Source organism: Lathamus discolor, chromosome 1, assembly GCF_037157495.1.
Source record: "Lathamus discolor isolate bLatDis1 chromosome 1, bLatDis1.hap1, whole genome shotgun sequence".
Lineage (NCBI taxonomy): Eukaryota > Metazoa > Chordata > Aves > Psittaciformes > Psittacidae > Lathamus > Lathamus discolor.
In genome coordinates this window covers 49,351,846-49,423,934 of record NC_088884.1, presented here as the reverse complement: position 1 = coordinate 49,423,934, position 72,089 = coordinate 49,351,846, and the positions used below count along the sequence as shown (strand labels likewise).

General features: G+C 43.7%; 1 protein-coding gene across 1 annotated transcript; it reads left to right on the top strand.

The window, feature by feature from the left end:
* The first annotated feature begins 33,673 nt into the window (after window positions 1–33,673).
* On the top strand, window positions 33,674–59,552 carry EPYC (epiphycan). The gene is made up of 6 exons (XM_065665051.1): window positions 33,674–33,841; window positions 51,632–51,785; window positions 54,418–54,576; window positions 56,167–56,369; window positions 57,877–57,972; window positions 59,382–59,552. The coding sequence occupies exons 1-6, from the start codon at window positions 33,674–33,676 to the stop codon at window positions 59,550–59,552; spliced, it is 951 nt and encodes a 316-aa protein (XP_065521123.1).
* Window positions 59,553–72,089: the final 12,537 nt, after the last annotated feature.

Here is a 72,089-nt window from a genome sequence, read left to right as displayed (position 1 = left end):
CCCCTGCCTCAGTCACGGGTATACGGTAGCTGCATTCCCCTTCCTCAGTCACGGGTATACGGTAGCTGCACTCCCCTGCCTCAGTCATGGCTATACAGTAGCTGCGCTCCCCTGCCTCAGTCACGGGTATACGGTAGCTGCGCTCCCCTGCCTCAATCACGCCTATACAGTAGCTGCGCTCCCCTGCTAGAACCTCCAAACAAGGAACTGCAGCAGCTCCTCAAGGACTTCCTGTAGGACGTCCTGGGCTTCCCTGGCCCAGTCGGGCACAGGAGGCCAGAGGACACAGGAGCCTGCTCCCTTTTATACTGTCCCGGGACATTGTGACTGCTGCGTTGCCAGGTGATGGCATGGAATGGAACGGAATGGAATGGAACGGAACAGAATGGAATCCCAGAATCCCAGAATCCCAAGGCTTGGAAGGGACCTCAGAAGATCATCTAGTCCAACCCCCTTGCAAGAGCAGGGTAACCTAGAGTACATCACACGGGAACTTGTCCAGGCGGGCCTTGAATATCTCCAACGTAGGAGACTCCACAACCCCCTGGGCAACCTGTTCCAGTGCTCTGTCACTCTCACAGTAAAAAAGTTTTTCCTGATGTTCACATGGAACCTCCTATGCTCCAGTTTACACCCATTGCCCCTTGTCCTGTCACTGGACATCACTGAAAGAAACCTAGCTCCGTCATCCTGACGCTCACCCTTTACGTATTTGTAAACACTGATGAGGTCACTCACCCCTCAGTCTCCTATGTCTGAGCATGGGTTAAAAAAGCTGGGGGAGCTCTTCACAGCATTCCAGTCCTTAAAGGGTAGCTCCAAGGAGGGCAGAGGCTCTCTCTTCAGCAGGTTCCAGTCCCCCTGGCAGGGGCAGGCACACCTCCTCAGATCCCCATGGATTTGCTTTTACTGCCTTGTCCTCCTTTTGAGAAATGCCTGAGTTGTTTCCCTTGGGAAAACATTCTGAGGCACAAGAGCCTAAGAAGATCGGGAGTGCATCGGAGAGAAAGTGCATATGCCCACTCCTTGGTGTCAAAGAGGCCAAGCGGCAATGTCTAATGGAGAGCCTATGAGCAGAGCAGGGCTACTTCTGCCAGGGTACTGGGGGTACCGAAAGGCCTCAGTAGCTGGGACCCATCTCTGCTGGGACCCCCACCCCGCTGCCTCCTGCCGAGGGCCCAGGGGCCATGTCTCAGCTCAGCCTGGGGCCTTCAGTCCCTGCCTGAGCTGTGTTGGAGCTCAGCCTGTCCCTGTCTCCTGGATGGCTCTGGGACCTGCACTGCAGAGGCTGCAGCGCAACTGCTGCTCTCCTGGCTGGACCCCTTAGACCTCGGGCTCCACTTGTCAGGCAGACTTGTAGGCATCACACAGCATAACCCATTCCATTCCAAGCCTAGTCTGCTCCATTCTAGGACTCTCCATTCCATTCCATGCCATCCCATTCCTTCCCATCCCATCCCATCCCGTTCCCTACACCCACCTCCACCTGAATATCAGTGGCACTGCTATTCCCCTGCAATGCCAGGGCTTTTCAGCTCCAAAACTACTTTCAAGGACATGAAACACAAGGAGCTCCTCAAGGAGCTGTTTTGTGAGATCTCTGAAAGCTGCATTCGCTGCCAGAGTGGGAAGCACTGGTGAAGCAGGGCACCAGTGTGTCTGCTGCTGATGCAGGAGACCCTTTCACAGGGATTTTGACACTCAATATGCAGGAAGGAGATGTAGACGACATTGTTATCACTTCGATAGAACTCTTGGCTATTCCAGTGTGCTGTGGAGCAAGGTGCTCATTTCCTGCCAGCCTGTGTTTCTTGCCTGGTCTCAGGTCAGGATCTGACTGCTCCTGTGTCAGCCTGTGTGCAGCTAAACCCTGCTCAACGCAAGGCTGAGCAACCTGCAGAACTGTTTTGCTACTTCTGAACAGCAAATTCTTACGGTCGGCGTGGTTTTCCTCCCGTTTCCCCAGCGCAAGCCCAGCAGGGATGCTTGCAGACCCAAGAGCTTGCTTGGGATTGTAGCTTAGAGAGAGCTACGCTTGGGGGGCTGTGTGGGCTCCTGCTCTAGTGCAGGGCAGGACAAGCTCTTTCCAGACTCTTCTGGCACTGATACTATTATTAGCAGCTACGTCCATCCCAATGGCTTTCCTTGGTCACTGCCTTGCAACCCTTCCCCTGTGCGTGCTTGCCTGCTGTGGGAGCCGGTCTCCCCTGAGCGCACACAGATGTGGCTGTCTACGGGGGGATGCTCCACCCCCGTAGATGCTTTTTTCCCCTGTAAAATCACTCTCAGGCTCTGGCAGCTTGTCCTGACACAGGCCAGGGAAGCATGAAGCAGAGCTGGTGAAGTTTGAGAGAGGATTTGCTTACTTCTTGCCTTTCTCTAATTACTGCAGACTCAAAGTCTGCTCTGCCTCTCAGGGAGTGGCTAAATCCAGCTCTGAACTCCAGTCAGCGGGCAACTCATGCTGCTTTACAATGGGGATAGGAGAAAAGTGCTAATTCTGTACCTCTGGGAAAAGGGACCCGAGGCTCTGGTGGGGGCTTAGCACTTCCTGGTGGAACTACCGACCTGGAGAGGACTTTCACATGCTGGCTGAAAGCATCCCAGCTACAGGCAGCGTGCCAGCTCCTGACACTGACTGCGTTAAATCCGTGGGGTGTTGGAACACAACTGTGAGGGATGGTGTTTGCTGCTGATCAGAGCTTTTGTCTGCCATGGTAACTGGGAAGCTGAGCAGAAATTACAGCTCCGTCCCCAGTTGTGTCTATCTGAAGCTGTCCCTGTGCTCTGCGAGTTTAGGAGGAATTCAAGATCTTGCTTAATGCTGTTACTGTTCATTAGGACATCTAAACGCTGGGGAAATGGTCCTGCAATACCAATACAATCCAATAGCTGTATTTTCCCAAGAAACACTCAAACCCTTTCAAGCAAATGGTGAAGAAAAGCACTCACTGGAAGAAGAAGAGAAAAAACCAAACTGACTCTCTGACAAACGGGACTTCAAACACTTCCCATCCGGGAAGAAACCTGGTTGTGCCCAGTGAGCATGAGAGCAAAAATGTGCTTCCAGTGACACAACTCCCTGAACAACAAATACAGCTTGAAGCAACTTACTTAGGAGTGCTCTTCCCTCAGCAAACCTGGAGAGCAACACTCAGTTATTTGTAGGAATAATCTGGCAAATTTGCCATCCAACAGATTCAAGGCTCTTTTACTGTCTGGGGAGGACTGGAGTCACTAGCACACGCTTTGTACTGCAGCACAGAATGGCTGTGGGAATGTCAGAACACAACTAATTTACCAGCATGAGAGTTTTCCACACACATTCAGGAAAGCCACCTTGCTCCACTGCAGGCCCAGCAGCAGGGGTTATTCCTTTGTGTCTCCACTACAGCTACATTCAACAGGACGAGGCTTCTGTAAAACCCCAGCTGCGGAGACACAGGAAATACGTTGCCAGGCAGAAAGGACACGAGGATTCCCTAACACAGCCTCAGCCAAAGGCCAGCCCCATCTCTCGAGCAATCCACAACATCCATCAGCTTCCACTTTGCACCCAGACACGCCTACTTGTCTGCTGCACATCCTGAAGCAGGATTAGCCTTTAAGCTTCGGTTAGCTTCCAGAATAGCACCACATTCCTCCCTGTGAGAACAGCAATGCCAACACGCCTTCCTCCCTCAGCCAGCGGACACCCCAAAGGGAAAAGAGCAGAGGCCTTTGGGGGTGGGATGCTGGGAATAACGAGATTTGATGGGAAGCTGCTGCAGAACGTATGGAGGAAAGGAGGGAACTGGAAATACCTGAGCAGAGAACCACAGAGAAGGGAATGGGGCATGGAGCACAACTACAGAGGGAGCCTACAAAGAGTCAGAGTGGAGCTTGTGGCCATGGGAATGTAGGCAAGATGAGCCAGGGAATGTAGGGAGACACACTGGTCCAATTGCCTCTGGAAAAAGAAACGTAGATGGTAAATCTGGAGGGAGAAACCTGGTCAGCAATGAGAAGTCTGAAGACTGGCAATAGTTAAGAAAGGGGCGAGACTGAGCATGGGACAAGAGATGCTCCATGCTCCATAGTGCCACCTGGCAGCTTCAACCAAAGCCTACAGTTAGGGGTTTACTTGCCAGGATCCCCTATCACGGCAATGCCAAGACATGGGTTTGGAGGGACATGGGATTTTCCTCGGTTTAGCTCACAGCTCGGTGCCTCATATTCTTACGTCCTGATGGTGCGTTTTGAACCATCTGCAAAGACATAGAAGCTGCCGCTCTATGCATCCTCTTCATCCTGATAACATGCTAACAGCTGGGCTGTCTGCAACCTCACATGCTTTTTAACCCAACACATGGCTGAAGTGGCAAATTCACCCCCACACAGCAGGAATTCAGCTCCTGTTAACAACTAGAAAGACTCCATAATGCACTGGGAACAACAGAAAACGAGTCCCTGAAGCACAACCTGGTGGCAGAGCAGACCCTGCTGTAAACCCTCTGCTGCAGCTCAGAGGGCTGAGGGCAGGTTGGATTGTTCTTGGTGATTCTGAGGGTTGCTGTTTGCAGGAGAGGGGTTTGGTGCCTCCTGAATGCGCACCAATGAGCTCACACTGGGGCCAGAAGAAAAGGCACCCTAAGGCACTTTGGCCCTACTGAATAGCAAGGAGAAAGCATGGGGTCAAGCCAGCAAAGCGGCTCCTCCTCTGTCTTGGACAGAGTCTATCTCTAGCATTTTGAAGAAGCCTGTGGTTGACCTTGTTAGAAATCACTCTGTTGCACTGCACAGATGACCAGCCAGTGACTTATCTTGGGTCAATCCTCCTCAATCCCACCCCTCCCTGCACTTGGGCTGAACAAACACCCTAAGCCAGCACCCAGCAACCTCCCTGTGAACCAAGGAGAGGTGGAAACCTCTTCACTCCTTGTCCTGAATTAGGATCATCACATTGGAACCACATTCAAGTTACTAACAAAGAGCATTCAGTGTCTCTGTTGTGGTTTCCACGGGGTGGTATCTGATGCTATGGGACCCCAGCTGAGGCTACATGAAAGGCTGAGCCCGTGGACCAGGACAGTCAGATGGAGTCATGGAGCCTCCCTGAATAACTTAAAAACCCAAATCAGGCACCAAAACGACAACAAAAAACCTACCTTTTAACTGCAAATCCTGGAACACCAGGCAGGTGAATGATCCCGGCAGAGTGGGAATTCTCCTGCATCAGGGATTTTAGGCAGCGTGAAAATCCGCTCCATACTGAATTTGGGAGGGAGAAGAAGAGGTGACTGCTTCCGAGTGTCTAAAGAAGGAAAACGGGACAGGCGCAAACAGGAGACAAAGCCTTTGGAAGGTGCTTCCCCTTTGGTACTAAAGAAGCGGAGAAACCCCACAAGTTAATGCCAGTTATGCCAAACCAGAGCACGGGCTTACTATCCCCTTTCTTGTAACATCCCCTTATCGTCTCCCTCTGTCACTGGGACAGTTTGTCCCTGCGCAGAGAGGCAGGACAAGATCCTGGCCCCGTGTATGTCTGGTAGACCACTGACGGGGTGGAATCTCCTCCTGTTCATGGTAGGGAGAGATGGGCAGTAACTTTGCTTCACTGTTTATCACTGCTTCAATGACAAACCTGAACCAAGGAGCCCTAAAATTCCTTCCCAGTTCACTTCTTCCCCAGCTCTGAAGGGAAAGAAGGGGCATTTTGTTGCCTGCAGTTTCTGTTTCCCTTGCCGATGAGGCTGACCTGCAAAGGGGCAGCAGAGCTGGACCCTGATGTCGCTTGGCCACAGCACCATGACACCAGGTTCATCCGTTTGTAAGGGTAACACTGCTGCTCATCCTCATGGTCAAACTCTGGTGGAAAAGGCAACAAAGAAAGTCCAATCTCGGCTGTAAGAGCTGCTAGAGCTCTGCATGGGAATCTGCCGCTTTTTGCCAGTGGCAGCAATCTCTTCCTCCTTATCAGAAAGGACAGGTGCAGAGGGTGCTCCTCTCAGAGGTACCTGTGACACACAGTTTTCCAACCTATCTTGCTGATTACTGTTTTTTAACTTTAAACATCTTTCCCCAATATCACAGGCTGAACAGCACCTCTCCATCTTAACTTTCAGTTTTTCCCTGTCCTTTTCCAAAGCCAAAATTAAGGGACCTGGCGGAGCTATATTCATTCTGCATTCAGTCTGTCACTCCACGTGGTTTCTTAAAGTGAAAACCATATCGGCATACATTACTTCATCCCATTTTCCTTGCCACCTCAAAACAACATCAATTGTAACAATGCATTATAGTTCAGAGTTCCATTTTTAGGCCATTTTCCGGCCATTTTCCCTGATTTTCCAAAATATACAAAGGCCACCATCGGTTACAATATTTTACCAATGTTTTCGTATTTACCGAGCCCCCAGGAGACCCTCCAAGTCCCTTCCAGTGTGCCAAAATGCACCCTAAAAGACTCTTTTTCAAGATCTCTTCACTCTCTGCTGATTTTCCATTCTCAATCTCACATTCACACACACACACGAGATCCCACAGACACACAACACACAGTTACAACACTTGAGACAGAGACTAAAATTCTATCAAACAACAGTTAGTAACACCGTTATAGCATCCTGTCACCAATGCCAAATCACACGACCAAAATCCTTCATGTAACAAGCCACAAAATAAATCAAATACCACCAAGATCCAAAACCATTTCCACAAGACACCCCCTGCGTCTTGTAGGAGCCGAACCACAAGAAGCCCCCTGCTTCTTGTGGGTGTATACCAAACGGACGCTAGCAGCCGGGTATACGCCTTTACCGACGAGATTTCCTATCTCGATTTACGGAAGGCTTCCAAACCTTGCGTACGCTTACCAAACCAACCCCATTACCAATGCAGTCTTTATGCAAGATGCCCCCTGCACCTTACAGACCATACAAAAAGAAAAGAATACCTTTGATGAAGATGGTCCTTGTCTGCTCCTGCAGTGATGCGAATGAGTCGAGGGGTCCCTCCGGGAAAAATTCCCGAGGGCCCTAGGGAGCCCTGTCCTCAGCGGGTCCTGCAGCCGAGCAGAGAGGGTCCCACCTGGGTCGCCAGATTGATTCAGAGAAAACTCCAGGAACAAACTTGCCAGCAAAGTCTTCAAGCTGACAAGCAGGTATTCCTTATTGCGGCGCCGGGAGACACGGGGATAGCTCCTCCTAACGTGTGTCTCCCTGTTGCTACACAAGCCGTCTTTATATAGTCCCTGGGCATACATACATTACGGCATTCTCCAGAAAGTTCCCCGCATACGGACAGAATTGTGGTGGTGGTCTCTGAGGGTCGTTTACTTCTTCCAACAGTCTTCATCACTTCTTGCAGCCTTTGGAGCACGCGCAGTAGATGCTCATAACAGTTGGATTGGTTCGTTAGCACCGGAGACATAATAATCCTCCTCTCCTCCTACTTATCAGTTAGTTCTATGTATCATGCACCTCAGTAATTTTCCATTGCTACTGCTACAAAGCCATCAAACTTAACATTGCTTAAAACTGATTCTAAAGGTTTATCTATTCCATTCTGTGATTTTGTGTCTCCCTTGTCTCAAACTGAAAGCTCACAGAAGCATCAGACAAGTGATGAAGGAAGCTGCATCTTTGTGGCCCAGGGAAGTTTCTTCTCGCGGTGGGAGGAAGCTGTTGAGGTGGGAAAGGGAAGCTCAATTTGGTGATGAAGCTTGAGCCCCGGGTTGGTGCCGTGGCTTCCTGGTGCCCTGCAACACGGGCTGGCCACAGGCAGAGTGACTGTGAGGAGGAACTGCTGCCTTGAGGCCTGCCACAGTGACCAGGGAGCAGTGAGCCGGTGTCAGCCGTGGGGCTGCCTGGGGGGGTCACACATGCAAGGCTGGCTGTGAAAACCTCCCCGTGCCAGGGGGATTCTGACTTGTGTTGATGCCGGTGCCTGAGCACATTCTGACCTGACAGGGGCTGACGTCTGCTGCTGGAAATGAGCCACGTCTCCACGTTGTCAGCTTGGGGCATGTGTGAGTGCCCCAGGCTGAGGCTGGGGCAGGAAGCGGGGAGGACACAGTGTAAATACCTGAAGGAACTCACTTGGTGCGAGAACAGCTTAGAAAAATGGAAGGAGAAAACTTCACCATTGCTCTAATGACACTTGAATCTCTTCCAGAGTCTGGGTTTGTGCTTAATGTCTGTGATCTGTAGCAATGGCCCCGTCCTGAAGGGGGACAGCCCTCCAGGTGCTGGGCAGACGGGATTTCTATTTTAAACGCCCATGAATTCAAGCAGAATGAGGCCCTGCTCACCTCTTTGCCACTTCTTTTAAGCCTCTCATCTGTCTAGAAATACGTAACGGGGTCGCTATTGCTGTAGACATGAGTTCCTTGGTTCTTCACAGCAGCAGTGTTACAGCCTGATGTACTTCAGCTGGGAGTCAACCTTAAATTAGTTAAACACTGCACTCTTCCAGAGAGATTTTGTTCTTCATCTAGCTTTAAACAGACCTTCAGGAGCCATTAAATAGAAGAAACTGTCTCGACTCAGGAGCCTGCAGGGAAATGCTGGTGTGCTCTTTATGGGGGCTGTCCTCCGAAGGTAAGACAACCCCGTAGGAAGATCGAACGTTTGAGATCTGTTGCTCTGTCTTTGTTCTGTACAGGGGGAAGGTAAATAAGTAGGTTCTCTATGACCCAGGTTCCAGCTTTACCATCAGACCGGGTTCTGGAAAAGAACCTTCTCCACGAAGGGAAAGCTTGAACAGGGCAGTGCTGTAAACATGCACACCTGCAAAGCTGTGCTGACTGTAGAAACCTGGGTTTGAGTGACAAACAGGAAAAGGTCACTAACAAACAGCCGCATGAAGGAGGAAGATGCCAGAAACCTGCTGAGCACAGGGAGTGCTTGTTTGAGGCTTCACATCTATTGATGCCAACATCTGCCGGCCTTCAGCAAACTGCTGCAGCCGCACACGTGCCAGAAGGACAGACACGGCAGCACCAATTGCAGGCAGTGCAGGGACATTAAGTGACATTTATCCCGCTCTGCTGTTAACACTGTTGTAGGTTTTTCCTGTGACTGAGTCCAGGAGAAATAGTTGCCCTGCAAATATGACTGAACACCTGAAAAATAACCAGGTTCTGTCGGGTATTACTGCAAAGGAAGACACTGATTTCAAACTAAGACTCAGATGGGAGGATTTCAATAAATACTTTTCAATTGAAGGCTACAGTGGCACATTAAAAATCAGCAAGCACTTACTGTGTATTAGCCTGATACCAAATCAAACTCATTTCACTCAATCATAAAAGTTTATGCTACAACTGCACCAAAAAGAGCTGCAAAACCCCAGCTTTTTGCAATGTATCGCACAGAGAAACACAGCAGATGCCTCAGGATGATGGGAAGAGCACGTGCTTTGCTCCAGTGTACAAAGCAGTCGTGTAGGTATGTGTTAAGAGGTCTTAGAGGCCTTATTCTTTAAACGTATTTAATATGTTCTAACTGAAGAGCTGCTGCTTTAGACTATCTACAAACTGCAGGTACCCACAGGAAGAAAAAAACCACAGCAACCTTATTTCACCAGTAGCAAAGTTAAGAAGCACCCAAGGAGGTCATCTGGGAAGACTATTACGAGAACAGTATAGAGTTTCTTGGTCCTTTGGAAGAGTATTCCCCATTCCCACCCAGTACGTATGTGCCATGATGCTCATTTCGTATAGAAAGAAGTTTGAACCTGTGCCTTTTCACTTTGTTGGATAATAAGCTTGATTTAAATAACACACTTCTTTAAATAGGTGGAACACTAAAATACTGAGTGGTTTGCTCACTGCTGACATGGTAAAAAGGGGCATCTCGCCCAGAAGCTGCTGAATCCCAGACAGGCGGTTCCAAAAGACGTTCACAGAAGGGCACTGCACTCCTGTGACATCAGTTTCCCAATTAAGTACTACCCTTTCTTTAAGGGCTCCCCAACCACAACCCTACATCTGCAGGTAGTCAGTAGCTGTGACCCAGCTCTACAACCAGGTCATGCTTTAAGATTCTAGATGAACATAATTTTTTAATCAAGGGCCCTGCAGCTGCGAGAACAGCAGGCAAGAAGAAAACCCAAAGATGAGCCCTGACATGGGGATGTGATCAATGCCAAAGATGAGAAGCATCAACCTCCATTCCATGCCAATCCATTTCCTCCCATCCCATGCCGTTCCATTCCCTACACCCACCCCGACCTGAGTAACAGTGGCACTGCTATTCCCCTGCAATGCCAGGGCTTTTCAGCTCCAAAACCACTTTCAAGGACACGAAACACAAAGCTTACGAGAGCAAAAAAGATTTTATTTTAGGATTCCGTTTGATTTTAGTTTGGTTTCTTATCTTTTGCCTTAGGTTATCTTCTTTTTACCGAATTTTCCACGATGCCATGGGGTTTTGTTTTGGGTTGGTTTCAGAGGCGATGCTCACGAGCATCAAGGCCTTGAAGCACAGGCTGCTGTGCACAAGCCAGAACCCCCGGGGACATGGAGCCAAGGGCAGAGCAGAAGCGGCTCCCTCTGCGAGCTTGAGCAGCAGGCAAGAAGCGAGCCCAAAGGGGAGCCCTGTCAAGGGGCTGTGCTCAATGCTACAGAGGACAAGCAGCAACGTCCAGGGGCTACCCCGGGAGTCGTGAAAGCTTCCTCCCCCCGCATGGGGGCATGAGGGGCCACCTGCGTGGAGCAGGAGCAGCAGCCTTTGGGCCACAAGAGCCCAAAGGAGCCCTGTCAAGGGGCTGGCTCACCGCTGCAGAGGAAGGCAAAAAACCCGCGGGGACACTGGCAGGCCCTCCGTGGGGGAAAAAAGGCCTTCCTCCCCCAGCTGCAGGACACCAGGGGCCACCTTCATGGTGCATGAGCAGCAGGCGGTACCGCAGCCAGAATGGAGCAGAGGAGCCCTGGCAAGTGCTCCTGCTCCATGCTCAGAGGAAGGCAAAAAACCCCCGGGACCAGTGCCAATGTGGCCCGGGGGAAAATTCCTTCCTGACCCCAGAACTGGCGATCGGCTATCCCTGAGCATGGCAGCAGGACCTGCTCCTGCTCCACAGGCTGCTCACGCCTCCCCGCAGATGCCCAAGCCCTATTCTCCCTCAATCTGGAGCCACCTCAGCGGCTGCTGAGAGTGGCCAAAGGCCGCCGGCCACATCGAGCCTGGGGGCAAAAATCCATCCTTCCTACACGTGGCAGGGCATCACTGGCTGCTCCAAAGCGCTGGCATCTCTGGAAGCACCTCTGCGTCCCATTGCTTATGGCTGCTGGCCCTGGCTCCGCGGGGGATGAGAATGGGGAGCTCTGCCTATCCAGCTGAAAAGGATTGCTATCCCTGCCGCCAGCTAAGAAGCTGGCCCTGCCAGGAGCTGGCCTTGCAGCGCACAACTCTGAAGCTCTTCTCTGCCCGGCCTCTCGCTCTGCCTGCATTTCAGGGCCGTCTGCCTGCATTTCAGGTCCGTCTGCCTGCGATATCTGTCACCCTGTTGATCGCTGGGCTTGATTCAGCTCATCTGGAGGGCTACGCACGTGTGCCCTTCCTCCCTTGCCACTCCACATGCGTCCCTCCCCAGACTGCATGCTCGGCAAGAGGACAACCTTCCCCGACACAGGCGCTCCCCTGCCTCAGTCACGGGTATACGGTAGCTGCGCTCCCCTGCCTCAGTCACGGGTATACGGTAGCTGCATTCCCCTGCCTCAGTCACGGGTATACGGTAGCTGCACTCCCCTGCCTCAGTCATGGCTGTACAGTAGCTGCGCTCCCCTGCCTCAGTCACGGGTATACGGTAGCTGCACTCCCCTGCCTCAGTCATGGCTATACAGTAGCTGCGCTCCCCTGCCTCAGTCACGGGTATACGGTAGCTGCGCTCCCCTGCCTCAATCACGCCTATACAGTAGCTGCACTCCCCTGCCTCAGTCACGGGTATACGGTAGCTGCGCTCCCCTGCCTCAGTCACGCCTATACAGTAGCTGCGCTCCCCTGCTAGAACCTCTAAACAAGGAACTGCAGCAGCTCCTCAAGGACTTCCTGTAGGACGTCCTGGGCTTCCCTGGCCCAGTCGGGCACAGGAGGCCAGAGGACACAGGAGCCTGCTCCCTTTTATACTGTCCCGGGACATTGTGACTGCTGCGTTGCCAGGTGATGGCATGGAATGGAACGGAATGGAATGGAACGGAACAGAATGGAATCCCAGAATCCCAGAATCCCAAAGCTTGGAAGGGACCTCAGAAGATCATCTAGTCCAACCCCCCTGCAAGAGCAGGGTAACCTACAGTACATCACACGGGAACTTGTCCAGGCGGGCCTTGAATATCTCCAACGTAGGAGACTCCACAACCCCCCTGGGCAACCTGTTCCAGTGCTCTGTCACTCTCACATTAAAAGGTTTTTCCTGATGTTCACATGGAACCTCCTATGCTCCAGTTTATACCCATTGCCCCTTGTCCTGTCACTGGACATCACTGAAAGAAACCTAGCTCCGTCATCCTGACGCTCACCCTTTACGTATTTGTAAACACTGATGAGGTCACTCACCCCTCAGTCTCCTATGTCTGAGCATGGGTTAAAAAAGCTGGGGGAGCTCTTCACAGCATTCCAGTCCTTAAAGGGTAGCTCCAAGGAGGGCAGAGGCTCTCTCTTCAGCAGGTTCCAGTCCCCCTGGCAGGGGCAGGCACACCTCCTCAGATCCCCATGGATTTGCTTTTACTGCCTTGTCCTCCTTTTGAGAAATGCCTGAGTTGTTTCCCTTGGGAAAACATTCTGAGGCACAAGAGCCTAAGAAGATCGGGAGTGCATCGGAGAGAAAGTGCATATGCCCACTCCTTGGTGTCAAAGAGGCCAAGCGGCAATGTCTAATGGAGAGCCTATGAGCAGAGCAGGGCTACTTCTGCCAGGGTACTGGGGGTACCGAAAGGCCTCAGTAGCTGGGACCCATCTCTGCTGGGACCCCCACCCCGCTGCCTCCTGCCGAGGGCCCAGGGGCCATGTCTCAGCTCAGCCTGGGGCCTTCAGTCCCTGCCTGAGCTGTGTTGGAGCTCAGCCTGTCCCTGTCTCCTGGATGGCTCTGGGACCTGCACTGCAGAGGCTGCAGCGCAACTGCTGCTCTCCTGGCTGGACCCCTTAGACCTCGGGCTCCACTTGTCAGGCAGACTTGTAGGCATCACACAGCATAACCCATTCCATTCCAAGCCTAGTCTGCTCCATTCTAGGACTCTCCATTCCATTCCATGCCATCCCATTCCTTCCCATCCCATCCCGTTCCCTACACCCACCTCCACCTGAATATCAGTGGCACTGCTATTCCCCTGCAATGCCAGGGCTTTTCAGCTCCAAAACTACTTTCAAGGACATGAAACACAAGGAGCTCCTCAAGGAGCTGTTTTGTGAGATCTCTGAAAGCTGCATTCACTGCCAGAGTGGGAAGCACTGGTGAAGCAGTGTGTCTGCTGCTGATGCAGGAGACCCTTTCACAGGGATTTTGACACTCAATATGCAGGAAGGAGATGTAGACAACATTGTTATCACTTCGATAGAACTCTTGGCTATTCCAGTGTGCTGTGGAGCAAGGTGCTCATTTCCTGCCAGCCTGTGTTTCTTGCCTGGTCTCAGGTCAGGATCTGACTGCTCCTGTGTCAGCCTGTGTGCAGCTAAACCCTGCTCAACGCAAGGCTGAGCAACCTGCAGAACTGTTTTGCTACTTCTGAACAGCAAATTCTTACGGTCGGCGTGGTTTTCCTCCCGTTTCCCCAGCGCAAGCCCAGCAGGGATGCTTGCAGACCCAAGAGCTTGCTTGGGATTGTAGCTTAGAGAGAGCTACGCTTGGGGGGCTGTGTGGGCTCCTGCTCTAGTGCAGGGCAGGACAAGCTCTTTCCAGACTCTTCTGGCACTGATACTATTATTAGCAGCTACGTCCATCCCAATGGCTTTCCTTGGTCACTGCCTTGCAACCCTTCCCCTGTGCGTGCTTGCCTGCTGTGGGAGCCGGTCTCCCCTGAGCGCACACAGATGTGGCTGTCTACGGGGGGATGCTCCACCCCCATAGATGCTTTTTTCCCCTGTAAAATCACTCTCAGGCTCTGGCAGCTTGTCCTGACACAGGCCAGGGAAGCATGAAGCAGAGCTGGTGAAGTTTGAGAGAGGATTTGCTTACTTCTTGCCTTTCTCTAATTACTGCAGACTCAAAGTCTGCTCTGCCTCTCAGGGAGTGGCTAAATCCAGCTCTGAACTCCAGTCAGCAGGCAACTCATGCTGCTTTACAATGGGGATAGGAGAAAAGTGCTAATTCTGTACCTCTGGGAAAAGGGACCCGAGGCTCTGGTGGGGGCTTAGCACTTCCTGGTGGAACTACCGACCTGGAGAGGACTTTCACATGCTGGCTGAAAGCATCCCAGCTACAGGCAGCATGCCAGCTCCTGACACTGACTGCGTTAAATCCGTGTGGTGTTGGAACACAACTGTGAGGGATGGTGTTTGCTGCTGATCAGAGCTTTTGTCTGCCATGGTAACTGGGAAGCTGAGCAGAAATTACAGCTCCGTCCCCAGTTGTGTCTATCTGAAGCTGTCCCTGTGCTCTGCGAGTTTAGGAGGAATTCAAGATCTTGCTTAATGCTGTTACTGTTCATTAGGACATCTAAACGCTGGGGAAATGGTCCTGCAATACCAATACAATCCAATAGCTGTATTTTCCCAAGAAACACTCAAACCCTTTCAAGCAAATGGTGAAGAAAAGCACTCACTGGAAGAAGAAGAGAAAAAACCAAACTGACTCTCTGACAAACGGGACTTCAAACACTTCCCATCCGGGAAGAAACCTGGTTGTGCCCAGTGAGCATGAGAGCAAAAATGTGCTTCCAGTGACACAACTCCCTGAACAACAAATACAGCTTGAAGCAACTTACTTAGGAGTGCTCTTCCCTCAGCAAACCTGGAGAGCAACACTCAGTTATTTGTAGGAATAATCTGGCAAATTTGCCATCCAACAGATTCAAGGCTCTTTTACTGTCTGGGGAGGACTGGAGTCACTAGCACACGCTTTGTACTGCAGCACAGAATGGCTGTGGGAATGTCAGAACACAACTAATTTACCAGCATGAGAGTTTTCCACACACATTCAGGAAAGCCACCTTGCTCCACTGCAGGCCCAGCAGCAGGGGTTATTCCTTTGTGTCTCCACTACAGCTACATTCAACAGGACGAGGCTTCTGTAAAACCCCAGCTGCGGAGACACAGGAAATACGTTGCCAGGCAGAAAGGACACGAGGATTCCCTAACACAGCCTCAGCCAAAGGCCAGCCCCATCTCTCGAGCAATCCACAACATCCATCAGCTTCCACTTTGCACCCAGACACGCCTACTTGTCTGCTGCACATCCTGAAGCAGGATTAGCCTTTAAGCTTCGGTTAGCTTCCAGAATAGCACCACATTCCTCCCTGTGAGAACAGCAATGCCAACACGCCTTCCTCCCTCAGCCAGCGGACACCCCAAAGGGAAAAGAGCAGAGGCCTTTGGGGGTGGGATGCTGGGAATAACGAGATTTGATGGGAAGCTGCTGCAGAACGTATGGAGGAAAGGAGGGAACTGGAAATACCTGAGCAGAGAACCACAGAGAAGGGAATGGGGCATGGAGCACAACTACAGAGGGAGCCTACAAAGAGTCAGAGTGGAGCTTGTGGCCATGGGAATGTAGGCAAGATGAGCCAGGGAATGTAGGGAGACACACTGGTCCAATTGCCTCTGGAAAAAGAAACGTAGATGGTAAATCTGGAGGGAGAAACCTGGTCAGCAATGAGAAGTCTGAAGACTGGCAATAGTTAAGAAAGGGGCGAGACTGAGCATGGGACAAGAGATGCTCCATGCTTCATAGTGCCACCTGGCAGCTTCAACCAAAGCCTACAGTTAGGGGTTTACTTGCCAGGATCCCCTATCACGGCAATGCCAAGACATGGGTTTGGAGGGACATGGGATTTTCCTCGGTTTAGCTCACAGCTCGGTGCCTCATATTCTTACGTCCTGATGGTGCGTTTTGAACCATCTGCAAAGACATAGAAGCTGCCGCTCTATGCATCCTCTTCATCCTGATAACATGCTAACAGCTGGGCTGTCTGCAACCTCACATGCTTTTTAACCCAACACATGGCTGAAGTGGCAAATTCACCCCCACACAGCAGGAATTCAGCTCCTGTTAACAACTAGAAAGACTCCATAATGCACTGGGAACAACAGAAAACGAGTCCCTGAAGCACAACCTGGTGGCAGAGCAGACCCTGCTGTAAACCCTCTGCTGCAGCTCAGAGGGCTGAGGGCAGGTTGGATTGTTCTTGGTGATTCTGAGGGTTGCTGTTTGCAGGAGAGGGGTTTGGTGCCTCCTGAATGCGCACCAATGAGCTCACACTGGGGCCAGAAGAAAAGGCACCCTAAGGCACTTTGGCCCTACTGAATAGCAAGGAGAAAGCATGGGGTCAAGCCAGCAAAGCGGCTCCTCCTCTGTCTTGGACAGAGTCTATCTCTAGCATTTTGAAGAAGCCTGTGGTTGACCTTGTTAGAAATCACTCTGTTGCACTGCACAGATGACCAGCCAGTGACTTATCTTGGGTCAATCCTCCTCAATCCCACCCCTCCCTGCATTGGGCTGAACAAACACCCTAAGCCAGCACCCAGCAACCTCCCTGTGAACCAAGGAGAGGTGGAAACCTCTTCACTCCTTGTCCTGAATTAGGATCATCACATTGGAACCACATTCAAGTTACTAACAAAGAGCATTCAGTGTCTCTGTTGTGGTTTCCACGGGGTGGTATCTGATGCTATGGGACCCCAGCTGAGGCTACATGAAAGGCTGAGCCCGTGGACCAGGACAGTCAGATGGAGTCATGGAGCCTCCCTGAATAACTTAAAAACCCAAATCAGGCACCAAAACGACAACAAAAAACCTACCTTTTAACTGCAAATCCTGGAACACCAGGCAGGTGAATGATCCCGGCAGAGTGGGAATTCTCCTGCATCAGGGATTTTAGGCAGCGTGAAAATCCGCTCCATACTGAATTTGGGAGGGAGAAGAAGAGGTGACTGCTTCCGAGTGTCTAAAGAAGGAAAACGGGACAGGCGCAAACAGGAGACAAAGCCTTTGGAAGGTGCTTCCCCTTTGGTACTAAAGAAGCGGAGAAACCCCACAAGTTAATGCCAGTTATGCCAAACCAGAGCACGGGCTTACTATCCCCTTTCTTGTAACATCCCCTTATCGTCTCCCTCTGTCACTGGGACAGTTTGTCCCTGCGCAGAGAGGCAGGACAAGATCCTGGCCCCGTGTATGTCTGGTAGACCACTGACGGGGTGGAATCTCCTCCTGTTCATGGTAGGGAGAGATGGGCAGTAACTTTGCTTCACTGTTTATCACTGCTTCAATGACAAACCTGAACCAAGGAGCCCTAAAATTCCTTCCCAGTTCACTTCTTCCCCAGCTCTGAAGGGAAAGAAGGGGCATTTTGTTGCCTGCAGTTTCTGTTTCCCTTGCCGATGAGGCTGACCTGCAAAGGGGCAGCAGAGCTGGACCCTGATGTCGCTTGGCCACAGCACCATGACACCAGGTTCATCCGTTTGTAAGGGTAACACTGCTGCTCATCCTCATGGTCAAACTCTGGTGGAAAAGGCAACAAAGAAAGTCCAATCTCGGCTGTAAGAGCTGCTAGAGCTCTGCATGGGAATCTGCCGCTTTTTGCCAGTGGCAGCAATCTCTTCCTCCTTATCAGAAAGGACAGGTGCAGAGGGTGCTCCTCTCAGAGGTACCTGTGACACACAGTTTTCCAACCTATCTTGCTGATTACTGTTTTTTAACTTTAAACATCTTTCCCCAATATCACAGGCTGAACAGCACCTCTCCATCTTAACTTTCAGTTTTTCCCTGTCCTTTTCCAAAGCCAAAATTAAGGGACCTGGCGGAGCTATATTCATTCTGCATTCAGTCTGTCACTCCACGTGGTTTCTTAAAGTGAAAACCATATCGGCATACATTACTTCATCCCATTTTCCTTGCCACCTCAAAACAACATCAATTGTAACAATGCATTATAGTTCAGAGTTCCATTTTTAGGCCATTTTCCGGCCATTTTCCCTGATTTTCCAAAATATACAAAGGCCACCATCGGTTACAATATTTTACCAATGTTTTCGTATTTACCGAGCCCCCAGGAGACCCTCCAAGTCCCTTCCAGTGTGCCAAAATGCACCCTAAAAGACTCTTTTTCAAGATCTCTTCACTCTCTGCTGATTTTCCATTCTCAATCTCACATTCACACACACACACGAGATCCCACAGACACACAACACACAGTTACAACACTTGAGACAGAGACTAAAATTCTATCAAACAACAGTTAGTAACACCGTTATAGCATCCTGTCACCAATGCCAAATCACACGACCAAAATCCTTCATGTAACAAGCCACAAAATAAATCAAATACCACCAAGATCCAAAACCATTTCCACAAGACACCCCCTGCGTCTTGTAGGAGCCGAACCACAAGAAGCCCCCTGCTTCTTGTGGGTGTATACCAAACGGACGCTAGCAGCCGGGTATACGCCTTTACCGACGAGATTTCCTATCTCGATTTACGGAAGGCTTCCAAACCTTGCGTACGCTTACCAAACCAACCCCATTACCAATGCAGTCTTTATGCAAGATGCCCCCTGCACCTTACAGACCATACAAAAAGAAAAGAATACCTTTGATGAAGATGGTCCTTGTCTGCTCCTGCAGTGATGCGAATGAGTCGAGGGGTCACAGAATCACAGAATCACAGAATCACAGAATCCCAAGGGTTGGAAGGGACCTAAAAAGATCATCTAGTCCAACCCCCCTGCAAGAGCAGGGTAACCTACAGTACATCACACAGGAACTTGTCCAGTCGGGCCTTGAATATCTCCAGTGTAGGAGACTCCACAACCCCCCTGGGCAGCCTGTTCCAGTGCTCTGTCACTCTTACAGTAAAGAAGTTCTTCCTGATGTTAACGTGGAACTTCCTATGCTCCAGTTTACACCCATTGCCCCTTGTCCTATCACTGGATATCACTGAAAAAAGCCTAGCTCCATCATCCTGACACCTACCCTTCACATATTTGTAAACATTGATGAGGTCACCCCTCAGTCTCCTCTTTTGCAAGCTAAAGAGACCCAGCTCCCTCAGCCTCTCCTCATAAGGGAGATGTTCCACTCCCTTAATCATCTTTGTGGCTCTGCGCTGGACTCCTTCAAGCAATTCCCTGTCCTTCTTGAACAGAGGGGCCCAGAACTGGACGCAATATTCCAGATGCGGCCTCACCAAGGCTGAGTAGAGGGGGAGGAGAACCTCTCTTGACCTACTAACCACTCCCTTTCTAATGCACCCTAAGATGCCATTTGCCTTCTTGGCCACAAGAGCACATTGCTGGCTCATGGTCATCCTCCTATCCACCAGGACCCCCAGGTCCCTTTCCCCTTCACTACTTTCCAGCAGATCAACCCCCAACCTGTACTGGTACATGGGGTTGTTCTTCCCCAGATGCAAGACTCTACACTTGCCCTTGTTAAATTTCATCAAGTTTCTCCCCGCCCAACTCTCCAGCCTGTCTAGGTCTCGCTGAATGGCAGCACAGTCCTCTGGTGTGTCAGCCACTCCTCCCAGTTTTGTGTCATCAGCAAACTTGCTGAGGGTGCACTCAGTTCCCTCATCCAGGTCATTGATGAAAATATTAAACAGCACCGGTCCCAGCACCGACCCCTGAGGAACTCCACTAGTCACAGACCTCCAGCTAGATTCTGCGCCATTGACCACAACTCTCTGCCTTCTTCCTTTCAACCAGTTCTCGATCCACCTCACTACTTGATCGTCAAGCCCACACTTCCTCAGCTTATCTATGAGGATGCTGTGGGAGACAGTATCAAATGCCTTACTGAAATCAAGAAAAACCACATCTACCGCTCTACCATCATCCCTCCACCTAGTCACTTCCTCATAGAAGGCTATAAGGGCCCTAGGGAGCCCTGTCCTCAGCGGGTCCTGCAGCCGAGCAGAGAGGGTCCCACCTGGGTCGCCAGATTGATTCAGAGAAAACTCCAGGAACAAACTTGCCAGCAAAGTCTTCAAGCTGACAAGCAGGTATTCCTTATTGCGGCGCCGGGAGACACGGGGATAGCTCCTCCTAACGTGTGTCTCCCTGTTGCTACACAAGCCGTCTTTATATAGTCCCTGGGCATACATACATTACGGCATTCTCCAGAAAGTTCCCCGCATACGGACAGAATTGTGGTGGTGGTCTCTGAGGGTCGTTTACTTCTTCCAACAGTCTTCATCACTTCTTGCAGCCTTTGGAGCACGCGCAGTAGATGCTCATAACAGTTGGATTGGTTCGTTAGCACCGGAGACATAATAATCCTCCTCTCCTCCTACTTATCAGTTAGTTCTATGTATCATGCACCTCAGTAATTTTCCATTGCTACTGCTACAAAGCCATCAAACTTAACATTGCTTAAAACTGATTCTAAAGGTTTATCTATTCCATTCTGTGATTTTGTGTCTCCCTTGTCTCAAACTGAAAGCTCACAGAAGCATCAGACAAGTGATGAAGGAAGCTGCATCTTTGTGGCCCAGGGAAGTTTCTTCTCGCGGTGGGAGGAAGCTGTTGAGGTGGGAAAGGGAAGCTCAATTTGGTGATGAAGCTTGAGCCCCGGGTTGGTGCCGTGGCTTCCTGGTGCCCTGCAACATGGGCTGGCCACAGGCAGAGTGACTGTGAGGAGGAACTGCTGCCTTGAGGCCTGCCACAGTGACCAGGGAGCAGTGAGCTGGTGTCAGCCGTGGGGCTGCCTGGGGGGGTCACACGTGCAAGGCTGGCTGTGAAAACCTCCCCGTGCCAGGGGGATTCTGACTTGTGTTGATGCCGGTGCCTGAGCACATTCTGACCTGACAGGGGCTGACGTCTGCTGCTGGAAATGAGCCACGTCTCCACGTTGTCAGCTTGGGGCATGTGTGAGTGCCCCAGGCTGAGGCTGGGGCAGGAAGCGGGGAGGACACAGTGTAAATACCTGAAGGAACTCACTTGGTGCGAGAACAGCTTAGAAAAATGGAAGGAGAAAACTTCACCATTGCTCTAATGACACTTGAATCTCTTCCAGAGTCTGGGTTTGTGCTTAATGTCTGTGATCTGTAGCAATGGCCCCGTCCTGAAGGGGGACAGCCCTCCAGGTGCTGGGCAGACGGGATTTCTATTTTAAACGCCCATGAATTCAAGCAGAATGAGGCCCTGCTCACCTCTTTGCCACTTCTTTTAAGCCTCTCATCTGTCTAGAAATACGTAACGGGGTCGCTATTGCTGTAGACATGAGTTCCTTGGTTCTTCACAGCAGCAGTGTTACAGCCTGATGTACTTCAGCTGGGAGTCAACCTTAAATTAGTTAAACACTGCACTCTTCCAGAGAGATTTTGTTCTTCATCTAGCATTAAACAGACCTTCAGGAGCCATTAAATAGAAGAAACTGTCTCGACTCAGGAGCCTGCAGGGAAATGCTGGTGTGCTCTTTATGGGGGCTGTCCTCCGAAGGTAAGACAACCCCGTAGGAAGATCGAACGTTTGAGATCTGTTGCTCTGTCTTTGTTCTGTACAGGGGGAAGGTAAATAAGTAGGTTCTCTATGACCCAGGTTCCAGCTTTACCATCAGACCGGGTTCTGGAAAAGAACCTTCTCCACGAAGGGAAAGCTTGAACAGGGCAGTGCTGTAAACATGCACACCTGCAAAGCTGTGCTGACTGTAGAAACCTGGGTTTGAGTGACAAACAGGAAAAGGTCACTAACAAACAGCCGCATGAAGGAGGAAGATGCCAGAAACCTGCTGAGCACAGGGAGTGCTTGTTTGAGGCTTCACATCTATTGATGCCAACATCTGCCGGCCTTCAGCAAACTGCTGCAGCCGCACACGTGCCAGAAGGACAGACACGGCAGCACCAATTGCAGGCAGTGCAGGGACATTAAGTGACATTTATCCCGCTCTGCTGTTAACACTGTTGTAGGTTTTTCCTGTGACTGAGTCCAGGAGAAATAGTTGCCCTGCAAATATGACTGAACACCTGAAAAATAACCAGGTTCTGTCGGGTATTACTGCAAAGGAAGACACTGATTTCAAACTAAGACTCAGATGGGAGGATTTCAATAAATACTTTTCAATTGAAGGCTACAGTGGCACATTAAAAATCAGCAAGCACTTACTGTGTATTAGCCTGATACCAAATCAAACTCATTTCCCTCAATCATAAAAGTTTATGCTACAACTGCACCAAAAAGAGCTGCAAAACCCCAGCTTTTTGCAATGTATCGCACAGAGAAACACAGCAGATGCCTCAGGATGATGGGAAGAGCACGTGCTTTGCTCCAGTGTACAAAGCAGTCGTGTAGGTATGTGTTAAGAGGTCTTAGAGGCCTTATTCTTTAAACGTATTTAATATGTTCTAACTGAAGAGCTGCTGCTTTAGACTATCTACAAACTGCAGGTACCCACAGGAAGAAAAAAACCACAGCAACCTTATTTCACCAGTAGCAAAGTTAAGAAGCACCCAAGGAGGTCATCTGGGAAGACTATTACGAGAACAGTATAGAGTTTCTTGGTCCTTTGGAAGAGTATTCCCCATTCCCACCCAGTACGTATGTGCCATGATGCTCATTTCGTATAGAAAGAAGTTTGAACCTGTGCCTTTTCACTTTGTTGGATAATAAGCTTGATTTAAATAACACACTTCTTTAAATAGGTGGAACACTAAAATACTGAGTGGTTTGCTCACTGCTGACATGGTAAAAAGGGGCATCTCGCCCAGAAGCTGCTGAATCCCAGACAGGCGGTTCCAAAAGACGTTCACAGAAGGGCACTGCACTCCTGTGACATCAGTTTCCCAATTAAGTACTACCCTTTCTTTAAGGGCTCCCCAACCACAACCCTACATCTGCAGGTAGTCAGTAGCTGTGACCCAGCTCTACAACCAGGTCATGCTTTAAGATTCTAGATGAACATAATTTTTTAATCAAGGGCCCTGCAGCTGCGAGAACAGCAGGCAGGAAGAAAACCCAAAGATGAGCCCTGACATGGGGATGTGATCAATGCCAAAGATGAGAAGCATCAACCTCCATTCCATGCCAATCCATTTCCTCCCATCCCATGCCGTTCCATTCCCTACACCCACCCCGACCTGAGTAACAGTGGCACTGCTATTCCCCTGCAATGCCAGGGCTTTTCAGCTCCAAAACCACTTTCAAGGACACGAAACACAAAGCTTACGAGAGCAAAAAAGATTTTATTTTAGGATTCCGTTTGATTTTAGTTTGGTTTCTTATCTTTTGCCTTAGGTTATCTTCTTTTTACCGAATTTTCCACGATGCCATGGGGTTTTGTTTTGGGTTGGTTTCAGAGGCGATGCTCACGAGCATCAAGGCCTTGAAGCACAGGCTGCTGTGCACAAGCCAGAACCCCCGGGGATATGGAGCCAAGGGCAGAGCAGAAGCGGCTCCCTCTGCGAGCTTGAGCAGCGGGCAAGAAGCGAGCCCAAAGGGGAGCCCTGTCAAGGGGCTGTGCTCAATGCTACAGAGGACAAGCAGCAACGTCCAGGGGCTACCCCGGGAGTCGTGAAAGCTTCCTCCCCCCGCATGGGGGCATGAGGGGCCACCTGCGTGGAGCAGGAGCAGCAGCCTTTGGGCCACAAGAGCCCAAAGGAGCCCTGTCAAGGGGCTGGCTCACCGCTGCAGAGGAAGGCAAAAAACCCGCGGGGACACTGGCAGGCCCTCCGTGGGGGAAAAAAGGCCTTCCTCCCCCAGCTGCAGGACACCAGGGGCCACCTTCATGGTGCATGAGCAGCAGGCGGTACCGCAGCCAGAATGGAGCAGAGGAGCCCTGGCAAGTGCTCCTGCTCCATGCTCAGAGGAAGGCAAAAAACCCCCGGGACCAGTGCCAATGTGGCCCGGGGGAAAATTCCTTCCTGACCCCAGCACTGGCGATCGGCTATCCCTGAGCATGGCAGCAGGACCTGCTCCTGCTCCACAGGCTGCTCACGCCTCCCCGCAGTTGCCCAAGCCCTATTCTCCCTCAATCTGGAGCCACCTCAGCGGCTGCTGAGAGTGGCCAAAGGCCGCCGGCCACATCGAGCCTGGGGGCAAAAATCCATCCTTCCTACACGTGGCAGGGCATCACTGGCTGCTCCAAAGCGCTGGCATCTCTGGAAGCACCTCTGCGTCCCATTGCTTATGGCTGCTGGCCCTGGCTCCGCGGGGGATGAGAATGGGGAGCTCTGCGGTGCTCCTCAAAAAGGCATTCCTAGCATCTAGCCCTGCCTATCCAGCTGAAAAGGATTGCTATCCCTGCCGCCAGCTAAGAAGCTGGCCCTGCCAGGAGCTGGCCATGCAGCACACAACTCTGAAGCTCTTCTCTGCCCGGCCTCTCGCTCTGCCTGCATTTCAGGGCCGTCTGCCTGCATTTCAGGGCCGTCTGCCTGCGATATCTGTCACCCTGTTGATCGCTGGGCTTGATTCAGCTCATCTGGAGGGCTACGCACGTGTGCCCTTCCTCCCTTGCCACTCCACATGCGTCCCTCCCCAGACTGCATGCTCGGCAAGAGGACAACCTTCCCCGACACAGGCGCTCCCCTGCCTCAGTCACGGGTATACGGTAGCTGCATTCCCCTGCCTCAGTCACGGGTATACGGTAGCTGAGCTCCCCTGCCTCAGTCATGGCTATACAGTAGCTGCGCTCCCCTGCCTCAGTCACGGGTATACGGTAGCTGCGCTCCCCTGCCTCAATCACGCCTATACAGTAGCTGCACTCCCCTGCCTCAGTCACGGGTATATGGTAGCTGCGCTCCCCTGCCTCAGTCACGCCCATACAGTAGCTGCGCTCCCCTGCTAGAACCTCCAAACAAGGAACTGCAGCAGCTCCTCAAGGACTTCCTGTAGGACGTCCTGGGCTTCCCTGGCCCAGTCGGGCACAGGAGGCCAGAGAACACAGGAGCCTGCTCCCTTTTATACTGTCCCGGGACATTGTGACTGCTGCGTTGCCAGGTGATGGCATGGAATGGAACGGAATGGAATGGAACGGAACAGAATGGAATCCCAGAATCCCAGAATCCCAAGGCTTGGAAGGGACCTCAGAAGATCATCTAGTCCAACCCCCTTGCAAGAGCAGGGTAACCTAGAGTACATCACACGGGAACTTGTCCAGGCGGGCCTTGAATATCTCCAACGTAGGAGACTCCACAACCCCCCTGGGCAACCTGTTCCAGTGCTCTGTCACTCTCACAGTAAAAAGGTTTTTCCTGATGTTCACATGGAACCTCCTATGCTCCAGTTTACACCCATTGCCCCTTGTCCTGTCACTGGACATCACTGAAAGAAACCTAGCTCCGTCATCCTGACGCTCACCCTTTACGTATTTGTAAACACTGATGAGGTCACTCACCCCTCAGTCTCCTATGTCTGAGCATGGGTTAAAAAAGCTGGGGGAGCTCTTCACAGCATTCCAGTCCTTAAAGGGTAGCTCCAAGGAGGGCAGAGGCTCTCTCTTCAGCAGGTTCCAGTCCCCCTGGCAGGGGCAGGCACACCTCCTCAGATCCCCATGGATTTGCTTTTACTGCCTTGTCCTCCTTTTGAGAAATGCCTGAGTTGTTTCCCTTGGGAAAACATTCTGAGGCACAAGAGCCTAAGAAGAATGGGAGTGCATCGGAGAGAAAGTGCATATGCCCACTCCTTGGTGTCAAAGAGGCCAAGCGGCAATGTCTAATGGAGAGCCTATGAGCAGAGCAGGGCTACTTCTGCCAGGGTACTGGGGGTACCGAAAGGCCTCGGTAGCTGGGACCCATCTCTGCTGGGACCCCCACCCCGCTGCCTCCTGCCGAGGGCCCAGGGGCCGTGTCTCAGCTCAGCCTGGGGCCTTCAGTCCCTGCCTGAGCTGTGTTGGAGCTCAGCCTGTCCCTGTCTCCTGGATGGCTCTGGGACCTGCACTGCAGAGGCTGAGGCGCAACTGCTGCTCTCCTGGCTGGACCCCTTAGACCTCGGGCTCCACTTGTCAGGCAGACTTGTAGGCATCACACAGCATAACCCATTCCATTCCAAGCCTAGTCTGCTCCATTCTAGGACTCTCCATTCCATTCCATTCCATGCCATCCCATTCCTTCCCATCCCATCCCATCCCGTTCCCTACACCCACCTCCACCTGAAATTTTAGGCAGCATGAAAATCCGCTCCATACTGAATTTGGGAGGGAGAAGAAGAGGTGACTGCTTCCGAGTGTCTAAAGAAGGAAAACGGGACAGGCGCAAACAGGAGACAAAGCCTTTGGAAGGTGCTTCCCCTTTGGTACTAAAGAAGCGGAGAAACCCCACAAGTTAATGCCAGTTATGCCAAACCAGAGCACAGGCTTACTATCCCCTTATCGTCTCCCTCTGTCACTGGGACAGTTTGTCCCTGCTCAGAGAGGCAGGACAAGATCCTGGCCCCGTGTATGTCTGGTAGACCACTGACGGGGTGGAATCTCCTCCTGTTCATGGTAGGGAGAGATGGGCAGTAACTTTGCTTCACTGTTTGTCACTGCTTCGGTGACAAACCTGAACCAAGGAGCCTTAAAATTCCTTCCCAGTTCACTTCTTCCCCAGGCTGCCCACCCAGGGATGATGCTTACCTCACTTGTGTATGGCACAGGAAAGGGGTCGTACGGGACCGCATGGCTTAGAGGAGCAGATACCCTTGTTGGAAGTTAGTGGCTTTCTATCAGCTCCGTCTTCGTCCTCCCCAGGGCAGGTGAGCTCCTGCTAGCCGGGCACGGTTGCTGGCTCAAGGGGCTGTCCTTCAGGGAAGAGCGTGTAAGCCCAGGAAGGAGAAGGCTCAAATGCGGATGAGGCTGCAACCAAGGAACGAGCCCTCACCTCTTCTGCCCTCTGCTGAAGCTGGCAGCAGCTAATTCTCTGCTTGCCGCAGGATGCAAGGGGGACGGTCCAGGAGATGGGCCCTTTCAGAAGAGCATCCAGCCTTCAGTTGCTGTGGTCTTCAAGAGCTGGAAAGTGCACAGACTCCTTCAGCCACTGGCTCTGGGGAGGGTGTTTGCAGGCAAGACCGCAGCTCTGAAGGGAAAGAAGGGGCATTTTGCTGCCTGCAGTTTCTGTTTCCCTTGCCGATGAGGCTGACCTGCAAAGGGGCAGCAGAGCTGGACCCTGATGTCGCTTGGCCACAGCACCCTGACACCAGGTTCATCTGTTTGTAAGGGTAACACTGCTGCTCATCCTCATGGTCAAACTCTGGTGGAAAAGGCAACACAGAAAGTCCAATCTCGGCTGTAAGAGCTGCTAGAGCTAACCAAAAGATGGCAAAGAGTGTTCACAAGTTTGTTATTCAATTAAGCTCCAAGTGCTTTCCCAGTGTGTTTTTCTAAAAAACATGCTTGCGTATCTTGCCAAAACTTTAAAATCTGTATGAGAAAGTTCTAGTTACCAAGCTTTTTATTATTGTTGTTGGTTTTCCCTTCTCCCTTTTGCCTCTCTCTCTTTCTTTTCTTCATTCCCCTTTTCGTGTTGCCAAGGGAAAAACCAAAGAGAGGACAAAGAGAGAGCAGACTTGCAAATAAAGTAAAACATTTCCCAGGTGTTAGAGTTGGGGTTTTTTAGCTTAGCGTTCACGGAAATGCAAATGTTTTACATACAAATGACATTGCTGAAAGACTAACATGTTTCAAGGAAAGCTGAAGGGCTGATGAGTAGCTAGACCAGTACCTTTCCATAACCCAACCCACCCAGAGGAGCAGATGTGGCTGTGTCCATGCCGCGGTGCTGCTGCTGTGCGCTGCCCCAGAGCTGCTTGTGTAGTGTTGGAGGACAAACAAAGTTAAAGAAGAAAGCCAAATGAGAAAGGCTTTTGCCCTGCTCAGCCCCACAGCCTCTGAGTCGGTACAACACTACACAGCCAGGCTCTGTTGTGGAGGGTGGCGAAGACATCGTGTCTCCCATGTCTGCAGACAGGGAAGGAAGCGGCCATCACAGTAGATGTCTGCTCAGCTGCTGAGCAAGAGCAGCACCGCACACCTCTCGCTGCTGTGAGTAGGAGGAGGAAGCTTCAACGAGCAGGAGACAGAAGCAGAGGCACAGAGAAAAGCATTTGCCCTGCTCAGCCCCACAGCCTCCCAGTTGGTTTGACAGGAAACAGCGAGGTGCCTCATGAGGGGCATCCTGCACAAGGCTTTGGCTGTTGTACAGGAAATGGACGAGCAGCCTCTGGAACACCAGGACATGTCCCAGAGCATGGATGTTTCAACGGCAGCAGTTGAGGCCGTCAAGACTCCTGTGGTTGCAGAGCCTCAGGCAGAGCCCAGCATGGACAAGCAGCAGACACCAGTACAGGCACCTGCCCCAAGGCAGCACATACATACTGAGAGAGCTCTGCAGGCCTCTTTCAGGCGCAAAGTGAGAAGAGCACCTGAAAAGCATCAGGGAGAGGCCAGCGCAGCTGTTGCCTCCCCACCATCACACAAGGATGAACTGGCAGTGTCACCTGCAGCTGTGCAGGACACCAAGGACGAGCCAGGTACGTCCCTGAGTCGAGCCAGGCTGGCAGCAGCGTGTGCACAAGTTCGGCCGTGCCCCGGCCTCCCCTCCCGGGGTGAGGGATGAAAGCCTTCAGTGGAAAGTCCCCAGGCAAGCTCCCGGTGGCGGCTGGCAGCAGGAGCTTGCCCGGTGCCCGCCCAGCCCCGCGCCTACAGCTCTCCTTCCCCCGCAGTCATCGCTGCCCTCTCGGATGCAGGAGCAGGCCAACAGCAAGGGCCATCCCGCTTCAGAAGGGTGCTGAAGGCTCTGTGCAGGGCTTTCCGCTGCTCCTGCATCAGCCTGCAAGTGGAGGACAAGTGCCCCACTTGGAAGTTTACTTCTTCCATCAGTCTTCATGGACTGATGGCAGCCTTTGGAGCACGTGCAGTAGATGCTTATACCAGTTTAATTGGTTTGTTAGCACCAGAGACATAATAATCCTCCTATCCTCCTACTTATCAGTTAGTTTAACTGTAGCCCATCCTGGACACCTGCCGTTCCCAGATACTCCTTATCCCTGTGTCCTGTTCTTCTAGACTGTTTTTCTTAAAACTCTGTCAACTATAACAATTTATCTTGTACAAGAATGCTCAGTGTGTTCTCTAGCTGCACTATTTTTTTTTTCTATGTATCATGCACCTCAGTAATTTCCCATTGCTACTGTTACAAAGCCATCAAACTTAACATTACTTAAAACTGATTCTAAAGGTTTATATATTCCATTCTGTGATTTTGTGTCCCCCTTGTCTCAAATCCCCCCTTTTTCTGTCCTTTTGCAGATTATTCTGCAACATTTTATGTATTACCATTACCATCAAAAGTCTTTTTTAAATAATTTCCCGTTTCTACTTGGTGCTTAATTTCATTCCTTTTCCAGTCTTCATAATTTATCATAGACCATTTACAACACCAGAGGGAACACTGTATCATACCACAAGTAATCAATATTAAAATAATTAACACCAATATACCTACAACCAGTTGCCTCAACCAGGAGAGATCAGGTAACCATGAAGTTAACTTTTTCCATATGTTTTCAAAACCCCAGGAGGTGTCATCCATGGCCATTTCATGAAATATCTTCGTTTCTTTCCAAATTTCCTCCAGATCTGTTTCAGTTCTGCCACTTTGGTCTATATAGGAACAACTTTCACTGATTATGGAACAAACCCCTCCTTGTGATGTCAATAACATGTCTAGAGCCATTTGGTTTTATAATACCACCTTAGATAGGCTAGTTATTTCTCGTTCTGCCTGAATTATATCAATGTTTTTACTTTCCATTTCCTCTATGGTTGCTGAGATATTTACAATTGCCTTCTCTAATCCACTTATTCCCAAAAATGGAATTAGCCCTCTTACAAAACTATGAAATGCCGTGTGCTGTTCAATAATAGGGTTAAACCCTTGCTTAATCTGTTTAGCAAAACTTCTAATTGAGGTCCCGGAAGGATACCTGTCGATAATAGTAAAATTGGGTATTATAGTACCTAAGGTGCATGCCCCCTTCTAGTTGGGGGCTAGAGACTTATAAGCATTTTCTCCACATAACCAATACCATCCTTTCCCTTTAGGAACGGGCCACCACTGAACTATGATACGATCTATATTAATAGTATGATTGCAATTTGAATGGTGACCTACATCTGTGGCATTTAAACAAGCATGATCGCCTACCCTGGTTCCTGGTGTAATACATCTCTGTGCACAGGTGTAATATTTATTACCTGGATTCGGATTAGCTATTCCAAATTTTAACCTTTCCTTCGAATACAGATTGCTAGTGTTCACCCACAAATTTGTCCATGAGACAGTGTTAGGAATTGGAACTCCAATTAATGGGAGATCCAGGCTTCCTCCTCATTTAGGCAACTGTGCACACACACATTATTAAGAGATGGCTTGAAATTCTTAACATGTTTCAGTACTTAATACAAAATTTGCCTTCTAGGATGGTCTTCTTACTAGAAAAATTTTAATGAGGAAATTATATAAAGTAAAGGGATGGTTTGCTAAGAACATTGGAATCTTCTGCATAAATTTTATATTTCCCCATAGATAAGGAATGGGTTCTGCTTTTTCCTAACAGTTAATATAGGACATTGACAGTATTAGGAGTTATGTTTCATTGAAGAGTTGAAGGAATGATGAAAAAGTTTAGTATAACGGTTATATGTTGTATAAAGCACTGGTAAGATAAAAGTAAGCACCGAATTAAGTAGGAACTGATAGTAAAGAAAATACCATCAATAAGGAAAAGAGCTTGATTTCTGCTGGCATTGTAAAACCTGTTTCTGATGTAATAAAGCACATGATCCTACAGTGTATGTATAGCATTCGCAGAATATTATAGCAGCTCATACCTATTAAATAAGTGGTGTTTCCCCTTCAGAAGGAAAACATATTAGAAAGAGTATATCCTATAGTATTGCCTCATAAGTACGTGCAGAAAAGTAAAGGAAAAAAAAAGTACACACCAGGTAATACCCACAGCAGAGGGAAACTCATTAAGCATTATCACCTACGATGAGCCAAAAAATAGAAATATTACATACAGGAAAAAATATTCATTTAAAATCTAATTTCCTTAAGCCTTGATTTTGGGAGCTGGAAAATATGAATTTCTAAATTATCAGGACACCCAAAAGTTTGTTTACAGAATGTAACTGAGAATGTTATTGCTATCTGTAAGAGCAGTAAGAAATTTCAGGGAAAGAGGTAGAAAGCTGTGACATGAAATAAGTGACATTTGCTTACAATCAACTTTTGTTTGACCTTGTTAAAATTCAATTCAGCAAAATCAAATATAAAAGTGTTTCAAGAAGGAGAAACTCCCTGGCCTGAGGTCTCCAATTGAGGGTAGAAGCTGTACCACCTCCCACAGTCCTAGAATGCCAATGCCATTGGTCAGGGTCTAATACCACTGGCTCTGCATTCGGAGTAACTCTATCCTTTTTGAGAGATTGGAAGCTAAAGGTAAGTTTTGGTACTTTCTCTTAGAAGAGTCAATTTGATTTTTAACTCTGGAAATATATTTATACTATTTGTTTTATTTTATCATGCATAATACTGATTCACAGGCGGCAGATTGAGGAGACTGTTTATTTTTCCCTGGATATGTCTTAGGTCCTTCCTGTGAGAGGAGTACATAATCTTTATCAAAATATTTGATCTTACAACTACTGCAAATGCCAATATCATTACAGTGTGTTCCAATGTATTACACATAAGGGAAATAGAGACATGCAGACTCCGCGAGTTGGTGCAGATACTATAGTCATAGGTAATTTCTTTTTTTTTTTCACCAAGATTATCATTATATTTGCTGATTTTCTCTCTATACATACAAAATTAAATACTTATCAAGCTCTATAACCTTTAAAAACCTTTTGTTTATAGGCAATGTGTAACAAGACCAACTTTGAATCATAAGTATTTTTTTTCTCATTATTTAGGAGTTGTTTATTCAGAGGAAAAATTACACCAGACATGTTAGAATTACATTTTAGGTTAATAGATAACATCCTCTAAAGATGAATCATTTGGGATAAATAAGATGCAAAAGAAAGGCAAGACCAGAAGCAGTCCTGTCAAAAATAGGCAGGAGAAAATATAACGGCAGGAAAAAAAAAAAACTAAACTCCAGTATACTTGTTTTTTTGTTTGTTTTTTCTTTTTTTTTTTCAAGAGATTGGTTGCATTTTTATTTTACTTTATTCTATTTCATTTTTTGGTAGCAAAGTAGAATGCTTTTAGTCATATTAGAAAATAATACTGAAAGGTGAAATTCAACTAAGTCTTCTCAAAGGCAAGCCCAAGTGACTCTAGCTTCTCTCAGCGCAGCTAAAGTTTTTCTGAATAAAGCAAATGAGGGAAAAATGAACGCCTTGTGTTGCTGACCATCCCCAGAGGAATTTCATATCCTCATGCCTAAACCAGCTTCATAAAGACCTCTTTTCATGAAGCTAAAATTCAGCTTGTTCGTTAGCATACACATTAAAAAATATCACATACATTTCTTATACTAAACCTATTTTAAATAAATACAGTTTAAAAAACAAATATCTGAGTGTGTGTAATATGGCATCACTTCAGAAGTACAATTTAGTGGACTTATGAGCTGCTCATTACTGCCTGTGCTATTGGTGAATTTAGTGAGTGCTTTATCTAAATCATGGTGTAAGTAAAAAATGCTGAATAAAGCCTTGTGTCAGGCATCTTGTAGGATAATAGTGAATCACTTACAAAGAATAGGGAACATATAAAAAAATTATTCAAGCTTAGCATGACTTTTGTACTATTTTGCTAAAACAGAACATCTAGATGGGTGAAAATTCAAATTTACAATTCTATTCTCAAAGGAGAACAGGTGACTCTATTATGCTACCATTTCTCACTACTTTAAAAGTGATGTTGATTGAGTAATGAAGGAATGCGGAGTACTGTCACTTACTGGGCTATGGAAGACAAAGATTAATTTTTATTTTGCTCCATAGATATTTGCAGAAGTCATGGTCCACATATGTCACACCATTCAACCAATTAAAACTATATTTTGGCAAAAAACCTACTAGGTGAAATGTATTTTGATCATGCTTATCCAGAGGCAGCAAAAAACACAGAGGTCCTAATGTTTTCTAAGATTCTGGGTTTTTTTGGTGGAGCAGAAAGCAAAATTACATTGTTGTACATTTCAAAAGATTATTTATTGTGATAGACAAATAATATAATAATTTAGCTTTTGACTAGTTTCTCAAAAGCTCTTTTCAATGATGTAGTGGAAATAAGTGAAGTTAGATGAAAAGGGAAAGAGATTAGTATATATCATCCTTTCATCTTTTCAGATACTTTCTCATTGAAGCCAGTTTATACCAATAAAGCTCAATAGATCTTTCTTGTCAGTATGGCCAAAGCAGTCTGTAGAATTTCTTAGGTCCAGGAAAAGAATAAACCATTGAGTCATCATGAATAAATGAGTTATATATCAGTAATACTGTTTCACACATAGAAGTAACGTATTTGTGAGATTAAATTTTCATAGATTCTTTGCAAATACCAGATTACCCACAATTTGTCCATTTTCTTCTTTTTCAGAAAAGAAAGCAGAATGCAGACCTTTCTGGATATTTTTCTGGGATTTTTTATCTTTGCGTTTGTTGGAGCTGCACCTATAACTGATGACATAATTTATGATTCTGAGTTCTATGATGTACCACTTGGAGAGCTGCCTCATGCATTTGTCTATGATGAAAATGAGCAGTCTGACCAATTGGAGGTAATCAGAATTTCACTTATTCTATCTTTCCAAAGTGCACAAATGCAATGGTTACCAATGTTTTTTTGTTGGCCATGAAAACGATTGTCAGACATATCTAAGTATGTGGTTGCTATTGCCTTAGGTTGATCAACAATTTTCTGTGCTAATAAAACACCATAGTTCATTCACATTCTCCCTAATCTATGAATGTGGCCAAAAGATTTCCTGATTGTCTCTTCTTTGGGGTTTTTTGGTCTTTTTTTTTGGTGGTAATCACTGAGAGCTGGTAAAATGTACCATGCTTCCCTCAGGTTTCCTTGCGTTGTCACAAAACCTGTCGGAGATTTTCCTTGTGGGCTGTCTGTCTGGATCAGACACAAACACAGCTGAGATAGGCCATCCAGGATTCCCCACTAAATGAAGTTGTAAAATGCTGTTTCCTGGGGTTATTTCTTGTAGCAATAGGTAATTTCTTGTAGTAATGTTCCATACAAGTATTTCTTGTATTTCTTCAAAGCTACAAATGCTAGTGGTTTATATTTCTATTAGAGAAGGGGGCAAAATGAAGTAAAAAAGAAAGGGAAAGCACTTAAAGGTTACTGAAAAAATCCTGTTGAAATTCTGTTGTATTCTGAGTATGTTGACTTACATGCTTCCTTCTCCCCCTGTATTTCTGTATTTATCCATATTGCTAAAAGGCTACATTAATTTTAATCTCACTCTGCTGTTTAGGGTTTGGCACCACTTTCCTGAAGGTGATATATGCACTGTATGATTCTAGATTGAGTGGGATAGAAGTTAAGTGAAAAATATAACATTTAAATAATAATTTGGGGGTTTGCTATTACACATAATATTTTAGTACTTTTTCACATAGTAGTACATAATTCATATTAATATGTTCCTTTGAGTGACTCATGACTTCAGCAGGAGGGACAGGATCTTTCATTGAGACGAGATCAAAATTGGGTAGCAGCCTTGAAATCCAAGGACAAAGACAAATTAAGAATATTTTTTTAGATATATTATAAAAGTAATCTCAAAGTTTTCACTAAGATCAGAACCTTACAATGTGTAGAAAACAATTTTTCTCATCTAATGACTGAAAATAACTTTGCTTTAAAGAAATTTGCTTTAAAGAAATTACTTGACTTTAGCCTGATCCTCTGTGCCATGCAGAATCAAAGCTCTTTACATACCTATAAGCCAGAGCTTTCTTCACAGATAAAATCACCACGCTTCTAGTGACTGGATACTTGTATTTCTATTTCACACTGGCAAATATGTTATAGTTTCTGTCTTTCTTTGCTCTCTTGCTCTTAAAAATGAAGCCTTTATCAGTGCTACAAAAATGGCTTTCTTCCAAGAAATGGGTGAGGCTATTTTGCATATGCCTCAACACAGAGATTTTCTCATTGTATCAATAGATTTCTTAGGAATGCATTGAATGGTAGGTGGGACCCTCCTATACTGTCCTCTTTCTCTTGAGGTCCTAAGACAGTGAAACATAAGGTGGCTCCTTTCCAAGTCTGAGTGAAGAACAGAGACAAGGCAGGGCTCCTGTGATTCTTTTTTTATCTGAAAGGAAATTCAGGATGATCAATATTACACCCCCCCCAAAAAAAAAAATTTTAAATAAAAAAATATGTGCCCTATCACAGGTTGCTTTCTTTAGGGAAGCATGGAATCGGTAGAGTCCAAAAAGTCTTTTCATTTTGTCTTGTAAATTTCTTTTCTGGAGCAGGATTATGGCACATTACTTAGCTCTTCAGGCAGCCTTCTTTAAATTCAAAAGAAGGTCATCCATCATAGCACTTGGAATGAATATTGCTTTGCATACGGATTGACCTCAGTGTGTGAGCCTTTTCTTTCCCAGATGCTTAGCCAAAATCCTTTTCTGCTTACATTTTTCTTACCATGTCACACCCAAAACAAACCTAAGCATTCACAATTACCCTAAACCCTGGAGAGCTCAGAGTGGTCAGTGCTGTAGAAATCAAGCAGGCTTTATAGCTATGTATTTCTGTCTTGCACATTGTCTTAGACCCTGAGTATTATTGATGTCGTTCAAGTCTTAAACAGAATGAGTTTGATTTCTTGTTCGTGATTATGACTTTCCTCCCTACAATCCTGTTATAAAGACGTGAACTACACAAGTGGCTCTATGTGTAAAACCCAATATTTATTCAAGGTCGCAGGTTAGTTTTTATTATGCATAGCTTAAATGATGAGCCATACCACAGAGACCCAAACAGCAGGCCTTCATTCAATCTCCCCTGGGTACAGTAACTCTTTAGGCTCTGATGTAAGGCCTGCATTTCCTTTTAGAGAGCTCTGAATCAAGTTTTTAGTCTTCTGAAACGGTGAGAAAATAAACAAAATAACATTTTCTGTTGTTGTTGTCCTCATTTTAAGATTTTAAAATTCAGCTGTGTTTTAAAGAAATCATTCTGTTTAACACATTTATAGACTCATTTGAGAAATGAAACCTTTCCAAGGTTGTACATCCACCTGATCTTCAGCAGGTCCAGGAAACTGAATGGTTCTAGGACGTCAGATGCATTCTGTGTGCAGCTCCTGTTGATTTCAGTGAGAATTACGCAGGCACCTGTGCATCTTAAGAAATTATTCGAAAGTGCCTATGCCAGTATGTCCTTTCCAGAATGTTACCTGTTGTGTACTGTAATCATTCGTTTGATGTGTAACCACCAAAATGAGGTGTAATTGTTGAGGGATTCCTTCTATTCATTCTATCTGTCTAAAATTAGGTGCTGCATCCCAAGATCATCCTTCAAGACAAGTATGAATCATACTTTTGGATATTTTTGTGGTGCACTGACCTTGGCTGGCTGAAGAAGCCCATCAAGTTGCCTTCACAGAGGGACAGGGGAAGAAGTTACGATTAGAAACTCATAAGCTGACATAAAAAAGGCAGTTCCTGGGAAGTATGGCCCCAGTGCATGTAGCTGTCTCTTCAGAAGACAAATGCTTTAATAGCAAGGACCACACCCACTCCCCGTCTCCTTTCTCTTAGTTTGTATTGCTGATCATGATGCCACATGGTACGGAATATCCCTTTGGTCAGTTTGAGTCAGTTGTGCCAGCTATGTACCCTCCCAGACTCTTGCCAACCCCCAGCCTACAAGCCTTAGGGTGTGTAGGGGTGTTGGAGAGACATCCTTGATAGTGTGAGAGCTCTGCTTAGCAGTCACCAAAACACCGGTGTGTTATCAAGACCTTTCTAGCCACACATGCAAAATACAGCATTAGAAGGGCTACTATGGGGAAAGTTAACTCATTCCCTGACAGACCCAATGCACGTACCTTCCTCAAATAACTTTAGATGGACTCTAGCCAACTGTGTCAACCTTAACACTAAACTTTCAGCTTAATAAAATTAACTAAGACTGACTGAAGCCAAGTTGCAATGAATCATAGAATCATAGAATAGTTAGGGTTGGAAGGGACCTCAAGATCATCTAGTTCCAACCCAGCTGTCATAGGCAGGGACATCTCACACTAAACCATCCTACCCAAGGCTTCATCCAACATGGCCTTGAACACTGCCACGGATGGAGCGTTCACAACCTCCCTGGGCAACCCATTCCAGTGCCTCACCTCCCTAACAGGAAAGAGCTTCCTCCTTACATCCAATATAAACTTCCCCTGTTTAAGTTTGAACCCGTTACCCCTTGTCATGTCACTACAGTCCCTGACAAGGAGTCCCTCCCCAGCATCCCTATAGGCTCCCTTCAGATACTGGAAGGCTGCTATGAGGTCTCCACGCAGCCTTCTCTTCTCCAGGCTGAACAGACCCAACTTTCTCAGCCTATCTTCATATGCGAGGTGCTCCAGTCCCCTGATCATCCTCGTGGCCCTCCTCTGGACTTGTTCCAACAGTTCCATGTCCTTTTTATGTTGAGGACACCAGAACTGTACACAATACTCCAAGTGAGATTTCACAAGAGCAGAGTAGAGGGGCAGGATCACCTCCTTTGACCTGCTGGTCACGCTCTTTTTGATGCAGCCCAAGATACAATTGGCTTTCTGGGCTGCGAGCGCACACCGCTGGCTCATGTTCATTTTCTCATCGACCTACACCCCAAAGTCCTTCTACACAGGGCTGCTCTGAATCTCTTCTTTGCCCAACCTGTAGCTGTGCCTAGGATTGCTCTGACCCAGGTGTAGGACCTTGCACTTGTCGTGGTTGAACTTCATGAGGTTGGCATCAGCCCACCTCACAAGCATGTCAAGGTCCCTCTGGATGGCATTCCTTCCCTCCAGCATATCAACCAAACCACACAGCTTGGTGTCATCGGCAAACTTGCTGAGGGCACACTCAATCCCACTGTCCATGTCACCGACAAAGATGTTAAACAAGACCAGTCCCAACACCGATCCCTGAGGGACACCACTCGCTACTGGTCTCTAGCTGGACATTGAGCCATTGACCGCAACTCCTTGTGTGCGGCCATCCAGCCAGTCCTTTATCCACCGAGTGGTCCACCTATCAAATTGAAGTCTCTCCAATTTAGAGACAAGGATGTCGTGTGGGACAGCATCGAACACTTTGCACAAGTCCAGGTAGATGACATCAAGTGCTCTGCCCCTGTCCATCAGTTTTGTAGCCCCATCACAGAAGGCCACCAAATTGGTCAGGCAGGATTTCCCCTTAGTGAAGCCATGCTGGCTGTCACCAAGCACCTTGTTGTTTTTCATGTGCCTTAGCATGTCTTCCAGGAGAATCTGCTCCAAGATTTTGCCAGGCACAGAGGTGAGACTGACTGGTCTGTAATTCCCTGGGTCTTCCATTTTCCCCTTCTTGAAAATGGGGGTTATATTTCCCTTTTTCCAGTTGTCGGGAGCTTCACCTGACTGCCATGATTTTTCAAATATCATGGCCAGTGGCTTAGCAACTTCATTTGCCAGATCCTTCAGGACCCGCGGATGGATTTCATCAGGTCCCATGGACTTGTGGGTGTTCAGATTTTTAAGATGGTCTCGAACCAGGTCCTCTCCTACAGTGGGCCCAAAGTCTTCATTCTCACAGTCCCTGCATCTGTTTTCCCAGACTTGGGTGGTGCAGTCAGAGCATTTGCCAGTTAAGACAGAGGCAAAGAAGTCATTTCAGAACCTCAGACTTCTCCAAATCCTGTGTAGCCAGTTTTCCCGATAGCTTCGAGGGGGCCTACGTTGTCCCTAGTCTGTTTTTTATTCGCTACATACCTATAGAATCCCTTCCTATTATCCTTAACATCCCTAGCCAAGTTTAATTCTAACTGGGCCTTGGCTTTCCTAACCTCATCCCTAGCTTCCTTGACAACATCCCTGTATTCTTCCCAGGCCGCCTGCCCTTGCTTCCACCTTTTATAAGCCTCTTTTTTCGTTCGAATTTTTCTCAGCAGCTCCTTATCCATCCAAGGAGGTCTCTTGGCCCTCCTGCTGCACTTCCTTCTAGTTGGGATGCAACACTCCTGAGCTTGCAGTAGGTGATCCTTGAATATCAACCAACAGTCTTGGACCCCTGCCTTCTAGGGCTATATCCCATGGAACCTTACTAAGCAGGTTCCTGAAGAGGCCAAAGTCTGCTCCCTTGAAGTCCAGGGCAGTGAGCTTGCTGCACGTTCTTCTCACTGTCCTGAGGATCTCGAATTCAACCATCTTGTGATAGGTGCCTCCAACGCTGCCCTGGAGCATCACATTTCCAACGAGCCCTTCCCTGTTGGTGAGCATGAGGTCAAGCACAGCACGTCTCCTTGTCAGCTCCTCTATTACTTGCAGAAGGAAGTTGTCTTCCACACAATCAAGGAACCTCCTGGATTCCTTGTGCCGGGCTGTACCTTTGCTCCAAAAGATGTCAGGGTGGTTGAAGTCCCCCATGAGAACAAGGGCTTGCTAGTGTGAGGCTGTTCCTATCTGTCTGTAGAGTGCTTCATCTGGAGGTTCCTCTTGATTCATGAATTTTCTACTTTTCATACTCTGGAAGTGTTTTTCCTTGTGAAGTACATATGCCAAAAATGAAGTGTATGTGTGCATGTACACACACACTTTATTGCCTTGCAAACATTTTTCTAAGAACATTTTATCTAGATAACAGCTGTTGATAATTTTCCACTCGAAATTTGTCTATTTTTCTCACAGATTTTAGAATAACTTTGAGGCTTGGGAAAGTTACTTCTTAAGGAGTAACTTCTTCTTAAGAAGAGGAATGAGAGGTTATCTAGCATTGGCTGCTAACGTAGAATCATTTAAGTTGGAAAAGACCTTTAAGATTGTCAAGCCCACTGTCAAGTCTACCAGTAAACCATGTAACATCAACAGATGTGTTTCATTTCTTGCATTCTTTTCACTGCACTCAATACACGTACATTTTTAATGCAAATATTTTGCATGGGGAAAATACTTGTAGCTATGAATTACTTGGGAGAATTGTATTGAACCCTTAATCAAAGCTATGCCTTGTCATGTATTAGATGGGTCATGGGCTATAAAATCTTTGGGTTTCAAGTTTCCAGGTTAGTGATACATGCAACAGCTAGCTGAAGCTTTGCATCACAAAAGAAATTGTTACTTAAAAAAAACTTATGTAATATATCAGTCAGAAATAAAATGTGTACAGAGACTTTAGGGAAAACGGTACCAACTCTGTTAGATAAGGGTTAAAGAATGCAATGTGAAAAAGAAAAACTTATTACCAAGGAAAAAATTCCTAAGTCGTAAAGGAGAAAGACACTTCAGAGGAATGTCACTGTAAGATAGTGTACAAGCTTTGTGTTGGTTTTATCTTCTGAAACTGACAGTTTCAACAGTATAAACATGAGCTGCTGTATTTCTCCTTTTCTTCACAGTAAATTTTATTATTATTTTCAATGAATATTTATATCATGATAGGGATCAGAGGCCCCAGTCAAGACTGGGCCTCCATTGTCCCAGCTGTTCTGCAAACATATACACAAAGATAGATTTCCTTCTTTAAAATGGATACAATGAAGGCAGACTGTCAAAAGCATTCTTGTGTAAGCTTCTTGCTAATAAAAAGAAAGCTCAGTTTTTCACTCTGAAGTTAAACATTTGCTTTGATATTGTGTGAGAAAAACAGATTTTCAAAAGAGACACTATAATCAGCTACTAATGTCTAAAAAAACCATGTTGAAACTTTTGATTACAGTAGCTGTTAAATATAACCAGTCCATTTTTCTTTAGATAGGAAAAGCTAAGTTAGACAAAGAAGTGAAAATATAGGGGCATCAGTAAAATATTTTCATCAGCAAGAATGGGTAACAGTGAGGTTGAGAAGCAAAGGAGCTATTTTAGCACTGAATAAGTAGCAAAAAAAGGGACGTGAATGCAGGTTGATCTTGATTTGTGTGCACAGAAGTGAGGTAGAAAGAAGATACATAAAATGATCTGAAACAGGCATTGTGTAAACCTAATATTTGACCATGTATTATCTTGCTGAATTTGAATTAAACTGATAAAATATTCAGGTGCCTGCACAAAGCTCAGAACTTGAGTCATACACACCCCTCCACTTATATGTATGTGCACATACACACAAAGTATCTCTGCTATTGCTATAACACACATAAAGATGGGTTGTCTTGTGCGAGAACTCCCTCTTGACGCTTTGCAGTGTTGAGAGACTTACACTGCTTTTTCTATCTTTATGGAAGGTATTTCATTAAATAAGAGACTTCAAGTTGGATACACAATGGCTTTGCAAAATGTGTCATATCACATTACATGAAATTCCTCTGAGAGAGGTGACAGCTGAAACTCCATAGTGAGAATACATAGAACTTTTACAGTAGATGCTTGCTCCCCTGATTTCACTGGTCACTTAACCTCCCCTCCTCCTGGGCTCCCCCACATTCAAGTTTTGTGACTTCTGCCAGAAAGAAGTAACATGCGCCATCCCTACTGACATGAGGTATGAAACAAGGACACAGATATTTTAGAAAATTGCTCCCATTTCCCAAATGGTACCCATGGCTATACGTGCTGTTTTTCCTGAACACTGCCAAGTTAAATAACGTACATATCTATCCCATTTAGAAATCATTTAAGATAAGAATAATTTTAGAGCCAATCAAAACAGAATCCAGTGTGGTTTGATGCACAGCTCGGAAGGGGTTCTGCTCCAAGTCTGCTCTATCTTTGCTCATGTTTAGTGATTACCTAGTTAATAATCCTTTGAAAAAAATCTGAGGTCTTTCGTATTAGGATAAATAATCCTGTTTCCTTTGGTCTGTTCTCCTTTTCCCGACATGAATTCTGCCTCTTTGTATTCTGTTATTGTTTCAACACCTCATCCAAATTCTCCTCTGGACCCCATTTTATGATTAGGATGTCTTCTGGAACAGGCGGATTTGGAATCATAGAGACATAAAATAGTTACGGTTGGAAAGGACCTTAAGATCATCAGTTCCAACCCCCTGCCATGGACAGGGACATCTCACACTAAACCATACCACCCAAGGCTTCATCCAACATGGCCTTGAACACTGCCACGGACGGAGCGTTCACAACCTCCCTGGGCAACCCATTCCAGTGCCTCACCTCCCTAACAGGAAAGAATTTCTTCCTTATATCCACTCTAAACTTCCCCTGTTTAAGTTTGAACCCGTTACCCCTTGTCCTGTCACTACAGTCCCTGACAAAGAGTCCCTCCCCAGCATCCCTATAGGCTCCCTTCAGATACTGGAAGGCTGCTATGAGGTCTCCACGCAGCCTTCTCTTCTCCAGGCTGAACAGACCCAACTTTCTCAGCCTATCTTCATATGCGAGGTGCTCCAGTCCCCTGATCATCCTCGTGGCCCTCCTCTGGACTTGTTCCAACAGTTCCATGTCCTTTTTATGTTGAGGACACCAGAACTGTACACAATACTCCAAGTGAGATTTCACAAGAGCAGAGTAGAGGGGCAGGATCACCTCCTTTGACCTGCTGGTCACGCTCCTTTTGATGCAGCCCAGGATACGGTTGGCTTTCTGGGCTGCGAGCGCACACCGCTGGCTCATGTTCATTTTCTCATCGACCTACACCCCAAAGTCCTTCTACACAGGGCTGCTCTGAATCTCTTCTTTGCCCAACCTGTAGCTGTGCCTAGGATTGCTCTGACCCAGGTGTAGAACCTTGCACTTGGCATGGTTAAACTTCATGAGGTTGGCATCAGCCCACCTCACAAGCATGTCAAGGTCCCTCTGGATGGCATTCCTTCCCTCCAGCATATCAACCAAACCACACAGCTTGGTGTCATTGGCAAACTTGCTGAGGGCACACTCAATCCCACTGTCCATGTCACCGACAAAGATGTTAAACAAGACCAGTCCCAACACCGATCCCTGAGGGACACCACTCGCTACTGGTCTCTAGCTGGACATTGAGCCATTGACCGCAACTCCTTGTGTGTGGCCAGCCAGCCAGTCCTTTATCCACCGAGTGGTCCACCTATCAAATTGAAGTCTCTCCAATTTAGAGACAAGGATGTCGTGTGGGACAGCATCGAACACTTTGCACAAGTCCAGGTAGATGACATCAAGTGCTCTGCCCCTGTCCATCAGTTTTGTAGCCCCATCACAGAAGTCCACCAAATTGGTCAGGCAGGATTTCCCTTAGTGAAGCCATGCTGGCTGTCACCAAGCACCTTGTTGTTTTTCATGTGCCTTAGCATGTCTTCCAGGAGAATCTGCTCCAAGATTTTGCCAGGCACAGAGGTGAGACTGACTGGTCTGTAATTCTCCAGGTATGAATGCCAGTCTACTCAGGCTAGCAACTTATGTCTCAGCTCTCTTCCTTCAATCAATGGAGAACCAGCACCTTTGTTTTCATCTGATCTGGGGTAAAAAACTTGTGCAAATTTAGCAGATGGCTTGTTTGAATTACTGAAGTGCAGAAGTGCCTCATTCGCTATACAAATAGCCTTAAGTGTGAGACAGTGAAATGAAGAGACATCTTCAGAGCATGCACAACTGTAAAGCTCTAATGAAATTTCTACCTTAGCTGCAAAATATGTATCAGGCACCTGAGTTAGCTAAGTAAAACTTCACTGAATTTCTTTCCGTAAAGTCCTTGATGCAACCTAATATCTTGTTAGATGCTTAAAGACTTAGTGGGCTGTCCACCAGTATCAGCATAGCTGTTCTATTTAATGACTGTACCATTATAATTTTTTGTTTGTTTTGCTTAAAGAAAACAATAGTATAGCAATGGTACTGCAGTAGTAATTGTACATATTTCATAGCAGCACGATCCCTATTGTGGGATCACAGAAATCTGGGGTTTGAAAATTTACTTTAAATGCTATTTCTCAAGAATGGTTTTGGCTCTGACTTTCTTTATGGGAGATCTAAGCTTGAACCAACTTCAATTTCTGCTTTTCAATTTCCACTCCTGACCTAAGTCTTATTAATAGAAAGGGAAATAGTAGCTTTGGATGTAATAGCTGCAGCTATCAATCTTGGGTATTGAGTTCAGACCACAAGTTCAAGAAAAACTATGAAGTACAGAATATTAATGTGCAGGAAAAAGGTGCTCTGTTATTATAATTCATTTTTTTATAATCAGAGTTGTGTAGCAATGCCTATCATTGTGACATAGAGTGTCCCTTCCCATGGTGGGAAATATATCACACCTATGACCCTGTCCTCAGCTATTTCTTACTTGTACCATATTCATGTTCTGGACCTGTCACTATGTAATTGTTAACTGATCTTACACTGACAGGATGTTTCTATATGGCATGACAGTCCACACTGTGAAGGCAAACTATGGGAAACTTCTCTAGTTCTGAAGATACAGCAGCTTGTGGACACTATGTCTGTATCACTGCAGGCTATGTGTACATACTGGATTGGATCAAATCAGACAAAATGTCTTTGCATTATAAGCTGTAGAAACTTGAAGGAAGAGCAGATCTGACACCACACTTGGGCCTTGATGTTTAGTAGAAAATATAGCTGCCTACATTGTCTCTTTTACAGCCAAAAGAACATAGACAGGTACCTTAGGGAGTAAAGTCACAACATATGTGTGTTGAACCTCCCTCAGGAGGTGATTCTTCCTCCACTGTCTGCTTAATTAAGACTAAGCTTAAATTCAATATATGAAGTTGAGTGAATCCAGTCTTTTTTGTTCATGTTTCTAATACTGATTGGTCTTAATTTGGATTTAAATTTAAAATAAGACAGTCACAATTAATTTAGGAAAAGCCAGACTGGTGAACCGGGCAAAAGCATGCTCAGCTCCAGCAGTGCCTGGTCTGCCTGGACTGCAAGAGGAAATATGCTTGAGACCCTGAACCCTCCTTTACAGTGAGCTCTGAAAATTGATCTGAGACAGCTCCTTACCACAAGTCTGAGGGCTGGCAGTGTTTCTGGTAGATGCTTTGGTCTCTGAGTGATGTCCAACTTTGGCTGTGTATGTGGCTTGGATTGGTGGGAGCTCCTGTTGAAATCTTTATTAAATATCTAGGACTAGTTTTCAGTTCTTTTGTGCTTTATAGTAGTGCAATTTCTAAAACTGACATATTTCTCTTTGAAATTTTGTGTCTGGCAAAACTTCAGCACTGTTTCAAAGAAAAGTGTCTGCTGTTTGTAGGCTCAGATATTGCATAGACCTCAAAGCAGAATGTTAGAAACAAAATCTATAGTTTCAAATACAGTTCTGGAAGGAGACTTTGACTACATTTGTACTCAGGGAAATACAAATTAGCTCAGTTTATATCAAATTTCTTTATTCTCAGACAACAGAATTAGTCAGTAAAATCTTTTTAGCAACTCTGTGTAGCATTACTTTTTTACTCAGGTAGAATCAGCCATGAAATATATACACTTGCTTTCGAGACAAGAAGTTTTAGGATACTCTGTGTTCAAGGTGCTAAAAAGACTACTTCTCGGTCTAAGACTAATCAAAAACAACTGAGGGTCTACCTGTATTTTCCAAGGCCAAAGCCACAGAAACTAATTTCTAGAGAGCTGGGTTACAACTCTAGAGTTTTGTAAGTTAAATATTAAGGTTGGTCTGACTGTATGTGTATGTGTGTGTCAAACCCAGCAGAAACAACAAAATAACTGAAATAAATTAGAAGGCTTACAGGGTTAAATAGTGATCTGCATTGATAAGAAGGACACTGTACTAGACTGCATCACTTCCAGAACACTGTTCCCTGCAGCAAAACTGAGGAATGTGCTCTTTATGCCAAAAAACAAAGGTCCTGCACCCTGATAACATTGCAACACAGATGACTTCTTGGTGAAAACATCTTATCCCCAGCAGACAGGAAATACAGTTGTAGAATACAATATATACCGTTCCTTTCAATGTGAGCCATCATGAAATCACATTCCCAATGAGGAAAAGAGGCAATAGGCAGCAACCTGGCTTAAGATCAATGGATTCTGGAGTATCCAAGAGTCTGAGGAAGACAACTACCCTATGACAGCTAGTGAATTTAAAAGAGATGAAAAATTGTCCAAAAGTTAGTTTTCACTGTCTGTCAAGAAGAATCTCAGAGCCACTAAAAGGAATCAGCAGCTTCTATCCCTTGTCTCCTGTGTCGAACACAGGTGATCCTGGCCAGAGCAGTAGGGAATAGACATTTAGGTATGTAGGAATATGTGTTTGCAAATGTACAAGGGATTAAAATCTGAGAAAATGAGTGTGAGTAGGTAAAATAACTTTACTTAGGGATTTTGTAAAAAAATAACATCTTCCCATTCCCCGAGATATGACTTTATTATACTAATTTTTTATTACACAACTTATTTATGTAGCTCTCTACAAGCAAAGGACAATTTATCTGAGCTGCATCATTGCAGTTTATTTCTTGCTTTAACATGCAATGGTTCACAGATATATTTATTTTTAAGATAAACCAATAGGACAAAAGAAGACCTTAAATGCAAATTCAAGAAGAAACAAGTATAAGCCACTTTTGGAAAGGAAAACAAACCAAAAACCTCTACCATAATTAGACATTTTCTTGTAAACCTTTGGTAATTTCAGAAGAGCAGTGGGGGAAACCAGTTCCTTTTGATGGGTCAGTGTGGTACAACTATCCCTTCAAGTTTACGACAAGAGATTTAGCAAGTCTCTTGTTAAGTTCTAAAATGTCATTTGTGTCTTTAAATATATTCTTTGCAATAAAAGAAGAAATTAAATAGGACGCAGTTCAGATTCTCCTGTGGATTTAAATTTACTACATGTAATACATCAACTTTGATCCTAAAAGATGCAAACATAAAATAATAGACAAAACATTTATCCCTCAAATTACACCACATTAGAAGAGAAATGTAACAAGTGACAGCCTCCAGCCTTGCTGTTTTCCTCTTTAAATCTATTTATTTTCCGTATTTTACTACTTTGCATAGATTATTCACCCATGTCTTGGAAGGCAGACACAGGAACTGTGAGAATGAAGACTTTGGGCCCACTGTAGGAGAGGACCTGGTTCGAGACCATTTTAAAAATCTGAACACCCACAAGTCCATGGGACCTGATGAAATCCATCCGCGGGTCCTGAAGGATCTGGCAAATGAAGTTGCTAAGCCACTGGCCATGATATTTGAAAAATCATGGCAGTCAGGTGAAGTTCCCGACAACTGGAAAAAGGGAAATATAACCCCCATTTTCAAGAAGGGGAAAATGGAAGACCCAGGGAATTACAGACCAGTCAGTCTCACCTCTGTGCCTGGCAAAATCTTGGAGCAGATTCTCCTGGAAGACATGCTAAGGCACATGAAAAACAACAAGGTGCTTGGTGACAGCCAGCATGGCTTCACTAAGGGGAAATCCTGCCTGACTAGTTTGGTGGCCTTCTATGATGGGGCTACAAAACTGATGGACAGGGGCAGAGCACTTGATGTCATCTACCTGGACTTGTGCAAAGTGTTCGATGCTGTCCCACACGACATCCTTGTCTCTAAATTGGAGAGACTTCAATTTGATAGGTGGACCACTCGGTGGATAAAGGACTGGCTGGATGGCTGCAAGCAAAGAGTTGTGGTCAGTGGCTCAACGTCCGGCTGGATGACTGAAGTTACAAGTTGACTTTTACCAATTGTGTTTTGTCATTCTTTGATATGTTCAGATTTCTGTGCTCTTGACTTTTCAACTTCCTGATCTGAAAGTGCCTCTAAATTTGCCACCCACATTAAGCAGTTTTATTTGTAAACATAGTCACATTGGATAAATATCAGGCGGGGAAAGAAAGAGATGCCTCTTGCAATCTTAAGAAAGATATCCATTTCCCTTGGCATAGTCTGTGGCTAATATTCAGCACTGGTATCCTCTAAATCTTTTGATTTATTTCAGAGACAGGTGAGGGTAACTATAAACCACAGAGTTAGGTGTTTAAAGGTAGGCTATGTGATCCCCTGTAAATGTTCCCATATGCCATGCATTAAATCTGGCTCGGCAGGGTAGTTGCAATTTGAAAACTTGCAACTGGTGACAAAACCCCCAAGCTTTATTGTATTTCTCTACAATATTCTTCCTGCTTTTGATTTTTCATAAATAATATTACTTAGAGTAGCAAAAGAAATACAACCCCAGCCCCAAACCCTCCAAAACCTTATGAAAAATAATACCAGAGTGATATAGAATCATTTTTGTTTCTATTTCTTAGTAAAGTCCATGTTGCCAAAAATTAACAAACATCTGGAAGATGAAGGATCATTTTGTGCAGTACAGTCCAAGAAACATCTTTGTTTTGTTACAATCTTGTGTGATTTATCAAATACGCAGAAGATAGAAAGCTGCATGTATCAGATCACCAATAATGGAAAACAGACTTTTACCTTTAGGTTACTGGTTCCATATGTACCTATGTAGAGGAAACAAATACTGTTCATACTCTGGGTCTGGCATGTAGTACACATGTATCTGAACTCCTACTCCATTACCAGTGTAAAAATATCATCATCATAAATTCACTGTAATAATTCGCATTTTTTATGGTAGTCATAACTGGTGCAAGAGATAGAATTGATAATGCTAACTGTTTGGAGCAGTTTCTCTAGAACCCAGATTTAGCACATTGACAAGGAAACTATGGGGAGACTTTCAATTGTGCTTCTCCAAAATGAGATAATATCCTATAATAAGAAAGAGATAACAGTTTAGAAACAGAATTACTAGAAGTTAATGTTGCTTCTTTGGTACCCAACAGCTACAGTGATTAATCAACTAAGAACATCCGAGATAACATAAAGCAAATCACAAATCCCAAGGTAGTTGAGTTCCATGAAGTCTGCCCTCAGCTATTCAGAGAAGTGGCAGTCATTGTAGATGGCCCAACTCCCATGACAAGTGAAAAGAACTTTATCTTAGGTCTGATGCCTGTTTACAAACTGTGTCTTGAAAATGCTTTTCTCCAGAATATTATTTTCATTAGAACTGCCACAAAAAGATACATACAAAGCTGATAACAGGTCTCAAAATCTATGCTTTTTGTCCCAAAAATTGGGACAGGGAATCTTGGCTGATTTCACAGAACTGGGGAAGAAATAAGCAGCATGTGCAAACACTTTAGTGCAGTACTACCCTGGGTCAACTAAAGTCTGGAATGCATCTCTCCCTCTAGGCTTCCTCCATTTGGAGAACATCTGTCCCATTTCCTTTGTTCCCAAAGTCTTTTTTTATTTGTCCCCAACTCCATTCCTGGTTAAGCTGTCCCACGTTCAGTGCTGGAGATGGGAATGTTGTGTATTTGCTCAAAGCAGCAAGGTACATCCTCACTCTTACATCAACAGGTTACTCAGAGTTCAGGTGAAGTTCATTTTGCTCAACTGATCACCCTGCATATTAGTAACTGTATCAGGGCATTTTTATCCATAAATCCTACCAAGTAATAGTATCTACAGCTTATTTGAATACAGCTGCAGAATATACAGAGAACTTGAAGTGTGCTCAGTCAAAATCTGAGTCTGTGAGATTCAGAATTCTTCCTGGTTTCTCATTGCTTCCATAGTCTTTCACTTCAAAGAAACTAATTGAGGCAAAATATGTGAAGCTGTGGCTACTATATAACTTAAACAAAATATGCGCAGGAATTTTTTGCAATTTCTGTGCAAAAAAGTATATTTTAGCTGGTCATTTAGATGTTCTCAAGCAGTCCAAGATCATAATATTTAATACTGCTAGTAATGATATGTAGCTACACCAAAGATCCAGGGAGTATATTATGAAGTGTAAGGGGCTTACTTCCAAAATTGTAGTAAATATATATATACAGACAAATGTACATACGTATTTCACAAAAATATATTTAAAATCTACCCTGTCCAGAATAAAAAGAGAAAAATAACTACTTGCTGAATATTATATAGTTAAACCAAGACATTTAAATAGTGATCAGAATATACCAAAAGCTTTGCCTGTGCTTGGGACCCAGACTTCAGGTGTGCTACTTCCATTAGTTTGCATAGTCTACGTAGAAAACCTAGTTTAAAATATCCTAAACACTTGTCTAGTCTGGATGCTTTTAAGTGTCTTTTACAACTCGAATTTATGAGCACTAATGTGAGTGATTTCAACAACTGGTTATCCATGGAGACAGCAAAGCCAGCAGCATCTGGAGGATGACCTCAAGAAAGGAGATTTTGGTCAGGTGAAAAAGTCAGGATTCATTAGTTTTATGGAGGCGTTGTGCTAGAAGGATGAAAATCTTTGATGAAGCATAATTTTAGGCTTCAGTGCCTTCACACTTGGGATAAGGATACTGTGAAGAAATTCCCATTTTTGGTCATGCCTTAGGTATAGGCTAAGGAGTGTCAACTGTAGCACAATGGTGAAGCACCCACAGGGGCGCATGTATTACTTAACTTCTACCTCAGACGTGAAAAGCCCTATAAGGACATTAGTTAATTGGGCTTTTAAAATAAAAAAAGTTAATTTTCAAAGGAGGCCCTAGTATGGTCAAACAATATTATTATACACTGGGAAATCAAGATGCAGTGTTAAACTTGCAAATGTCACAAAACTAGGGTGGATTCTCAGCATCTGGGTGATTGCAGTAAACCACTCTATCTTTTTGCAAATGAGGGCCCCTCTTTAACAAACCTGGGAAGTCTGCAATACTCTTTATGGCATTTATGGGGTAATAAGATGCAAGAAAAATTCTACACCTTTATTTTTATCCTGAAGTTGTCATATACAAAATAAACAGAATTAATCTTTAGAATTAAAATTAACACAATAAAATTTACTGGTTTGAATAATTATGTTGAGTGGAGAAGAAAAAATGTTTCTAGTTCCATGAAAGCGTCTGCCAAGAAAATTGTCAAAATCACTGCCAATGTGTTAGTAAGTAGTATGAGAACTTAGACTTCATAATTCTTAGAAAATAAGGTTTTTAAAGTATGCTAGTGTTCTTAAAACAAAGCCTGCACAGCTACATTACATTTAAATTTATGCTGGGACAATTTGATGGTCAAATGACTTACATTTCTTTGGTGCTTTACAGCAAGTTTTCATTTGTCACACAGAATACATTATTTTTTATCACACATCTAATTTTAAACAAATATGGAAAAAGCATTTTGTTAGCACATTTTCTTGCTAATGAAGTATATACATGTATGCATACAAAACATTTTAAACACTGAGGTAAAAAGTGATTATGTTGGAGTACATGAATTGTTTACACATCATCAGAATTCATTATAACTGTGGGATAAAATGCAGAACAAGCACTAAACCTCAGAACATATGTGACCTCTAGTGGGAGAATATGAATAACTGGAAGAGAAAGAGCTGTCAGTGGAAATAAACAGTAATATTTCCTGTTCCCTCTTAATTTTCCCTAGACAGCGACTGGGACAGTACTACCTTCTATAATTCAAGAGAGTTATTCTTCTGCACCATTGAGTGAAGAACTTGAAGAGGAAGCATCAACACCAAAATTAATTGATGGGTCTTCAGCACAGGGGTCTGGAGTTCTTGGACCCCAAACTCAAGATGGTTAGTAGGAAGAAAAATTAATTTTGCCTGTGTAGAAATGCTTTTGAGTAAGCCCACTTTGCTTGCTTATGAATGTAAAGGAGGTATATAATTTCTGTACTTCTTACTGAAGAGAGATATAGCATGCTTAGCTGAATTTTAATAGGTGCTTAGTCAAAATGTTTTCATGCCATTTCTCTATGAAAATAAACAATGAACTTTTTTTTTTTAGATAGAATTTTACTTAATGCCTACACACAACTTAAAAATTTTCCAATAATTAAAAAATGCTAGAAGTATTTTTTATTGACTTGGGTTTCAATATGATTACCAACTATCTTTATTTTATAGTGATTTATTACATGATTTTTATAAATCTGTTCATACAAAATGCAATTAATATGTTGACGAATTTTTGACCATGAAAACAAGAAACTGCAAAACTTAAGGAAAGGGAGCTATTTTGAAATTTTAGATGAGGTTGTTTTTCTGTTCTTCTGATTAGCTGTAGTGAAATAAGGATTTTCCACACCTCACAGAGGAATTAAAATTTTAAAGTGCAATCTGTCCTTTTCCCGCACATACATTGTGATATTAATAACTGGCATTTGTTAGCAGCTACTTTAAACTCTTGTAGTTGATGCTCACTAGAGTTATTCATAGCTGTGATGGGTCTTTGTGTTGTGTGGTGACGAACATACAACAGGAAAATTCTACTTTTTACTATACCAAACACTATAAATATATGCCATTGAAGACAAATGGGAAAAAAAAAAATCATGCTTCCAAAACTGTGTCTTTAGTGAAGATCCTAGTATTGTTTTTATACATGTTACTGGTGATCCTTGACCAGGCAAAAAACCTAAACCAAACCAAAAAATACTGATGTCAAAACACACAAAAGTGGTAACAAAAATTTGGGGAGTTCTGGAAAAAGCTGCACAATTTTCCTCATTTTTGAAACCTGCAGGATGTTACAAAACCTTTCAAGTATTTTACGTATCATGAATTCTGTGTCTGTCAACATATTTGAGCACTGAATGCAAATCAACTACTGCATCAACTACAGACATGCATGGGAGGCTCAAGGATGTAACATATCAAATCAGATCTTTTTTGTGTCTTTATTTTTTTCATCAATGTATTTTCTCATCAGAAGTTGCTGCTGTTCTTGGTGTGGTGCTGGATAGAAGACTACAAGGCTCAGGAACATCAAGCCAAGTTCATTTTTCTTGTTGACATCTTTCTGTATCCTCCCCATACGTCTGTCTTGTTTCAATTTACATCAGACACAAGTGACAAATAACACTCCTCCCAGACCAAAAATTGGACAAAAGAGGAAACTTTCTTCCTGTACTATGTTGCAATATTTCCAAAAAAATGTCAGCTATCCTAAACTCTACATCTATTCACACCTAGATTTGTTGGAATAATTCAATATGTGACAATTCATTTTCTTCCTGTGTCAGGCTTGCCCCATGTAGCTAATTTAAACTGTCAAGAGGAGGAAGTTAGGGAACATATACTAAAAGTCTTATCTCTCTAGTTATTTGTGGATGCCAAAGTAGAGATATATAAATATAAGAGTACTCTGGTCACTGACTCTTTAATCTCGCCTCAAAGGACCCCACATATATAGCCCACCCTTCAGTTAGTTACTGCTGTCTATTGGTAACTGACACAGTTTAAAAAGGCAAATCTTCTATGCAACAACTGACCTGGAGAAAAATGTTTTCATACTCTTTAATTATGCTGCAATTTTATAAAGTAACCAGAACAACAAAGCAGCCATCTGCTACGAGGAGGAGGAAAGAATGAAACAGAAAAGCATTTCTATGAGATTAAAAGATGAGAAACAGATATGTTGATTTATACCCATAATCAAAGAAAAGATGTATCAAAAAATCAACACTTACAGCAGCTAACAACATTTCCTGAATAAAAATGCCATTCAGACAACCCAGTCAGTGTCACAATTCTCACCAAATTTTAACAGTGCCATCTAAGGAAACTTTTGAATTCATGGTATTCATGTAGTTTTAGGACTGAGATGAAATGGATTAATTTTTCATTTTCATATACTTCTAGTGGTAACAAAATGTTTTGCTAACATGGTCTCCAAGTTACCTTAACTCAGACTATAGAAAAATTTTTCATGATACTAAATTTCTGAATCAGAAAATGTAATTAAAAAATAAGCAATGAAAATTGAGGTTCTTCACCATAGCTCTGTAAGAAAATATTAATTTCTTTACAAATTATTCAGAAATACTATTTACAGAACCAAGTTTGGGAAATCATATCAAGTTTCAGTCAGCAATTGATATTTCTCCAGCTGGATGGAAGTGAATGCTTGCCAGTTAAGAAGGAAATTGATCTTGATTGGCTTCTGTCATCTAATATTCTATTTTCATAGTCTCAGAAAGACTGTATCAGAACAAGTTAAATGACTTTCCAATGGGCACAGGCAGAAAAAATAGTTTTAAGCAGAATTGATTCTTTTCCTTGTTGTAATCAAAACACAATAGGAGTGAACTTTATCATTAACAAAAACTTATGATGCACTTAGGTGAGCATTTTATTGCAGGAATTTGCGTATCAATTTTGTACATCTTTTTTGTAGCAAACTGTTTTCTTTCAAATTCTTTGCTAGGTCTTCCCACTTGCCTTTTGTGTACATGCCTAAGGACGACAGTCTACTGTGATGATCGTGAACTTTATGCTGTTCCACCATTGCCTAAGAAAACCATGTATTTCTACTCGCGCTACAACAGAATCAGGAAGATCAACAGAAATGACTTCGCTAACTTAAGTATGGATAGTAGTATTGGTGTAATTAGCTTTAATTTCTATTATTTCTGGCTCATGCTAATCTAAGACATAGTGATTAATTTTATGTAATATTTCATCATGGTATGGAGAAGAAGCTTGCTATTTTTGAATGTAAAGGTCAACACTTCAAAAGCAGATTCTCTGTCAGATTTTTGAATTATTAGAGAAAACAATGTTAATCTATTTTTTTGCTCTTGATTGTAATCAGCTTTAGAAAGGTAGGGGAAAAAAGGTATAGCTCGTAGGATATTTATGACATATAAGAAAGTATTGTTTTCTTAAGCAAGATCAGTTCTCAAGTAGACATACTTTAAATTATTTGCAAAGTATCTGTGCAAAAAAATTTTAATTTTCAATTTTACCTTTAAATTATATGTTCATTAGTTTGTTCTAGAAATATCTAAGAAAATCTTCAGTAAACGAAAACTGCTAATGCAAAACTATTTGTGGCCTAAAACTGGTGATTTAGGAACCTTATGTTGTCACATTTACTGCCCAAGTTTCTTAAAGATACTTGATTTTTTCAGGAAGTTTTAGGCCTGCCCTGTTTAGGGAGAGGGAATACTATACACTCGCCAGCTCGAATAACAAGCCATATTCTTTGTTTTAGACCTAACTTTGTGTAAATAAAGCTTATTGGTTTCATGATGAGAAGTGTGTAATCAGTGTCTAAAAAGGCTACTGCAACAACCCAGGAAAAGGCAAAGATCCTTTTATGGAAGAAAACTAGAAGGGTCTGGTTTGCTCAAACCAAGATGAAGGTTGGGAAGGAACAGGTTTGCTGTATAAAAAAGCAAGAGGAATAAATTCTAAGAAGAGAGAAAATGTATTTAAGCCAAAATATGCTGTTAGCATAAGAAAAGAATAAAATAAAATAAAATAAAATAAAATAAAATAAAATAAAATAAAATAAAATAAAATAAAATAAAATAAAATAAAATAAAATAAAAATAAATAAAATAAAAATAAAAACATTCTGGATGGAAAATATAATTAAACAACAGATTAATACATTTCAAATTAATGCATATTAGTGCACTGATATTTAGATGTTGTTCTCTTTTGTCAAAAATCAGTATATTTTTTTCTTTTTTTATTGGAAAAAATGTGTTTTAGAAAAAACTCAATACATCAAATTTCTTACATAGAAAGAAAGGTTGAAAATAAAGAAACATGTGAAGCAAGGGGGTAGGGAATATGTTTATTTCCATTTAAATGTGTTTTTTTTCCAAACCATAGCCATTTAAGTATTTCCAGAACACACAGAAATTTTAAAACTATTAACTTTAAAATCTTTCACTAAAAGATGTATGATGAATAACACAGGCAGTTCTAAACAGCATGAGAACAAGATGTTGGTTTCCTTCTTAATGAGAACTGTTCAAATATGGATTATTGCATTTTATACTGAGAAAGAGATAAAATACTATCACATAGTGGGTTAGGAATGAGCCTGATTCAAAACACTTCACTACAATTTAAATAGCCCATTTGCCTTTTTCTTTTTTTTTCAGAAAAATTTTCGGGGAACACATTCTTACATGTCTGTTCTATTTTATCTTTCTGCCAGACAATTTAAAGCGGATTGATTTGACTGCAAACTTTATATCAGAGATTCATGAAGATGCCTTCTGGAGGTTGCCCCAACTTCAGGAGTTGGTGCTTCGTGATAATAGGATAAGGAAACTCCCTGAATTACCATCTACCTTAACATTCATTGATGTTAGTAAGAACAGACTTGGTCGCAAAGGAATACGTAATGAGGCATTTAAAGTAAGTCTGGGTTTGATGGGAAAGACTTTTCTTCCTCTTTACACAGGAAGTGGTCAGAAGAGCAGCCTAAGTATCCATCTACAGTAGCAAAACCATTAAGACTATAGGCACCATGACTGCACTGACAGCTGGGTAATCTATGAAAATGGAGTGCTATATATAAGCTCTATCAGCTTGACATGAGAACCCTTTTTATTCTTCTTTACAAAAATCCACACGACATATGATGGCACATTATGTATACATCTATGAACCAACTACCCACATGACTAGCAAGACTCCAGAAACGTGCTTGATGCTCCCTTAGACGTAACTAGGAGGGAAGGGCAATGCTGTGGACAGCACTCCTTCAAACCTATTTTGCAATGTATCTACAGAGGAACTTGCTAGACTGTTCATCAGATGGATATACTTTCTTTCCACCTTGAAAAGTAGGGAATTTTGTACTTGTGAGTGATCATCCTTCCATGAAAATTTTGGTGGGGAGAAGCAGCCATGTACTGCTCCTAACTGCATGTGAAATATGAGGTTCCTATAGAATACAGGCTAGCTTCATATGTCAGAGCTGTATCATATGCACTATTCAATTCCATCTAAGAATGTAGCTGTAACCAGCCACCTCCGAATTCCTCCTTTGGAAAACAGGTTCTTAATGAAGCAACAAACAGCAGTTACAGAACCATATTTTCTCCTAGACCAACACAAGGCTGGTGTTGGGAACAGGAATGATGGGGAAAAAATGAGTCTTCCAAGCTGAGACTCTGGCCTTGCACACTTTTCTTCTGCACTGTCCTGATTTAGCCATGAAGACGTTTCAGCATTAGTCTTCCACATATGCTACTAACCTTCACCCTGACATCTGAAAGTTCTGTCAGTATGAATTAATCTAAGACACTGCACTCAAAGTAGTTAGGTACAATGACAAATTATGTGTATAAAAAGGGGGCAAAATGAGAGTATTCTACTGATTCTTATTGACCTAGCCAGGTTTACTATGATTATAATTACCAGATAAAAGTCCTTCTTTCAATAACGGAAAAAATTACTTACCTTTTCAAATGAAAGAAATTATTAGCTTAGGCATTTCTTATGCAGCTATAATTTGCTTCAACATAAATACACTTCTGCAAAATTCAGTAAGCTTGTCACACAAGCAGGAAAATAAACAGAATAGGAAGCCTTTTTGCATAATGACTGGGAGAGGCAGTATTTTCACTTCAGAAAAACATCATTGAAATTGCATCTCTAATTACCAAGTCTCTAGAGATTTCAAAGAAATATTTTGCCTTCATTTTTATCCAAACACATAATCTTTAACAGCAACAGATCTCAGCCTGTACAAATGAAAGTTCATGACTGTCTTGAATTTCTGCCTTTTCAATCATATCATGCTGAAACAAAATATCTTAGTATCCAGCAGCGCTCATTGCAGTGATAGATTTCAAACTTACTTGCTAGAGATTTTAAATGTCTGTCATCTTCCCCTACCTTTTCATTCATTCTCTAGGATCTACATGAACTGCAGCATCTTTACATCACTGACAATAACCTGGATCACATTCCACTGCCTCTCCCTGAAAGCCTCCAAGCTCTTCATCTTCAGGTAGGCTACAGAAGTAATGGCTCTATTTGTCATGTTCAAACAGTAAGTAAAAACAGAAAGGGTAGCTATTGGTTGATGAGGAAATGAACATGAGCCAGCAGTCTGCACTCGCAGCCCAGAAAGCCAACCGTATCCTGGGCTGCATCAGAAGAAGTGTGACCAGCAGGTCGAAGGATGTGATTCTGCGCCTCTATTCTGCTCTTGTGAGACCTCACCTGGAGTATTGTGTGCAGTTATGGTGTCCTCAACATAAAAAGGACATGGAACTGCTGGAACAAGTGCAGAGGAGGGCCATGAGGATGATCAGGGGACTAGAGCACCTCCTATATGAAGACAGGCTGGGAAAGCTGGGTCTGTTCAGCCTGGAGAAGAGAAGGCTGCGTGGAGACCTCATAGCAGCCTTCCAGTATCTGAAGGGGGTGTATAGGGATGCTGGGGAGGGACTCTTCACTAGTGACTGTTGTGATAGGACAAAGGGCACTGAGTTACAACTTAAACAGAGGAAGTTTAGATTGGATATAAGGTAGAAGTTCTTTACTGTGAGCGTGGTGAGGCACTCAAATGAGTTGCCCAGGGGGGTTGTGAATGCTCCATCCTTGGCGGTGTTCAAGGCCAGGTTGGACAGAGCCTTAGGTGACATGGTTTAGTGTGAGGTGTCCCTCCCCATGTCAAGGGGGTTGGAACTAGATGATCTTAAGCTAGTGAGCTCAACTTTTTCCACATCAATTTCTGACTATCAAAGGAATGGAGAAGGGAAGAATTTTCAGACAGCCCTCATTTTAGGAGATGATAATTTTGGTCTCAATTTTCAGACAATATTGTATTCTAGCAATTCATTGTTGGAAATGGTTCACTTCAAGAAGAAAATCTTGGTGAAGATAAGTTATGTGAGAGGAATTTAAATCGAAGGAATAAAATCTAAAGCATTCGATTTTCCCTGTACATATACAGATGTGGGTTAAGCTAATATAAGAGGATCTGAGGAAAGAAAATTGTCACAGATCAGATTGCAGATTTGTGCCTTTGCAGGTTGAGGCATAACAAGTTGTCAGGATGATAATTATTGGTCTGTGATTTTTTGGACCGACCTAAGCTGGTTCCAATTTGCATTAATAAGTCTCTTCACTATGATCTTAGAAATTAAAACACTCTATATTTCTACCAGGTCTCTCCTGCAAAGCCTGTTGCTGCTACATGATTTGAGTTACTTAGTTTTGAAGCTTTACATTGACCAAGAATTTTTCCCGTTTTGGAAGGTTTCTCTGTTGATGACTTACAGCCACAATCCGGTCCCTTGGATTTAAGAAAGTATCTTATTGGCATTGAAAATACATTCATAAATTGTTCTTGAAAGAGTAAAAAACTACTTTCAGATGACTGTTCTGATCTAGTTTATTGTGTTTTTTTAGAACAACAACATTCAAGAGATGCATGAAGACACTTTCTGCAAAATTAAAGATTTTGCTTATGTACGTAGGGCTCTTGAAGACATCAGACTGGATGGTAATCCCATCAACCTGAGCAGAACACCGTATGCATACATGTGTCTACCCCGTTTGCCAGTTGGCAACCTCATCTAAGCTTTGACAGAAGCCAATATTGTAAACTATAAGAATCTTTAAAGAAAAATTATTAGCTCACTGATACAGAAAGGAAGATTTTTTTTCCAAATCTCATTAATTTGGTAAATATTCATATTAATAATGAAATCAGTTGCTGAGATATAAAGAATAATATGAAATGCTTAAAGACAGCTCCATTATCTACCTAACAGCAAGTTGTGTAGCAATATCGAGAAAAATATTTTACTACCAGATCTGTACCAAAGGTAATAAAAGGTCAATGTGTATGTAACATTTTATGCTGAATTATTCAGATCTAATGTAAGAATTCTAAGTGAAATATTTTATATTTTAAAATCTATTACATAGAAAATAAAAAATAGAAATAAAATGAGTATGCAATTGAATATTTATCTCTTTTCACTAAATATTTTTCTCTTGGAGACTCATCTACTTTTTGATGTCTTTCCTTAAAGGTCCTTTCATTTTGGAAAAGTGCTAGCAATATGCCAAAAAAATACATTTTCTGAAACAAACAGAATCTTGTCTTGAATCAGTACTGAAATTTAAAGTTTAAACTTGCATCAGATTACCCCCAAAAGCATATGAACTATTTATTTATATCTTTTCAGTATTGATTGGTCTGTGTAATGTGATGAGGCCCAAAGCTGTCTTCTGTGTCTTTGATAAACTTGCCTACCAGATTAGTTGGATACTAAAAGCTTCATGTAAAATAGCCTATTAGAGAAATACTGAACTTTATTCTGCATAGGAAGTGGAAAAAATTCCCCTCAATGTATCTACACAGTCACAAAAATTATCACAGTTCAATATTCTGTGAACCAGAATTCAAAAGCTCAAGGCACAAATGTCCTTTGGAAGGCATGGCTCAGTTTCCAGTTATTTGAAACAATTTCACTGAGTTTTTCTGCTTTTCTGGTTTTAGAGCTGTGGGAAAATGGGGTAAAATTAGAGACCACCTCCCCCTGGCCCCCCAGAGTTATAACACTAAAGAAATCTTAGGGTAAAATGCAGCTGCTACTCTCAGGGTGGGATGCGGTTGGCATGCACAGAATCTACCTGGTGACAGTTCCCCAGGCAACCCTGCAACCTCGGCATATACTAAAAGAAACTGAACAGAGTGTGAAGCTGAGTGAAGTCACTGTGTCCAGGCTCTATTAAGCTACCTTTAGGAGTGGGAACTTGAAGGTACCATTTTTAAAAGCAAAAGCAAGAGAATTTTACACCCATCAGTAGCAAAAATACATATGAGTAGAGCCATTCAAGCTCCATAAGCACATAGTTAAAAAATTGAAACTTGTGTTATTATGGAAAAACCTAGGCAGATACAAGGGCCTCCTACAAGGTCAGAATGAGCACTGATGAACAAAGAACTGATAGTGGGAGAGGAGGCTTTAAGTTATGCAGGTGGACCAAGAAACAGGGCTAACAAATCTCTAATCAAGAAAGACTACCCTTGAAGATTGGAAGACTAGTGCATCCTGGAAGCACATGGACATCGTCAACATATGGCTTCACAGGTCAGCAAAACATGACTAGGGTGTTCTTTTGATGAAAACAAGGTAACCTTATGTAAAGTAACTGGCACTCAGTACATGGTGGGAGGGTTACAGGGAGTTACTAACCTGAATCAAATGGTATAAATATGTGAAATTAGGAAAGGAAAAGGGGAAGACTCTATCATAACTTCTGGAATCAGTCAACAGGCTGAATCTGTCTTCTACCCCATAGGGATGTCTATTTCACAAGAATTTTTTCTTATGCACATTAACTGACTAACTCGTGTTAGCTGTTATAGTCTGGTTATAGTCTGGTTATAGTCTGGTTGTGTATCACTTCAAGCTAGTTTGCAGACAGTATCTTATCACTGTCAATCTCTGAACCTTATCCTGTCACAAACTTGTATTTTATATAGTTAAAATCTTCGGCTGAAACTCATTATGTGTAAGTGTCAGGAGGCTTGAATATTTGAAGTGAGGGATTTGACTCAGCAATGTTGTTGATGCAGGTCCCCGGATAGGCTAGACAAATCACCCCCAATTTGGTGCACTGTTCAATACATGGACACAAAAGGCTGGTTGGGCACAAAGGTGTCATCTTTCTTGGGACACTGTCAGGCTGGTCAAATATAAAGGCTTGGTGGACCCCCCCCCCCCTTGTAATGTGACAGAGAGTGTGGGACAAATCTGGACAAAAATGTACAAGCTCTCTAACATACCTTGCCCACTCACTTACCCACTGAGGTAACCACCTGTTCCGCAACAAGAACGTTTGCAGTTAAAGATTAGAAAATTACCTCCCTTTGGGTGGCTTGAACAGCTCTCCTCCTTTCATGGGTGAGCTTTAATAAATGTTTCTAGGGAGAAAGTCCCCAGGAAAGTTCCACTAGTTACAACATGGGTACTTGCAATTCTGTTCTATAGTGACAAGCAGCAAAGAACACCCGCACATTTTCAGAGATAAAGGTTTGATGAATTACTTGAGTCAAAATAATCCACATAACACATAACAAAACCTTCCACTTACACTAGCTGATATTTGTTTCATGTCAAAGTTCCCTTTCATCTAACTGGACATACATGCTTGTTTAAAATCTAAATGCAGCTGACTCACTAAATTTCTCTCAGGTCAGGCAATGGAAACTCTGCTCACAGAGACCACATTCTTCAACTCACCACCACTTTCTAGGACAGAACATGATCCTTTCCTATCCTTTCTAGGATAGAAAACATGAACAGCAGGATTTATACACAACAGCCTTAGACAGGCTAAAATCAGAGTTGAGGAAATACAGCAGGCTACAGTGACTGTGCCTTTATGATATACCATTACCAATTTGGAAGTCTTACTTGAAATCTAGATAGGGAAAAAAACCAAACCAACCAAACCCATATAACAGCTGGATCTTTCACTTTGTTTATAATAAATTCTCATTTTCCAGACACCTGTACAGAACAAACTGCAGAGAAACAGCTATCTTCATTTTAACATTTCCTTCCAAATACATGAGCACGAGTTGTTCTTATACACATAACTCTTAGAGCTGAAACAATATTTTATTTCCATCCTCCAGCTCTAATAGGAATTGAAAGGTCAATGATTTTTAAAAACCCCTTCCAAGCTACAGACTTTGTTTCAGGCCTTAAATCTGTCACTGTGTTTAGTGGTCAACAGGATCACAGAATCACAGAATCACAGAATCCCAAGGGTTGGAAGGGACCTAAAAAGATCATCTAGTCCAACCCCCCTGCAAGAGCAGGGTAAACTACAGTACATCACACAGGAACTTGTCCAGTCGGGCCTTGAATATCTCCAGTGTAGGAGACTCCACAACCCCCCTGGGCAACCTGTTCCAGTGCTCTGTCACTCTTACAGTAAAGAAGTTCTTCCTGATGTTAACGTGGAACTTCCTATGTTCCAGCTTACACCCATTGCCCCTTGTCCTATCACTGGATATCACTGAAAAAAGCCTAGCTCCATCATCCTGACACCTACCCTTTACATATTTGTAAACATTGATGAGGTCACCCCTCAGTCTCCTCTTTTGCAAGCTAAAGAGACCCAGCTCCCTCAGCCTCTCCTCATAAGGGAGATGTTCCACCCCCTTAATCATCTTTGTGGCTCTGCGCTGGACTCCTTCAAGCAATTCCCTGTCCTTCTTGAACAGAGGGGCCCAGAACTGGACGCAATATTCCAGATGCGGCCTCACCAAGGCTGAGTAGAGGGGGAGGAGAACCTCTCTTGACCTACTAACCACTCCCTTTCTAATGCACCCTAAGATGCCATTTGCCTTCTTGGCCACAAGAGATGATATGCAATATATCCTTAAATACACACAATCTACAGTGCTTTATTCTGTAGCTATTTTGTCTTGCCTTTGGGGGTCAGTTTCCCTGTTCTGTCAATCTATATGTAAATAACAAGCTTTATACTGTTTTGTCAATCAAAAATAATATTGAGAAGGAAAACATTACTTGTTCTATTAGGCTGTTCTTTACTTTGAAATCTCTGTCTCTGTCAATATGGTGGACCGATAAAAGATACTGCCTACAGAAGATTATGGCACATACACATCACTTTCTCAGTACCAGCCAGAGCTTTCACCCTCCATCACCTTCTGTGCATTCACGTTGCTTGAGCATATGCATATGTTCAGACACATACTTTGGGCAGGCTTTGGGGCACAATCTGAAAAACCACTATGATTCTGTGTTGAGCATAAATGTCTATGCACTCATATCCCCAGTATAGAGACAAGTTGAACATTGTCTAGTCTACAGCCATTTCACCCCTAATGTTAGTACATTTCAGAACTCCCACAGATGTGGCCAGTGCTATGCAGATAAGCTTATTCCTAAAACAGAATTAATGCTGCACTGTAAATTTATCTCCAAAGACTTCCAAAGAGAACTAGCAAGTCAAGTTCACATAGTTAACATAGTTGCAGACGCTGCCTGACAGTCCAGTTCAAGTAAGGTGTTTTCCCAGTGCTGAGCAGGTAAGCAGAATTTTTCAGAACTGGCTGTAACCATGCAGTTAAACCAACAGTATACATAACTCAGCAATATATTTAAGAGAACGGTCAGAAAAAAAAAAACCCGATCCTGAGGAAACATTTAAAAAAACCCAACCAACCAACCAACCAACCAAACAAAACCAAACAACATTTTGTAGTAACCTAATTAACATGAATATCAGATTCCTACAGAACAGGGATGTTTTCATACCAAGATGTGTTTCATTACCTATAAAATGCATGTATGAATGTCAATCTCCACTATTTACTTCACACCCTGTCAAGCTCCTTCCCCTCCAGCAAATGGAAGTGAAAGTAAAAGATTTCCTAGGTTTGAATGAGTGACTTGTCCACGAAGGCTGAGAAAATGGGTAAGTAAGAACCATTTTGAAAGGTCACAGAATACAGTGCAATAAGTTAAATCAGCACCAAAGCTCTTGTGCAGAGGCCAGGCACCATGCCATGGTGATGGATTTGCTGCTCATACAACATCTGTTTCAGGGAAGATTCATATCAGTCACAGAGGGCAACCTTGCTATTTATGATGCTATTTATATTATGCATATAAATTATACAAACGAATATTCACATAACTGGCTCCTAAGCATATTCTATGGTAGTATATGGTATTTGAAGATGGTTTTTCAAGCTACTCACAGATAAGGACAGTGAAGAAAAGGCATGATGCAAAAAAAGGAGAAATTTCTGTGGTAAGTAAAATCAACTATCGTATTCCAAAAGTCAAGGAATAGTGAACAGAACATAATCTCTCTAAATTTTGTCTTGGAAGAAAGCTCCAAAACCACAGAGGGGAGCTTGATCCCCTCAGTGTGAAGTCAATGTGAAATTTCACCAAAAGAAGAAGTTGTACCAAAACTGCACAAAAGGAAAACCAGAAAAAACCTCCTACAATATGTCTTTTGGTCAGAAATGCCATATCTGGCATACATGAAAAATAGAAAGAGCACTGGAAATGCAGAAACTAGACAAGTCTATTCTTACTGGCTTCCATTCCTAATGTCTGTGAAGACTCCTACAGGATATTCTCAAGGCCATGAGCCATAAGTGTAGCTGTCATTTTCGACTTATTTTTGTGAGAGATAAGCCTTTAGAAATTTTCTACTCAAGTTATCTTCACATTACTTTCGCAAAGTGAATGTACATGGACCTGATTGATTTTAGCAAAAGATAGCTAAAATCAGAAAAAAACTGTAATGGAAAAAACTAAGCATTAAAGACTGCTCCCAGTCCTGTGCTAGTACTATAAATTTCTTCTTTCTAGTGAAATCAAACAAACAAAACAATTTATAAGGACAATATTCTGGTGCAAGTTCACAAGGCCAAGCACACTTCCTACATTCTTAATATTATTCATTATACATATAGAATACCAGTGGTGATGCCTTTATATTGTGAGTGGATGTTAATGCAAAAATAATAATCTCTTCTGTTCTCTGCCACTGAACCTACTTTCGCTATTCAGATTATCAACATCAGCAAGAACAATATCGTCACTCTGATTTGGTTGCAATTAAAAATAGTATTTGCATGAGCAGTTATTGCAAGAGCAATGAGTTTTGGGGTTCTCATTTATTAAAAGGGGAGGCTAACCGAAATCTCAGGCAATAAAATAGAAAACTCATAGTAGGTTAAAGGGTGTGTGCCCAGGTGAGTGGGTTTGAAAAAGTAAGGAAGCCAGAAGGACACAAGGGAGAGAATCTTGTGTGGTGTTTTACAGTGTGGACTTAAGTTGATAACGAGACTCAAATCCAACTTTATTACAGCCAAACCCTTTTTATCCCCCTGTTCGGTACTTTCCCAACCTGCACAAACTTGCCACGTTCAATCTCATTGGCCACTGTAAAACTCTCCAGGTAAATAGTCCAATCACAATGCTGCAGACCCTCTCACAACCCCCACATGCTCAACTGAGACTCCTTCCACAACTACAGCCTGGCCCCCAAGGCTTGCTCTTCGACTTTCTCTGTCCTTCAAAACCCCAGCTCATCACCCCAGAGCTTGTCAAGCACCAAGTCCTCAGAGCTCATTCCCAAACTCTTTCTCATGTAAATCTTATTGCCTTCCCTCCCCACAATCTTGTTTCTCTGAAGTTGAAAAATCAAACACTTCTCTCAGTGACTAAATCAAGCAGAATTTTTGGGAGCAAACCCAGACCTAGAACACACTGACATAAAATCATTTCTTCAAAGTTCAAATGGGAATACAAAGGGGTACATTTTCAACACAGAATGACAGGTGTACTGCTTAAATTGAAATTCTCTGCCCCCCAGAGAGAAAAGCATATATATATTCTTTTCAAGCAGTGTCTAAGTACATGAGTGACAAATGGAAAGTGTTAGATTTGCAGATAGTTCACTTTCCTAATACTCAGTACTGGGTCAACAATCAGGAAAGTCTAGCAAAAGCAAATAACTTTGTGTGCTATTCTACTGTTATAAGGCAGAATAGGGTACCTGCAGAAAACACCTGTAAAGTTTGACTTACTGTCTTCAGACATCAAGTGAGGTGTCTGATGCATTCCATACTGCCCAACTTTAGTGCCATGGAACATAGTCAAAAACCTGCAGCTTCTACCAGTTGGTTACTATGGCATCATTAGTGTGTCATCAGGTCTTCAAATTTGCCTTATCCTGTTTCATGGGTTGTAGGAGGGTATTCCCAATTATTCTGAATCCACTGTCTGAAAATGTATTTTTGTTTTGAATTCCTTAATTGACCAGGTCTTATACTACCCTTATAGCATGAAAGCGTTATCAGAGGTAATACAGTTGAAGCTTTTGCCGCTTCAGAAAATAGTTCAGAGGTTAGCACTAATAATACCGTGGTTATGTGTTTAAGTCATGTATGGGCCAATCTGCTCCTGTTTTCCACCACTCCCCCCAAGATACGTAGCAAAGTCCTGGAAGTGGACAGGAGCATGAGACTGCAGGGAAAATTTCTGCCAATCCCTCTCTGCTAGGAGCTCCACGCTCTCAGAAAGGCTATGTTAGTGAATCACAAAAGTAAAGCCAGTACTGCTTTTAAAAGGAAATGATTGCTGTTATATTTTATAAACAAATTATTGCAGCAGTCATATGTCTGATGTCTTTTGAGAACATCTGCTGGGATTGTCACAGGAGGAATGAACAACTTGCAACTCATTTCTTGGTCTGGGGAACTGAACTGCTGGGAAGGCATCAGTTGTCTGAAATAGTGGAGATATGTTACCCTCACGCCCTTCTCAGTAAATCCTGTTAACCTAGGATTTTTGCAGGAATGTGGCTATTTCTGCTGCTATATACTGGAGCTGGGAGAATACAGGGTTGTCTCAGCAGCACAGTCTGTTGATGTTCCTTCAGCCACAGCATTACACCAGACTGCCATTTCATACATCAAGTCTGAGATCACAAACTGTATCAGGAATAATAGTTAGGGCCACCTTGACTGAGCAGAGACTACGAACCTTGTCTTTTTTTCATTACCCTGTGGAGCTGAGCTTGGTAATTGTCAAGGTTCATAAGCAAAACCTGCAGCTATCTCTGGAAAAAAAGGCGTAAAAGCGACTTTGTTTCATTAGTGTGCATCGTCAGTTAGCCATTCCATGGACTATTACTGCCATCATGTGTTGAGAAATAGTAACACTTGATATCATACCAAAGCCAAAAGTCGGGGGTTGATGCGACCTGGTTTTTTTACCTTTGGTAAGCTTAATTTTATGCACGGTTCTTTTCTTTTTCTTTTTTCTTTTCCCATTTTTTCCCTTTAATCTTTAATGAAAGCTGCACGAATGTGAAACTTTCTAGAGTCTTAGCCACACAAGCCTTGTGAACTTCCACAGAGACAAACACGACCGCAAAAAGACCCCCACCCTTATCTTTGTGTGGTGAGAATGAGGATATACCATATTTTTCAATAGATAAGTGTGCTGCATAAAACGTGGCTTCAACCTTTTATATAGCTTTTTCTCTCACCCTAGCAGACAAATTATTCTGTACCCCAAGGAGCCAACAAAAGGGATGCTAGAAATAGCATCTGCTGTGATGTAAATATAGTATGGTTAGAAAATTAGTCTTGAGATAGGTTTGCTATCCATCTTTCTACCTTTCATAATAAAAAGGCAAAACTTAATTTCAACAGGCAATGTAAAGGACTCAATGCAGGATTTTAAGATGTTTTTTTATTTGCTTTGTTTTGGTTTTGTTGTTGTTTGTTGTTTTGTTGTTGTTTGTTGCGTTGGTTTTTTTTATTCCACCATATGGCCAGAATAACATTCACTCACTTTTACAAGATGCTTTGAGGCAAGCAAAAGAATAGGACTAACATTAAACCTAGACCTGGTAAGACCGATGGGCTTATGTGTTAATGAAGCGCATGTGCACTATGTCCGCGCTGCTGACTGAGGCTGAGGTTGCAAAGGCTGGTGCCCTGATGCCTTATGTCACAAACATGTCCTGCTGGTTCTGCCAGGCAGGGTGGCAAGGCATTTCATCACTCTGCTTCCAGGCTACCCTAGGTGAAGACCCTCCACCAGATGTCAGAGTGTCAGTGTGGATCAGACAAGTTACAAGGCTTCCTCCCACCTAAATACCCCCAAGGAGAACAAGGATGCCGACCTTGCTGCAGACCCAGGCCCCGGCAGAAAAGGATACCACCACTGGCAGAGACCATGCAGCTGTGCTATACAGTCTGCTGCAGGCAAACCTTGGCCATGCGAGACAGTGCAGCAAGATGAAGCCATTGGCAACAGGCAAAGGCAGCAGCAGAAGCTGGACAAGCTACTGCACTTGCTCTGATGCTGTAAGGAAGCTGGCAGGGGCAGAAGACAATGGCAGTGCAGGGAAGAATGTTTTTTTTTTTTTTAACAGACATCTCACAGAGCAGGATCCCAGTGCATCTTTCTCAAATGGCTGCAGAAGATGGGTGACCAGTGCAGGGCTCCTGTTCATAGACCACAGCGTGAGCAGCCTAGGGAGGCATGTTGGCAGGATCACAACTGGAGAAGGAATCAAAAACAAGGCACTGAGCTCCTCCTCTAAGACCAAGCAGGTGAGCAGAGTGGCAGTGGTCAAGAGAAAATGCTGTACCAGAAGCTGAGAAAGCACTGATGGGTCAATACTTTGCACATGCCAGCAGCAACACTGTGAGAGACAAGAGAGTGCCTGCAGCCCATGAACATGGCAGGGTACTTCCAGTCAGGGATGTGTGCACCCCATAACACCAGCCAGTACATCATCGACTAGTATGAGTACACGTGGAGAATTGAAGAGAAAGAGCCAGAGGAGATGCCTGAAGGAAGAGCTAACCACAGCACTGTGGATGGAGACTCCCTCTCATAGACCCTTACCCTCCACGGCCCAGGAGGATGAAGGCACATCAACAGAAGAGGAACAGCAGGAGAGGAACACACAGCCTGCCACCAAGACTAGAAATGCCAAGATGGTATATACTGTGTAACCTAAAACAGAGTGACAGCACAAGTAAAGCATCTGGCTTATAAAATCATCAGCTGTTAAGAGCAGGTAAGCTCTTGACATTCAGCTCCCTAAATAAATATGTATATCTAATTCTAAACCTGCTGTCTGCTGCTTACCAATTCATATACACTGAGATGGTGCTGGCACAATATGAACCAGAAAAGCAAAATGGCTAGCATTACACATGCCAAAGTTGTAACTACCAACTACCCCAGAGATTTATCTTTCAGAGACCCTGTGCTTCCCTCAGGCACATACGACCCATTCAGAAAGGCTTTAAGTATATTACTCTTTTATTGAAAACAGAAAGCCTTACTGGGTGATAAAACAGTACTTGCTAGGTATTTATTTTATTATTTATTTTATTTTATTTTATTTTATTTTATTTTATTTTATATAAACAGTCACTTTAGCCTGCTTATCCATTACTAAAGTGTGTATTTGCATATATACAGTCAAGTAAAATAAGAGGAGAAGAAGAAATAAAAAAACACATCTGGGGCATGGTGGCCAAGTCACAGACCATGCACCTTGACCTGTTGTGAATGCTCATATCATTTTTCAAAGGTTGAGAAAGAGGCTTGGTGATATGCTGTAGCTTCACTTTTTCAGGTGACTGAAACTATAACCATAGGACTATCACAAATATTAGTATTTCCATCTCAAGGTGAAAGAAACATATATGTTTACTAGCCATCATAAGAGAAAAACAGAAGTAAAAAAAATAGGCTTAAGAGGCTGCTTAACAGAGAATGATGCTTATGTGGGCTAGAGATTTAAAAGGGGGAGGAGGAAAAATTGAGTTAGCAGGAAAGGGCTCTGTTTCTGACCTTTATATTTGTGGACAAAGATAAAATAGAATCATAGAATCATAGAATGGTTAGGGTTGGAAAGGACCTCAAGATCATCTAGTTCCAACCCCCCTGCCATGGACAGGGACACCTCTCACTAAACCATCCAACACAAGGCTTCATCCAACCTGGCCTTGAACACCGCCAGTGATGGAGCACTCACAACCTCCCTGGGCAACCGATTCCAGTGTCTCACCACCCTAACAGGAAAGAATTTCCTCCTTAGATCCAATCTAAACTTCCCCTGTTTAAGTTTTAACCCATTACCCCTTGTCCTGTCACTACAGTCTCTGACAAAGAGTCCCTCCCCAGCATCCCTATAGGACCCCTTCAGGGAAGGTCTCCACGCAGCCTTCTCTTCTCCAGGCTGAAAAGCCCCAACTTCCATAAGCCTTTTCAAGCTTTGGTTTAAGCATATTCCCCAAATCTGTCAGTGTTTAAGAAGCATTTGAACAATGCCCTTAATAACATGCTTTTAGTCAAATATTTGGTTTATAAAAGAAGACAGAAGAAAACTGTTCACAACAGAAATCTACAGATATTTGTGTTTAAGAAGGTACCATAGCTGATTCGAAGCTTGGAGTAAGCATATTAGCTACACTTTCCCGCTAAAATGAGTAGTGATGTAGAACAATTCTGATTTTATTACTTATTATATCTTCACTGACTTCATTTTGAAAATGAAGAGGAAGTTCAGACTCTATATCGCAGGGTGGAGGGAGTAGCTTTTTTTTTTTGTTTGTTTTTAATTGGTTTTTGTACTTATACAATCCGGCAGTATAAAACGATACCAGTTTAGCAAGCAGTTCATAATTTTATTATAGAGCAATAGCATTTCTATTTCAAGCAATGTGAATTGCTATTCAAAATTTAGAAAAAAAAATTGGCTTCTTTTCTTAATATTTCCTTGGTCATTGAAATAACAGTGCCCCATGAGACTGGAATACTTATACCTTTTCTCTGCTATTCTAGAAAAGATGAGAATGCAATACGCCACTGTTAGTACATGTACTGGGTTCAGTGTTTAAACCACAGCAGTACTAGATACTTAAAGTTTTGCTACACAGTTGAACTATTTTGAATTTATTACAGTGTATTTTTGCCATTCACAATCTGGAAGTTTTGTGTCATCTTCCTGAGTTCAGTGGAGGACCATTGACACTATATTGCTCAGGTGTTGCCAGGCAGGAGACTATTTTAAAAGGTCGTGAATATGAATTGAGTTATAAAGTTGAAATGCCTTTCTTCAGAATTAATTCTGCCATTATTTATATAAAAAATAAATCTTTCAGAAGGGCTTGTAATCTGGTAATAAAACATTTAAATTCCAAGGTTTGAATATCTGATTGCTTCATCTATTTCATCTGCTTTTATGATATAACTGAGAAAAGCAACTCTGTGGTACAGCTCAATAATATGGCAGAATATGTTTTAAATAATGAATTTCTGTCTAAAATGCTTCTAGTGTCAAAAAAAAAAGCTTATTGCACTTTTAACAGTTTCATTTTCTGACAAAAGAAACTACAGTTGTTAGATGAGTGCTGCTCATGAATACTATTTTAATTTAAAAGTACAAGGAAAATTTTGTAGTTTAATTTACTCCTTTGGATGGGAGAAAGAAAAAAGTTAGGAAGTGGAAGCTGTTTTTACAACAGAAAAGAGCCTGGGCAAAATCTGCTGAAGGGATTATCTA

Coding starts and splice junctions, on each gene's coding strand:
- EPYC (XM_065665051.1), top strand. CDS start 33,674: ATGCAGACCTTTCTGGATATTTTTCTGGGATTTTTTATCTTTGCGTTT. Junction 33,842..51,631: donor AGCAGTCTGACCAATTGGAG/GTAATCAGAATT, acceptor AATTTTCCCTAG/ACAGCGACTGGGACAGTACT. Junction 56,370..57,876: donor TACGTAATGAGGCATTTAAA/GTAAGTCTGGGT, acceptor TTCATTCTCTAG/GATCTACATGAACTGCAGCA.